This window comes from Tachypleus tridentatus, chromosome 9, assembly GCF_004210375.1.
Source record: "Tachypleus tridentatus isolate NWPU-2018 chromosome 9, ASM421037v1, whole genome shotgun sequence".
Classification (NCBI taxonomy): domain Eukaryota; kingdom Metazoa; phylum Arthropoda; class Merostomata; order Xiphosura; family Limulidae; genus Tachypleus; species Tachypleus tridentatus.
In genome coordinates, this window is record NC_134833.1 from 117,362,822 (window position 1) to 117,434,910 (window position 72,089).

Sequence of the window (72,089 nt, forward strand, 5' to 3'; positions counted from 1 at the left end):
ACTATTGATATGACAATATTTTGAATAAACAGAAAAAGTCTAATATATAAACTCCAGCTGCTAGAGAGAATTTGATACTCATGCATACACTAATTCCATGTTCATTCCTTTGAAATGATATACATAACGGTAATTTTTCTGACTACAACTGCCAAAAAGTAGGAAGACATAAAATAATATATCTACTATTTTAAATGTACATTAAAGAACGATTTTGATCGCTCTCTGACATAGTCTTGCTTGCTAGCAGCACAGAAGTCTTGGATCTGGAAACAAATGGCATTGCATATCAACAAGTAAAGAACCTAAATATCTATTAGGAAGAATATGAGTCTTGGAAATATGAAGTCAATGAAAAGTTTGTTGTATATACGAAGAAACTGTGATACTTATACTGTAAGGCAAACTTCGGCTTGTTGGCAACAAATCAAGAGGGTATTATAGTCAATAAATTTGTGGAAAAATTCTTTAATCGCATCAAATGTTAGAAATATTATACCCTTAATAAAACTGTTCCTGTGGCAATGATAATAAAATAATAACTTTAATAAATTACTGAAGCAAAATGCAAACGTGCAACTGTAGCTACAGTGATTTGCAGCAGAAATACGATGCCAAAGTATATTAACCCCCAATGTTATAGGAAGCAGCAAAAGATGGTGCTACATACACAGATATCATTGTGGTAGTTTGTGCTTACTTGTCCACGGAGTTCCAGTAAGATTAAATATTGGTAGTTTTCAGACTTTCTGAGGTAGCAATAGACTTTTTACTTTCCTATCATAAGGTGGACAAGAGCGATGGTTGATGTCAGAATCTGCTGGCATTTTACCAAATATCTTTGGTCAGATGGAGTTTTGTAGGTGTACTGGAGTTGGTTTCCTATCTTTCTACCAATTGGAATTTTACTTTTGAATGATCTAATCCAAAGCAATCATACGTTGGATGGCTTTGGACAGACAGTAATGCCATGAATTTATTATATTCCTCTGAAATGGCAGTTAGGGACTCTGTTGGAAGCTCTTCAGTCTATAACTGTATGATCACCAATACTTGAGACCACAGGTCATGGTAGTCTCTAGGTATTCGCTATGGTCATAGTATTAAAAGGTTACACCAGTTTGACTATCTTTCCTGAGAAAGACTTCTTGGGCAAATTATTCAATAGTTTTCAAGTCATCCTACTGCTTAACAACATAGAAATGTTTATTTGGCTTTCTCAGCCAATTGCCACATCGGAAGTGAGCCCTGACTTCACTACAGTAGCGTCTCTCTGCTCTGAGTATGCTTCTGATGGTCAAGTAACATACCTTAGATCTTTGTCTTTCGACAGATTTAACATAGGGCTTAGATTGTATTGGGCATTGCATTGTTGATGATTATGGTACACGTAAACCACTGAGCTCAAAGGTATTAGGCTTCTTCTATGGAACTTCAAGTGATTCGTGGAAGTCAAAAGTTGAGCTGTTACTTGTTTCTTTCACTTGGTCTTTATCCTTATTCTCCAAAAGTTGAGAGAACCCAGAAGATGGAATCATTATATAAACTTAAATGCTCTCACCTTCCAAACAGAAAGTCTACCTAAATTTCAATGCTGTCAACTCAGGCCACACTGTACAGTGAAATTGTACTCCTGGAATGTTATGATCCATTTTATTGTCGTATCTTCCGATTCCCTAAAGCTCATCAATCATTTCAGTGATGCATTATCTACTTAAGCACTTACTTATTGGACATACAGACAGTAACGAAAGTTCGTAATGAATTCTACAATTTCATGTAGTTTTATCTTCATTTTATATATATATAGTAATAACATTTAGAGTACATTAAGATACTCCTTACTTTTGCTGTTATACTGTCACTAGCATGCTGATCCAGGATGAGTGGAATGCCTCTTTTTGGATTAGTTTTAGCAAATGAGCATCGCTTAAGTCTCAGTTTAGTGAATGTAATTACTTTCCACAGCTTTCATTTCACATAAAATGGAATTTAACTTTAGTTATTACTATATGGTGTGCTGCTATTCTCGTAAAACTGGCCATAAACAATTAGTAATATGTTATCTCGAGTTATCTCGTCTACGGCTCTGAACAGGTTAAAGTTAGCTAGAAGTGTAATGCATATTTTATCACTACAATATTTTATCAATTTCGTTAAATTCTAACTTGGAACTTGCTAAGTTGAACTGAAGTTATGTGTCAGATGAAACTTAAGTGTTACACGCTGTAACATATCTTGTCAAGAAACTCATATAGTGTTTCGTGATACAGTTGCATTCCTTCTTAATATATCTTGTACAGCCTTATCATGTATTTTCATATTTTGACGCTCATTCTTTTAATTACTCCAAAAAAATTGTAAATTTAATTTGGATATGTTCACACAAACTTATTTTGACCACTGAGGAACGCAGGCTTGTATTCCTTCATAAGCATTGCTACTAATCACATGTGTTAATCCAAACCTGTCTATGTATTTATCAGCTTAAATTTGTTTTCTTTTTTCATTCAAATAGTATTCATTTGCTTATTTTTATTTCTATTATTTTATTCTCACATTCTACTGAATCATCAGTTTTTGTTCCTCTTCATAAAATGTTTATTTATTTCTTTAAACGTCTTCACCATGTCTTGTCTCTCATGATCCTCCTGTGACAAATCAATGAACTAATAATTCTATATAACAAATGTCCAAACCTCTTTTTTTTTATTAAGCTCAAGTAACTGTGAACAAATTCATGACTGAATTACTACAATAGCTATGAGATCGTCATAAGCCAGATATACAAATGTTATAAAATAAACTAATGCTTATGTTAACAAACGGTTACATACTGTGAAGACTATTAATGGAAGATCGCTTTGCATGAATTCTCGTATTGTTTTTTATACAAAATTACCTAACATTTTAATCACAAAAGGGAAAATTAAGACATTCTTTTTATTCTCTGTAAACTTCACCAGTATTTTCGTTAAGGTATTGGAACAAGAAGATTTTAATTCAAAATAAAACAAAATAAGGATTACTTAATTGTCCAAGAATTAATGAAATTAACTGTGGTAACATTAAAAGTGTAAAGGCTTCTAAAATAAATCTTCTGTTATGTTATGATTTTTTCCCAAATACAAAATACAGGGTGTTCGGAAAGTCACTGTGCAGTTTTGTCTGTTAATAAATATATAAGTGCACAGTGACTTTCCGAACACCCTGTATTTTACATTGTTATGAGAACAGTTTGGAAACGTTTGGGCTTAAAAGTTAGGTTTGTTTTTAAAGTAAAAATTTTTAACTTTGTTATCTAAACGAGTTTAATATATACATGTATGTGTTACACAAGCATAAAATTTCAGATGTTTTGTGAAATAAAACGTGATTTACATGTTTATGTAAGGGTAGAGCATGTAACATTGTATGACACTATTTAATCTTGGTTAAAAAGTATTCGTACAGAATTTTACATTACAGTATCCTTATTAAAGATTCTTTTATTATGTATTTTAAAATTTAGTTATGCCTCGTAGTTTGATCCTCATTTTAGTTTTTTATTTATTCCACGATCCATTTCCTAAAGTGAGACGACCCGACATGGCCAGGTGGGTGAAGGCGTTCGACTCGTAATCCGAGGGTCGCGGGTTTGAATCCCGGTCGCACCAAACATGCTCGCCCTTTCAGCCGTGGGGGCGTTATTATGTTACGGTCAATCCCACTATTCGTTGGTAAAAGAGTAGCCTAAAAGTTGGCGGTAGGTGTTGATGACTAGCTGCCTTCCCTCTAGTCTTACACTGCTAAATTAGAGACAGCTAGCGCAGATAGCCCTTGTATAGCTTTGCGCGAAATTCAAAATAGCAAATAACAAAGTGAGGCAACGTCTGTCATTTCTTAAAAGTATATGACCTATAAATAATGCCGTTTGTACAACGAATATTTTCTGTTTCTACTTTAAAATAGTATCTGGTCTTTTCTTTCAGTTCAATCACAAAAACTTCACTTTAATCCTACGTAATATTTTTGCTATTTTTTAAGTTATTAAGGCTACAACTACTTTTACCTGTAAAATTGTTGAAACATTTAAAATACCACACCTGGGCTTATTTTAAGCTTTTGTCGTAAGTACACGAATAGAGTTGTAGGAAATACAGGAAGTCCGTCATAAGACTAACCCAACTGTCCTCCCACCACTTCCACAGTCTTAAGTGATTATACATTTATTGGCATAATATTTTAGATACATAAATTTCCTATTCATGTACATTCATATTTTAAAATGTACACCTAATCCACACATCAGCAAAACTTAACCAAACCTACGGGTATCGTTAATACAGAAGTAAAGCATACAGTGGTATCGTATTCAAAATATTAATTGGGAAAATAAAGAAAGTAGGTAAAAGATCAACAGTTTGCCAACAGACGACGAATACAATGCAAAAACAAACAACAATAAACAACATATGAAGGTAATCAGTTTCATTTAACCTAGCCTTATTTAAGAAACGAAACGTAAGATTTACTTCCTTTCGCATTTTTAAAGAAAATTTAATTTCCGAATTTCAATACTAATGAAAAATATTGACATCCAAAATGGTCAAGCTTTTCCAATATTTTTTAACCTTCCCACTTTTATATTGCACCTTCTAAGATTTTCCCTTTTGTATAACTTGATGTTTTGTTTTTTTTATACTATATCTTTGAGTCATGGCAGTATTACTTCATCCTTATAGCTTGGTTGGAGTCACTACAATACTTTGTATTTGTATTTTTCTTTAAGTTCATTATGGACGATGAAATATGTCTACACTGTAATTGAAATACACAATAAAAACCATTAAAGATGAGAAAATTATATAAATATATATATATATATTAACAGATTATCAAAAAACATAATTTTGCAATCAAAGATGCAAACTGTTTATCTAGATACATCTAACTACACACTATCTTTATGTATTAAATATATACATGTTTGATATATAAACATATAATGAATGTTCTACCGCCTTAGTTATTTTGAATATATTTTCAAAATTTCTGCGTCTATAGAGTATATTTAGGCCCTGAAATATAAAGCCAGTTAACTAAGTTTTTCTCGCTCTAGTTACATTCGGAAAATGTTATTTAAATAATACCGTTCTCATTCGAACAAGAGAAGGTGGAGTCGCTTTCAGTGCACAAAATTTACTAAAACGTGCTGTTACGCCAACAGAAGCAGCAGCAGGTGTAAACTGGTGAAGTAGTGAACTGTGAAGCCGTTTTGATTTTCTGTGGCAATGGAAGCATGATGCCAAGCGAATTAGGTTCAAAGATTATTGACCCGGCATGGTTAATCTTACTATTTGTTTATAAAAGAGTAACCCAAGAGTTGGCGGTTGATGGTGATGACTAGCTGGTTTCCTTTTAGTCTTACACTGCCAAATTAGAAATGGCTAGCGCAGATAGCCCTAATGTAACTTTTCGCAAAAATTCAAAACAAACAGTCAAAGATTAGCTTTGAGTCACATTGAACCTCAAGTAAGTTATCATAGATAAATTACCATACTTCTATCCGGAAGCAAGGATTTATTATTTAACCCAATGTGTGGTTCCCTGCACAAGCACACACTGTGGAATCTCGTGGCCAGTTTCTCATATGTGCAAGGAAAACTAAGTTTCTATAGTGCCAGTCAGTACAGACAATAGAAAATTTGAATTTTCTCTAACCTACTCGTACCTGAAAAAGACAGCCTTGTTAAAACGTTGCATGTTGATAATAAATTTCCCTTCATTTCCCGGTCACGCCATCTCCAAATTTTTATCACATCCGAGAAGAGTGGGGCGGCACGAGTGTATATATGTAAGGAGATCATGTTTGATGGTTTGTTACAGATAAACAAGTACTGTCTTTTCACAAAAATGGGCCATTTACTAGAATACCACGCTAACTGTCTAGGAAGAACGATATCTTTAACTTCATAAGAGTTATATCAAAATGGACAGTGGTTTTCTTTTCAGCAGATTGGGTGATAATTGAGCATGCCATACCCTGACATTGAAACAAAAGTGTTTTTTTTTCAGTTACTTTGGTGAAGTACGTGCTGCGAGTAACCTGGCCTGTATATTGTATTCACCTGATAGCAGCTACTATCTATACGCAACGTCAATGACTTACCTCAATGAAAAGTCACTTACTGTCATAAAAACACATAAATAGCCATATTAGACCTTAATAACTATGTATATATATTCACATTACAAGATTTATGAGAATGGTATCAACTACATCCCTCAAAAAACACCTACAAACGTTCTCACAAAATAAGAAAAGTGTCCTCGTGAGATATCGTTTAGCAACCTTACAAAATATTTTCCTGTTTTTTCATCATATTGGTGACCGTACTTAAAAATTATTAATAGCTGTTTCCATAAGATGGCAATAACTAATCCCTCAAGGTATTGCTTGCTTCACAAAATGCCACCGTATTGTATTCACATGTTTTAATGTCTGCCTTCTGATAAAATATCGAGAAAAAGAACTCTCAGAATACCAAGTACTATTAATATCTGTCGTCTTACTTTCGGTGTTCCGATAGTACGGGAAAAAGTCCGCAGGCTTATAACGCTAACATTCTGGTTTCGATACTTGTAGTGGATAGGATAGAAATAGTAAATTGTAGTTTGAAACATTTGTCCCCCGCTGGTACAGTGGTAAGTCTACGGACTTACAAAACTAAAATCAGGGGTTAGATTACCCCCGGGGGACTCAACAGATAGCCCGATGGCCCAGATAGCTATATGAAAAGAACACAAACAAAAACATGTTTTGCTTTCCTCAAAATACGTTATTAATTAATCTCATAAATTATTATTTACTGCCTTCACAAAATATTTATAATTTCCTCTCCAATCCAGTATCTAAGGTCCTCTCAAGGCATTAGTTATTAGCTTGAAAAAGCATCTTTTACTGTCCACCTAAGAGACATTGATATGAAATTCTTCTCACAAAATACCAGTCTGTTTCTGTCATCAAAAACATCGATAACTGACCTCACAATACATTAGTAGTAATGTTTTGTACTGGAATTGCAAAATGTAAATATCGTTCATCAGAAGACATCGACAACTACCCCTCAGTATATCACTTACTCTCATTAAAAATATTATTCACCGTTCTTGAAAGGTATGAGTTATATTCGTTACAATATATCAATTACCTTGTTTGCTAACACGAAAAGTACCGAGTGTAACTCCACGTTTAGCGGATCGGACTATGGATCTGTGAATTCGTTTGATTAGCAATGAAAGGTGTTAACTGGCATTATCTTTCTTCTAAATTATCAACTCAAAAATATGGACCGTTGATGCAGATAGCTTATTTTTTGTTGTTGTTTTTTTAATTTTGCGCAAAGCTACACGAGAGCTATCTGCGCCCGCCGTTCCTAATATAGCAATGAAAGAGAATATGAAAAGCAGCTAGTTATCAACACCCACCGCCAACTCTTGGGCTACTCTTTTACCAATGTATAGTGTGATTGACCGTGACATTATAGCGCCCCCACGGCTGAAAGGGCGGGCATGTATGGTGCGACGGGGATTCAATCACGCAACCCTCAGATTTCAAGTCCAGCGCCCTAACCACCTGGTCATGCCCGGCCAGGTGCATATAGCACTGTAGTTTGTTTTTGAATTTCGGGCAAAGCTACTCGAGGGCTATCTGCGCTAGACGTCCCTAATTTAGAAGTGTAAGACTAAAGGGAAGGCAGCTGGTCATCACCACCCACCGCCAACTCTTGGGATATTCTTTTACCAACGAATAGTGGGACACACCGCCACATCATAACGCCCCCACGGCTGAAAGGACGAGCATGTCTGGTGTGACGAGGATGAGAACCCGCGACCCTCAGGTTATGAGTCGAACGCGTTAACCCACCTGGCCATGCCGGGCCAGCCCTTTAGTAAAATTACGCAAGTGTGCGGAAAACGAATAATTAGTCATTCCTCTAAAGAGGAAGGAAGAATGCCAACAGCATGTTTTTTGTAAAATAAAACATAGATAAATGTGAAATACGTTAAAATTAAATCCTCTAACATTAGTATTCTTCCACAAAAATAAATACACGCTGTTTCATTTTTTAAAAATGTATTAAAGAAATTAATGTTCACAAACGCTATAACAACTTCACACTTGCGCAGGAATATTGATTTTTCTCGCTTGTTATAAACCGTGACACGTTCCCAAAGAGTTCTGATAAATGACTCTCGAAAGAAGATTAGAGGAGTAATATGAGTCCTGTTGCCAGGGGATTCAATACGTCAAGGTCTATCAGTGGCAGGTCACTAGTCAACGGTGGTTTTCGAAAAGTCGATATAAATATAGAAAGATTTTATTTAACTTTTACATTTATGTATTGAAATACAGTTTGGTAAAAACTGTAAAATCTTTGAAAATAGACTCATGTATATTATAATTAATTTCTCTAGAATACATGTGAATCCTGACGCGTGTGTATTTTACAGTTAAGCGATATAAACAACCAACGGTAATACTACTACCATAACGGCATCGGTGACTGACGTAAACTTTACGTAAAATACGAAATTAAGAAAAAAGAAAAACATGTAAAAAAACACAAAAAACATTGCTTCTAAACATTTTTGTAATAAGTTTAGGCCTGTTGCTTTTCCAATATTTCGTCGGCTTTCGGAGTTTAAACAACAAATTTTATTGGATTACACTACACATATAATAACGTTTCATGGAATATTTGTTTTAAATCTACTCATCAATCACCCATAAGTAGTTTATTTTATGATCGAAGAGAGGACGTAATTTTCTGCTGGAATGATATGACAGTGAATAAAAAAGTACCTTATGTTTCTTATCGTCCAGCCCATCTGACGAGTTCTGGTATCGAATTAAAAGCGTATTGCGTAGTTACTTGTGGACGATAGATATAAACCTGGAATGTTGTTTTGATTTCAAGCCTCAATGAAAAAATTATGAAGAAAACCATGAGCAGTTATATTGTTTTTATAACAATTTGAGCCTACTGATTTTTCAATATTTATCAAGCTTTCGGGACTTAATCCATATATATAGCAACATTAAACTTTTTGGGTGCGTCGTTTGAATGATCAAAATGTGAATAATTTTGGATTTATCCTCTTTATGAGTAACCAAAGTGTTATTATTATATACTACTTTACGTGTGTAGATAGATAGATAAATAAGTACTGAGACTGGAACACTTCACTGGGAGGGACAAAAACGTCTTAAGTTGTGAGGCATACAGTCATTACTGATCACATGTGACTTCTGTCCTGGTTTTCAGTCCTTGCCTTTATTTATTTTTTTCTCTTCTGCTTGTTTCGTTGCCTATTTATAATAATAATATATTGTTACGTATTATAATTTCAAATAGCGTAAAACAGAGTTACACTGTAATTTAGATCTAGAAGTTAAATGAATATCGATATGTATACCATTTACAACACTTATCAACAAGGTTGGTACACACAATTTCTTTTTAATACAAATATACTTTAATGTACAAACAATTACATAATTCATAATAACGGTTATTACAAATAATTTATTTACAAGAGTTTTACAAACTTAAAAACCATAGAATCCTCTATCTGGTATAGAATTTCCTTGCTATTTCATCGAGGGTTCACGATGAGCAAATTAATTTTGAGTTGATGTAGTTGTAATTCACTTAACAGGGAGCTAGCTAGCTCTATATTCCTTGGTAATCACACGTAGAGTTTTTCACCGCTGAAGTTATATAATGTTTTTCTAAAATACTTATGTGCGATGTTAATCCGCTGAAATTAAATGGTTTGTAATGTTTGAAATTTATAAACGTTCCTGATAAAATGTATGAAGTTCCTGATTAATAAGCGTTAATCACAGTTATAGCTTCTGAAATTTATAGTACATCAACTGTAACAAACCAATAATATATACGGTCTTTTGGCGTGTCAGTTGATTGTATATATAGGCGTGTGGAGAATTTCTAGAAAGCTCAGTCTAAACAAACAATGTAGACGATACACTAGTTTTTTACATACACATATATATATACACTGATGTATCTCACACTCTAGAATCTTCTGCAACTTTAATGAAAAAAGCGGGAGTTTCTCAATACAGATTTAACAGTATAAGTTATGTATCTTTCTAAATACAAATTTAAACTTAACAAATGTCGATATTAAAACAGATATTTAATGGTAAATCCATGACAATATACATGTTTTTGAAGAAAAAACAACTAAATGTAACATTTTCTTCACTTTCATATTGGAAGATGGTGTTTCCACCACCTTTGGCGTCTTAATTAGTTTTATCAACAAAAATTACTAAAATAGCATCGTTTAAATCTAATTTTGTGTTCATAATATCTGCACTCGTGAAATTACCATATTAATAGTAACGGCTAAGCATTTAATGACTTAAAACTTTTAAACACTTGTTAGTAACTATGCACGTGAAACTAATACATTAAAAGAGAAGAGAGACGGATTTAGCGAATTTGAAAAAAAAATCAAATTTGACTGTTTATCATTTCGAAGTCACCACTAAATATGTACTACTATATATTTTTCAGGAAGAGACTGAATATTTAGTTCAGTGATTGCAAATTAAAATTTCAAAATAGGTATGTAGTGTTCTAATTGTTGTTAAGCGCAAAGCTGCACAACTGGTATCTATGTTTGACTCGACACAGATATCGAAACCTGAACCTTAGCATCGTAAGTATCACTGGGTCATAAGTATACTGACCAGAGGACTAATAATTATTATGGTCCATTGTTTTCTTAATCTCATTACCCGAAACAATTTCAAACAATTGAAATATAATTTATAGAATTAATAAGTTTTAGAATTTATTTTTCTAAATCCGAGAGTTCAGGATTTTAGTGACTCAAAATGTAAGCCATAGAAACGGCTGATTTGGGTTGAGAAAAACTTTTATGCAAATGAGCGAACAACGGGCCCGGCATGGCCAGGTGGGTTAAGGCGTGCGACTCGTAATCTAAGGGTCGCGGGTTCGCATCCCTGTCGCACCAAACGTGCTCGCCTTTTCAGCCGTGTGGGCGTTATAATGTGATGGTCAATCCCACTATTCGTTGGTAAAAGAGTAGTCTAAGAGTTGGCGGTGGGTGATGATGACTAGCTGCCTTCCCTCTAGTCTTACACTGCTAAATTAGGGACGGCTAGCGCAGAAAGCCCTCGAGTTGCTTTGCGCGAAATTAAAAAACAAACAAACAAGCGAACAACGTTTCGACCTTCTTCGGTCATCGTCTTGTTCACAAAGAAACTACAAGTGGGTTTTCTCGTCGTCACTGATTAGTGACTCAAAGTTCGCGAAATTCAAAAACAAACAAACGAATTTCGACTCTGTCTCACAACAAAATTTTACAACCTAGGAAATGATCTACATACTAAATTAAATTATTCGATTTTTAAAGCCAGAACTATATACTATCATTTAGTATGTCTGAAATTTCTTGCGATTTGGTTAAGAAATACCACTGCGAGAAGAAAACAAATAATGGAATGTCACTGACATCGTTTCAATTCAGTTCAAAAAGAATTAATACAAACCTACAAGTTCTGAGAGCTTCTGTTATAAATTTCAGGATTCAAGAATCTCCTTTAGCCATGGATTACCAGGAATGTAACCCTCTAAACACAAGCTTGTTGATGCCTTCTCAAAATATAACTGTTTTTCTAAATAATACTTCTTAACGTGGTGCTTACTAGTGGCTCGTCAGTAAATCTAACGACTTACCAGGTTTCGATACCCGCCGTAGACAGAGCATAGATATCCTGTTATGTGGCTGAATTAGTGAACTTGGATATCGATAGCTCCTGAAGTAGTTGTAATAGCGAAATACTGATCAAATAAAATTACATTTCGGAGATGTTGGTCGTGATATTACTTGCATTTTTATAAAAGTCTGATAATGAACTCCAGTTAAAATGGAGGTATCATTTGTTCTATTCTGATAGCTTTTGTAATAGCTGTGCTTGTCTCTTATTTATTTTCACTTGCTCCTTCCTGACATTGCTATAATAGCCTTTTACTCAGACCGTTACATCGAATATACTTCTTACACTATGTATCACAAATTTTGTTCCTGGATAGTATGTGTTATTTCTTAATTGCTTATGTTGTAAAAGTGCAGAAAATAGCCATTATTCCCTTTAAACTTCACTTTTGTGACCTGGATAACGATATTTAGAAATTAACCTATTTTCTATGTAACAACGGCCAAATTTGCACATTTTCATTTACTTAAGGTCTGAACAAAACCAGATGTGAATTACGATTTACATGTATTCATACTAAAGTTATACAAAATTGAACAAAAATGTTTAGAAGTGAGTAGTTTTTCGAGAGCTGCAACTGTAATGTAAATCACTTTCTCATATCAGCCCCTAAATATAGTCTCCCATCATGTTTTTGTTATACGCTTTTTGGTAACAGTGTTCAAAGTCCAGTATATCTTGGCGGAAGCTCTCGCCTTGTCCTCTGAGTATGTTCCCATGTTCTCCTTTAATTTATCAAGATGAATGTCAAGGATATGGCCTTCCAGGGACATCCTGTAGCCCATTTTGTCGTAATTCTTCACCAGAGCCTCAACCAGTTCCACATAATTTTTGGCCTTGTGATTGCCCAAGAAGCCCCGAATCACTGTGACAAAACTGTCCCAAACTTTCTTATCCTTCCAACTGAGCTTCTTGGGGAATTCTGTGCACTCCAGGATTTTCTTTATTTGTGGTCCAACGAATACATCAGCTTTGACCTTTGCCTCAGACAGCTTAGGGAAGAAGTCTCCAAGGTACTTGAAGGCTGTAAACTCTTATCAAGAGCTGTGATAAATTGTTTCACAATACCCAATTTTATGTGCAATGGTGGGAACAACACCTTCTGGAGGTCCACTAGTGGCCCACACTTAACATTGTGCCCCCCAACAGAGAACTCAGTCTGTTGTGGCCAGTGTTTCCTGTTGTAGTGCACTGCGGTGTCCCTGCTGTCTCAAAGGCAAAGATAACAGGAAAACTTGGTAAAGCCTCTTTGGATAGATCTATGTGTTCACTTAGGCAGCTAGAACTAAACTGAAATGGTGAGTGGTAAGCCCCTGTATATATATTACTATGGAAAATTCTACAACATTCTAAAAAGTTCGACAAAATTTTTATCAGCTACTCAGCTCTGAATCAACCTGGAATGTTTTGGAAAATGGGTATATTATGAAAATTTCAATACCCAGGTCACAAAAGCAAAGTTTTAACCGAAAAATAGGTGGCGTCCATTTACTTTAGGCATAAGCAATTGGGAAATAACTATTTCTGCCCAGAAATAAAAAAAAAGTAAAAGAAATTTTACATGATGTTATTTGTTGTATGTTTCTCTTCACAAACTATCTGTTTAGCATTTTCCATTTTCACACACAAATCTTTAACAATATACCAGTTCTTAGTTCTTAATTAACTTACATCTCCTAAGCTTCTTCTCAGACACATATGTTCAGTATTGTTGACGGTCACATGTTTAGTACTAGAAAGTTACTTAAGAGGATCTTGTAATACTTCGAGATTCGAACGTTTCCTAAACCTCAAAAATAAATTTCTAGTTACTTTCGCGAATAAAAAAATATTTTTGTTATAATTATATTGTAAGTTTCAAATATTTATGAAGTGTCTTTGCCTGTCTTTAAATGGAAACATCAGTTTGTGCTATTTCATTTAATAAATTACACGAATTTATCCTATGCGTAATGGTTCTAGGATGATCGAGTTAGTTTGTGAACTTACAACGCTCTAATTAAATTCTACATGCACGGTTGACACAGTAAATACCTTAATTAATGCAGCTTTATTCTAAAACAAGAACACAGTTATAAATAACGTGAGCTTGTCTTTTATGTACTCTAAGTTATGTTTCTTAACACACAAAGTAAGATATTTAGTATGTAAATTAAACAAGTATACAAAACACTCGCTATATAAAAAATCTATGTAGAAAAATCTAATAAACTTGAGAACTGGAACCTAACAAGACAGGAATGGAAGGGAACATATCATTTGACCAGCTAATAATCACTTACCAGACTAACTGTCTCAACTTTAGATGGAGAATAAAATCTCTATATTACGAATTTTACCACTTCTATCGCAACCTCGGTGTTTCAATAGAATCATTATACATTTTTTTTTCAGTTATCTTTAGAATACTTCTTTTATTAAAGTAAAGCTGTTCCAAACTGCAGTTTTAATCTTCCATATTATTTCACATTTTAATCTTGTGTATGTCTGTCTTTATTAAGATTCCATATATTCGTTAATTTATTTATAGAACTATTTACTAAAGCTGTAGCGTTTTAGCAATAAATAATAAATAAATAGATAAATATGTATGTGTGTTTATGCTAAATGATGATGTAACTGCTACTATCCGAACATTTCGTAACTATGTGGAATTTACTGGATTATGTGAAATCAATCTATCCCAACAAAGAAATGAGAAATATGCAGTCAGACATCAATAAATTCCTATAAAAACACACCAAAATTAATATACTTCATGAAAGGAATTTGTGGTTTAATAATAGGTTAAAAATCATTTAAATAAACACCTTGTAATCAGAGCCTTTTGGTAACATTTATTTACAGCAAATTCTTTTATATCTAATGTTATTGGTAATAAATACCGATATGAAGGTTAGTAAAACGAGTAGATGTATATGAAGCTTCCTTTAATATTATACAAAACTGTAATCACTAATTTCAATTTCCCGTAAACAGAAAAAGCGACAGATTCAGGCAGAGAAATATATGTTTAAAACTGGACTGCGTTGAAGAGTGTTTACAAACGAACTTTAAGTTTGTTTGTTTGTTTTGGAATTTCGCACAAAGCTACTCGAGGGCTATCTGTGCTAGCCGTCCCTAATTTAGCAGTGTAAGACTAGAGGGAAGGCAGCTAGTCATCACCACCCACCGCCAACTCTTGGGCTACTCTCTAACTAACGAATGGTGGGATTGACCGTTACATTATAACGCCCCCACAGCTGAAAGGGCGAGCATGTTTGGCGCCATGGGGATGCGAACCCGCGACCCTCAGATTACGACTCGCACGCCTTAACACGATTGGCCATGCCAGGCCCAAACGAACTTTAAGTAAGACGATTGATTTTGACACAAAACGACTTTCGCAAACTTCAAATTTATTTTATGTATCAATAACTCACTAGGCTATAATTTTAACCACATGAGATTATCTTGGACTAAACTTTTGTTCAACACAAAATGATATTATATAAGGTTATTGTTAAAAGCAGCGTCATACAGGAAAATATTACTCTGGAATGAAACACAAAAACCTATTTCTGTAACGTGTACAATATCAAAATTATGCAAGGTAAGTAAGTATATGTGATGAAAGAAGTATCGTCGTTTCTACTGCTTCTTCAGTCCGGCATGGTCAGGTGGTTAGGGTGCTCGATTCCCAATCTGAGAGCCGTAGCTTCGAATCCCTGTCACACCAAACATGCTCGCCCTATCAGCCGTGGGGGCGTTACTATGTTACGTTTAATCCCACTATTCATTAGTAAAAGACTAGCCCCTGAGTTGACGATGAGAAATAATAACTAGCTGCCCTCTTTCTAGTCTTACACTGCTAATTTAGGGAGGGCTAGCGCAGATATCCCTCGCGTAGCTTTGCGCGAAATTCAAAACAAACAAATAAGTCCATCGCCTTGCAAAAGAACTGTCAAGAAGCTAAAACTTGTGAACCTAAAACGACGTCTCTTCTCTACAAACTGTAATACAAATATCAGTAGTGTTCTCACCATTCTTGTACTCGAAAGCAAGTAGTTCGGTTACAGTTTCTTTGATTTATTGTTAAAACAAGATGTAGTATAATTTATTGTAATAATGGTTTGTACATATGCAAACTTAAAGTAATACACGTTTAAAATTAAATTGTTGAAATTCGTTTTTTAAAAAAACTGAAAGAAAACTAATTATGGTTAAATATATAAAACGTATAGATTAAAATTTCTCATAAAGTTATATTCAAGGCCAGTCTTAAAAATATACTACTTGTTGAAAGTAAACTTGTACAAACTTAATAAACTTCTAGAACTATTAATGCATTACAAGTTTTTACAATTATTTATTATCAAACTCAATTTCATACTTAATTATTAACGAGATTCCGTAAACCACTTGTAATTGATTTAATATTATTTTAATATCTATGTTTATTTCAGTTTCATATATATATTTAGAAATGTATGTAATTTATATTGTTAAATGTGTATTGCACAAGTCACGCATGTTCGATAAATTTGTAGATTCTCGAGTATAAAAAGCAGCAATATATGTTTTACGAAAGCACTAGCGCATAGTTGAATATTGTCGCTAAGTTAATTTTCGAGAATCTCGCCTAATGAGTATAAAAGGTACCAATGGCAAGATGCAGAGAGGCCATATAATATTATAGGTCAGCTACAGTCAATATACTATAAGCCTCAAAATCTATAATTGTGAATAACGCTTATTAAGCGACAAACTACAGCTGTGTGACCAGTAACGTTTATAGATTTCGACCATTAGAAGCTTCAATGAATTATATTCGGACATTAGTATTTCTATGAGGACATTAGATACTTTCATCGGGAAAATAACTCACGTGTAAAGAACAGAACTAGCTAACAATCCAGTCAAGTGAAAAGTTTCTGTGAATGAACATAAAAGTAATTTGTGCCACGTGAACCTTTGATAAAGTATTTAGTTCCAGACCAGGTAGAAGACTCACTGATGTTTGAAAGTTTGTAAAACTTTCGTATATAAATCATTATTTGTAATAACTATTTGTTTTAACCGTTATTATAAATTGTATTGTTCTTCGTATATTAAAATATAATTGTGTTAAGACAAGAAATTGTGAGTGTCAATCTTGTTGGCAAATATCATAAATTTGTAACATATCGACATTAAATTAATTCCTAAATCCAACTTCCAATTGTAATGTGAGTAACATAATAAATCAGAGACGCGTCCGAAATACATTATAATGTGTGACATACACTAATAAGTAAAGAAGTTTAGGGTACAGTTTGGAACAGCTTCACTGATTAACTATCTAAGAATGAAACTTTGCAGTTCGATGCGAGTACACAAAGTTCCCATCATACAGTACGAAGATAACCGTCACTGTAATTCATATTTTAAACACACACAGTTTTATCATACATGAAGACAGCAGCAACATTGTATTTCATTAACAAACAGGACTATTTTTTATGAATTTCACTAGTAATGTTTCTTATGTTCTCACTACATATTTAGTTGAAAAATAAAAATAATAGGAAGCAATTGTATGAATATGATAACTGTCATTAATATATATATTATCTGAAAATATAATTTATTATTTAATGTATGTATGTATTTACCTTCAGTCTTTTCTGCTGTATTTCAATAAGTTGAGAAACGAATTAAAATTTTAACTGAAAGTAACATTTTTTGGTTATTCTTAGAGTTAATGGTGCTAAAAGACCCATGCTTTAGATTTCGGGGACATTACTTCAATGTTCAGATTATTTCGTATCACTTGATATCATTACAATTCCTGTTATAACAAGTTTTTGCAAAAGATGAGAAAACCAATTTTCGACCTCTTTCCACAATCCCTCTAGTGTACGTAAACGTCGACATCCAATATCATCTTTAAGCAAACCAAAATCCCTGCATCAGGGTACTTAACAACGATGTGTTCGAATTACGTTGCTGTAATTTTAGTTTCTTCCGTCATCTTGATTACAAAAACGTGTTGTTGATTTCCAGTGTGGTTAGGCTGAGGCTGGTGAACCCTTTAAATATTCATATTAATGTTTATTATCTTACAAATTGTACCAGAGATATATACAACTTGGCCAAATACCCAATTTTATGTTTTGTTTTATCGGATAGCTAGTTTTTGTAACAATAGCTTTCAGTTTGTAGATTAGGCCTTAATTAACTTAGAGTGTGGCTTTGAAATCTTACGCTGCCATAAACGTTCTCATATCTTAGCTCTCTAGGTTCTATGGGGAAGATTTTAAAGCTTATTATAACCTCAAGTTGCGCTGTTGAATTATGTGGATTTTGCCGTAACCCAGATTTATAGATGCTAAATGTATCAGGAAGTGCCTTGGCTAGTGCCCGTGGCAACATCACTACATTAGCATTAAAAATTTTACATATCAAATGTCATTAATTCTTTGTGTATGTGGTTAAACTTTTGAAAACTTTACAAAGATAACATACATAACACGACCATTTAATGAATATTCATGCGTAATGTTAGTGCTACTGAAGATGGTTGATTATAAAATTTAACAGAATAAGCAGTGAAACATACAGCATTAAAAGTTATAAAATTAATAAAACTGCATACTAATCATATAGCGTTTCTGAATCAGATAGCTGATGACGAGTATTAATTCTGCTAAACTTATTTTATCGATAAAATTTATTGAATTTATATAGAATACTTTATAAACGTTATTTATCATTACTATCAATAACATCAAAATCCTGCTCTTTATTGCAAAAATAATTAGTTTGAAATAAATATTGGATGTAATTTCGTTTTGTACGAAACCGTGGCGTATAATATAAAGGCTAAACCAAGGAAAATGCATCGAGGAATATAAAGCAAAGTCATTAAAATATAGTTAAATTTACAGCGTTATTTAATATTACCTGAACACACGGTTATCACTTTTGAATGATGTTTTCCGTACGTTTATAAGAGAAATGTGTTTACTTGAGACATAAACAAAATTATCCTATATCATCTCATAAACATTTTTGTTAAATTCGTATAAGTATACATTCCTATGATTTTCCAGTTTTTAAATTCGCAAGTTCACTTCAAAAATCTAGGTTGGAAAAGTCATATTCTGTTAAGATTTTTTAATGATATATGGCTTCCATGTTTTCTCCAGTAGTGTATTGTTTCCAAGAAATCTTTTAAGTGAATAAATATTACAAAGGTAATTAAACAATTATTTCCAGCTAGTATCATCCTACATCAAGAGAGAATTTAGGCCAAAAGCTGTACCCAATGATCCTTAGGCATAGATGGCCGAAACCCAGATAATAGTAGTGATGGAGCTGGAAATTTCCATCATCTTATCGCGTGGAGAGAATCTGTAGCTATTATTAATGGGATGTTTCTGAATATCATTCGTCGCGACGTCAAACACCTGAATAGAATAAGCTCCTTTCTCTTTAGAAGCTTCTTTTGACCTCATTCCAGTAGCGGACAATTTAGAGAAAATGTTTCAATGTGCCACTTAAGACGAAGAGGCTGCAAACCATCAGTAAAACATCGATATATTTCTCACATCTGAGGTCAAAGACAAATCAAAACATTTGTTGAAAATGCTGCACATGTCTCACAGCTTTGAATAGATAAAGAGAAACAGAAAACATGAATTTCTATAATTTATTTTTAATTTATAACGCATAAGTTTGCAAATAATGGTAAATAAAAGTTGCAAATAGAAAAATAAGCTGAACCTTTGTGGAATAACAGGTGCAAAAAAGAAACAAAATGTTAGATACTCATTCCCATACCATCCCAGCAGCTAATGAAAGTTCAGTTGTGATATCATGAAACTCAAATGAATAATAAGATATATTTTTTGTTTTTACAAAAAAGGGTGATATTTCCTTATAAAAATATACAAACATGTAACAAAGCACCAAATTTTGTTCTAAACTATTCAAATAAGTGAAAGGGTCAACTATTAATTTTTCAAATACAGGCACATGATTTAAAAAAAAAAGAAACTGCAACTAAAAAACAAAAGGTCATCTTTTTTGGTATAAAATAAAAATGTTTAAAAATGCAGAACTTTGATAGTAAAAAGAAGTAAAATGCAACAAATACGAACTTTTAATGCCAAAAGATATATGAAGGTAACAAAAGTCAACATTTTTAATTGCCAAAACATTTAATACAGTCCGAATTTCGTCAATAAAGGATGCAACCATATACGAAAAACTCAACATTTGATGAAAGACACAATCATACTGTAACCTAAAAATGACTTTCATATATTTTCTAACTAAAATAGAAAAAAAAAATCATAAATATTTTATCAAAAGGCCAATAAAATAAAACTCAACAAAAAGTTCCGTAGAAACAATATTACCAGTTGGCAATTTCAGCCATTGGAATATCCTAAAGTTAATAAATGTATAATTCTACGTAAATAATGAGCGGTTGTGTGTGTTTTCTTATTGCAAAGTCACATCGGGCTATCTGCTATGCCCACCGAAAGGAATTGAACCCCTCATTTCGTTGTTATAAATCCGGAGACTTACCGCTGTCTCACCCGAAGACGAATGATAGGCCAAATAAAAATATTTGTATATTTACATACTGGTAGTATGTGGAATATGTAAGTATGCAGTTAAAATATTAGTAATTTTTTGATAGAAACAAAGTATTATTTGAAAAAAAAATTGTAAAAATTGGTCCAATGAATATTCAATGGCTGACCTGTTAATAGACAACATAGTGGACAAGTTGGCTGATAACACTGGCTAGAGCATTAACAGCAATTCACATGGTCGACAGCCAACTCGTACTTCATCTTACCATTCCCATTTTGATAATGTGGCAGCATAAGCAAAACAAACTATTAAGCAGATGATAGCAAATTATTTTAAACCTGAAAAAAATGAATAGAGTAAAATACTTTCTTCATTCATAACTACATATTGCAAAAAACAGCAACAGATTTTTAATGAATGTTCTTATTTTATTGGGAAGTGTAACTTCCCGTGGATTACTTTTATGTTACGCTACCAAAAAAAAAAAGAAGTCTCATGGTTATCATGGAGTTATCATGCATAAATGAGAGAATGCAGCTTAGTGATTTTCATGTGCTATTCCCTTTTTAAGAAAGATATTTTATGTATTTTACGCAAATTGTTGAGTTATTTTATGTTACATTTTTTGAAACTGTTATGAATATTGAAAGTTATGTACAGAACTGTATTTTATTACATGGAGTTCTTTAATTATTTTCATTAAAAGTCTTACGACCTTTTTGAGATGATCTTTTGAAAATGTTTCATGTTTAAAGCACTTAAATTAGTGCTACTAATTTGTATATACATATATATATATATATATACACTAGATTTAAGAAAAGGTATATTTCTTAACCATTTGGAGTTTCTAAGAGTTTTAATGTAAATTTTAATTTTTCTGTATCTCAAATGTACTCTTGTTCATATTTGAAGAGTCTGGGTTGAAAGCATGCCGTCTACGTAGAACTCCATATTTAAAGCCTGTTCATTTAGAAGCACGATTGAGATATGCAAGAAAGCATGTAGATAAGCCCTTTACCTATTAAAAGAGTATTCTTTGGTCAGACGAGACTAAAATAGAGCTTTTCGGCCACAATGATGTTCGCAATATTTTCCGTAAGAAGGGGGAACGAAATATTCCAAACAATACCGTCCCTACAGTTAAACACGGAGGTGGCTCGATCATGCTATGGGGTTCCTTCAGCTCTTCTAGTGTAGGCAGCCTTCACCGCATCAACGGAATCATGAAAAAAGAAGACTATGTTGATTTATTAGGCACTTATATCAAAAATGATCCTCGGAACTTGTGGCTTTGGCGTTGTTGGATCTTCCAGCACAACAATGACCCTAAGCACACATCGAAATATGTGGAATCCTGGTTGCAGAGGAACCATATAAGCGTTCTGGAGTGGCCATTGCAGTCACCCAATCTCAACCTAATTGAAAACGTTTGGCATGAGTTGAAGACCAGGATTCATCAGCGTCATCCGAAAAAACTTGCAAGAGTTAGAGGCCTTCTGTAAAGAAGAATGGAAGAAAATACAAGTCGAGTACTGTCAAACGATCATGGAGGGCTATGAGGAGAGATTGCGTCAAGTAATTCACCTGAAAGGCTACACAACTGACCATTAAAGTAGACACACGAACACTTTCTGCCCCTCCTGTGTTTGGTTATTTGTTTATAAACGGTTTATTTGTCGTTCATTTTACATAAAAATTTATGTAGATGTGTGTTAGTTTAATATTTATAATATACTACACTTTCATTATCCTAATCTTGATACCTTTTACGTTATAAGGAAAAAACTACTCACGACGCAGGGGTACGAACACTCTCTGTCGTAACTTACGTTTCCACATGGGATTATTATTTTATGTACTTCTTTAATGATACTTTAAAATTATAACGCATATTGAAAACGTAGATAACAGGTAGTTTAGAGCAATTTTTATCCCAACCATATCTCTTTCGTGTGAGACGATTTTTTCTTCAATACGTGTTAATTCTTTGGGTTCTTAGTTTTGGAAATAAAACGTTTTGGTTAACATTAATTATGCTGAATTTCTCAACCCCGATTTTTATTTTTAAAACGTATTTTAAAACATGGGTATTGACTGAAGTGGATAAGTGCAAATTGGTAACACTTTTCCTGCGAAACGTTTTTGTTGAGATTTATTTTATTGGCCTTTTGGCAAAATTTTCGTGATCGTGTTCTTTACTTTGGTTAACGTCATACGTGACAGTAAATTTTGGGTTACAGTATGTTTCTAAATCAAATGTTGATTTTTTTTTACATGTTTGCATAGATTATTGATCAAATTTGGGCTGTTTTATATTTTTTGCCAAATATAAAAGTTTGTCTTTTGGCACCTTTATATATCTTTCTACAATCAAAGTTCGGATATTATAACATTTTACTTCTTTTTTATCAAAATTCTGCGTTTGTTTACCTATTTGTGCAAAATTCAACACAAACTAATACTTAAAATACCACATTACTGGAAGGCAAAGTTTCACAAAAAAGTAAATTAACTACATATAATATTATTCGACTAGAAATATAAATTTTCTAGGTTCGCCTAATAACACAACAGAAAAAACATGTTTTCAAACAATTATGTATGTAAGAAAGTTCATTAAAGAATAGAAAATATTTCAAAACTATAGAAATTTCATTATTGCATGTCATGTAAAAAATGTAAAGAATTACTGGAATAATTTAAAAATATTTTTAAGTTGATAAATTTGGATATGAAAGTGTTAATAGAACCTAATACTACCTTGGAAGGTTTGTTTGTTTTTTAATTTGATGCATTGCTACATGAGGGCTATCCGCATTAACCGTTCCCAATTTAATAGTGTAAGATAAGAGGGAAGACATTTAGTTATCACCATTCACTGGCAACTTTTGGGTCATTCTTTTACCAACGAAATGTGTGATTGAGCGATACATTATAATTCCCGTACATAAATGCAAGTTTCAGTTTACCATAATTCAAAAGTTTAACCTAGATGTCTGCATTTAAGTAGCAAACGCCTTGTTTGTTTTTATAGAAATGAAATTACATGTCAGAAGCTGAAGTGTTCAGTTTAATTCAGAATAGGGTTCTATAAAAATTGATATAATTGCCATATATAATTATCGTAATACAAATATAAATAATTTTTATTTTGAAATTCGCGCAAAGATACACAAGGGCTATTTGCGCTAGCCGTCCCTAATTTAGCAGCAGTGTAAGACCCACCGCCAACTCTAGAGCTACTCTTATACCAACGAATAAGAGGATTGACCGTCACATTATAACGCCAACACGGCTGCCAGAACAAGCATGTCTGACATGACGGGAATTCGAAACCGTGACCCTCAGATTACGATCCAAGTTTCTTAATCACCTGGCAATTGCAGGAAATGAATCTTAACAGTGTATGTTTCAGGAATAAAACTGGTTGTTTTACAACATTTCTGGAAGGTTATAGATTTTCAAAAAGAGTAAATATTATATTATTCGATTAGAACTATGAATATTCTAGGTTTACCTGACATACCAACAGAAAAATATTTTTAAACAACTATGAATATAAATGGATTAACGAAAAGATACTTTTTCAAAACTGTAGATATTTTATTTTTGCATGTCATATAAGAAATGTAATAAAGTATTGTAATAATTTTAAAATATTTTTATTATATGTATATTTATACATTGAGATATGAAATTGTCAACATAAACTAATAATGCTTTGGAAGGTTTGTTTGTTTGTTTCCTGAATTTCGAGCAAAACTACACGATAGCTCTATACGATCGTCGTCCCTAATTTTTCAGTGTAAGACCAGCCTGAAGGCAGCTAATCATCACCACCAACCGCTAACTCTTCTTTTACTTTTTACTAACGAATAGTGTGATTAATCGTAACGTTATAAAGCTCTCACGGAAATGCAACGTTTAATTTATCCTAATTGAAAAGTTTATCCTTGATAGATACGATTATGGAGGCAAAGACTTTTTTCGAGTTTATAGATGGGCAGTTATTGGCCATTTTCTAATATATAATACTGAACCTGCGAGAAATGTTAAGCTTAATTGTAGCTAAACGTTCGGTAAAAATTACGTTATTGCAATACAAATGAAAATGCTTTTTTGGATAATTCACAATTATGGTTAAATTATTTAAGTAAAAATAAAAATAAGTAACTTATAGGCAACCTTAATACAAATGTTATCGATGACAATATGATGCTAAAATGTATTGTGATACAAATGTAAATGGTTATTTGGATAATTGGCAGTTATGTTTAAATTATTTAAATAAAAACAAAATAACTTAATTATATACGAATTTAATACAGATGCTATCGATAACAATAAATACGATGTTCAAAGGAAAAAACATTTGATCAACAAATGGTTTAGACCAACATATAATCGAATTATACAAGGGAAAACAATATCATTACAATTCTTTCAAATAAATTTGTTGTTTTAGTTGTTAGCGTAATTAAAATATCAGATCTTTACTTTATTATGACTTTAAGTGATACTGAAAAACTGTCATCAACAAATTTTTGGGATAAGATAAATTATAATACTGAATAAGTTAATACAGCATTTGCAAAGTTAAAAGAAATGACATAAAATAAGAATTTTTTAAAACTAAGTGGTATGAATTGAAAAGTAAGATTAGTAAAAATATGGTATACTGTTTACACTATTTTACGAAAGCTACGAGAAAGTTACAAATAAAAAAATGGACAAGAATGGATTACTGTTGAAATTAAAACGTGCATTAAAAGGTGTCATATGTGGTGGATAACTTAAAAACAAATCAATAAATGTATGTTATAGATAAAATTATGTAAAAATTATAAACAAATGAACAATTTAAAAAAAAGGATAACAGAAAGAAACAATAGCATCTCTCAAAGGTTCATAATAAAAACCTGAAAAAACGTGACTATTATTATAGTTATTAGAAAACTAGTAAAAACTTAAGTGACAAAGTTATCAATAGATTTCTTTGTTTGGAACTAAGTGAAAGCTCAACAATGTACTGCTTACTGTCCATCACGAGTATCAAAATTCAGCTTCTAGCGGCATGAGTCGCTAGAATAATTACAATAATTAAGTACAATAATACTTAAGAGTAGGGATAATCAAAGTTTCTATATAATTCACGTACCGAAAATTCAGTCTATTGAATTTATGACCATTTAAAGTATTTGTTAGGCTATATTATTCGCAAGTATTCCAGTAATATGGTCAAAACGTTTGTTTTAAAAATTATTAAAAAATTCAAAGATTACTAATACAGCAACTTTTTTTAGTCTACTACCAAACTATCTACCTACCTGATCACGTCATCAGGGCTAGATCCTACGCTGTTGTTTTTGGAATTTCGCACAAAGCTACTCGAGGGCTATCTGTGCTAGCCGTCCCTAATTTAGCAGTGTAAGACTAGAGGGAAGGCAGCTAGTCATCACCACCAACCCCCAACTCTTGGGCTACTCTTTTACCAACGAATAGTGGGATTGACTATCACATTATAACGCCCCCACGACTGGGAGGGCAAGCATGTTTGGCGCGACTAGGGCGCGAACCCGCGACCCTCAGATTACGAAGCGCACGCCTTAACGCGCTAGGCCATGCCGGGCCCAGATCCTACGCAGGTCAGTTTGTGGCTAAAGGATTTCTCCAGCTTACCTGACTGGTTTGTATTTATATCAGAATTTGTTATTCCTCTAAGTATATACAGATTTTTTTTATATTATTATGTTTTATAATGTCGTGATCGTGATTTTAGAACTTGTAAAAGTTATAGCTATCAAGGATGTGGCTATTCTGAAAGTTTGTAGATTTTATGTCTCTTCTATGAACAAAGAAAAACTGAACAAATCAATCAGAGTTGATTAATTGTTTTGAATTAAGCACAGAGCTACACAATGGCCTCTCTGTGCACTACCTACCACGGGTATCGAAACCCGGTTTCTAGGGGTATATCAGTAGGGAACAAAAATCAAAATTTTAACAGTAAATTGTTATTCGAAAAATGTTAGAAATGTATTAAAAATATATGTTACAATATGGAGTATAGAAACTATTTTCAAGCACTAGATTGCTTGGCATATTTTTCTGTTTCAATTAACTATGGGGATAATAACGTCAACTGAATGTAGGAATTCAACATTGTTCTAAAATCTATCCAACTAGTTTCAATTTACTTGTTTGTGTACTTTTTATTGCAGAACTTATTTTGTTTTGGATATTTTTACAGCAATTCTATGAATAGCGACAAATCTCTACTTTCCGAAATGTAATTCGCTGACTACGGACTCCTGTTTTCTTTATGGTCTGAAGTGCACTCACATTACAGAGCAGCATTATTCTGGTCTTCCTTAAGGTGATATTTGGGTGATAATGCGTCTTATTGATAGGCACTAATAAGCCTTCAACTGACTCGTTGTTCACAATGCACTACCAGTAAGAGAGCGTTTCTACCCATTTAACATCGGTGCAAACAAATCATGTCTATTCTGTGATACTCGAGTGAAGTCTTTTCTTCATCTGTTGGTTCTGTATCCGATATCGAGTAGGATATGGAAATTTGCGGCTCTCTTTTCCATATTCCTTTGATTTCAACTAGGATCATACCGTAGCATGTAACCGTTCCAGTTCCCAGTCACCTAGCCTTTACTTTTTATTGTACTATAACATTGTTTAAATACGTTATTTCGATCACAAGGAACCAATATGTATATGAACAGGTTCGTGTGACATACGAGTATTATAAAATGCTGTCTGAGGTTAGGTTCAAGTCGGACCGTCAGCTACTGCGACCTCTGGATTTTTATCACCGTTGGCGTCTGGACGTTTCACCGATACGTACAATTAGTAACGAGAGGGTTGTATTAACAATCCGACAAGTGTTTTTTTCACTTTTATTTTCACTGTAATATTTCTGTGTATATCATATTAAATCTTTTTTATTTAATATTTTAAAATTTTCTGAACATTTTTGTTTCGTTAAGTTTATGTTTTTCTGGCATATTAAAATGTGCAGAAACCGTTATGTTCATTGTTTGTATGTATTGTTTAAAACCTTTTTTTGGATTTGTACTGTAAAAGAGTTTGGTTTAATAAATTTAAAAAGAATTATGATTTATTTACTTTTAATATAACAAAAATAATGGAGCGTAACATTTTAACTGGAATATTTTTTTTTATCTTTTAATTTCACATTTATGAATTTTCCTCCAATAATCTAAAATTAATTTAGGTTATTCGTTAGGTTATTCGATGTTGGATGACACTGAATGAAACAAAATTATCAGGAAAGAACTATCTATTACATCTCTACCATCAATAGTATATTTAATGGCGAAAAATTAATTAAATTGTTGGAGGAAGGAGGTTGAAGAAGGTGCTAAAAGTTGTATAACGTCGGCGACAGGAGGTTGACAAAGTTTGTACTCCATTATCTTTATGAAGAGTTGTTTTCCATAAACTATGATTATTTACCGAAATCAAAATTTGTGATGTCTTTTTCGTAATTATAAAGTTTCGTATAAGCAAATAAAATTCGAACTTTATAAATAATTATTTTCTAATTTAAGTATATTTTATATAAATTGTTGTATTCCACCACCTCGGAAATACAAAAACAATAATATTATAATTGTAATTTCAATCTTGGACATTTAGTTAGTAAAACTCTTTCAATGTGTAGTTTTAATTTTCTTCGTCACTTCACATTTTAATCTCGTATGTGTCTATTTTTAAGATTCCATATTTGTTCTGTTATTTATGAAACTATTTACTAAAGTTCTATCGTTTCAACAATAAATGAAAAGGTGATCGAAACTACTTGATTCATTCCTTCATTGTAACGAGGTAAACCCTAATATTTGAAGTATAGTGTGGAAAGGAATACATTATTTTTCTTTTAGGAAACACAAATTAGCTACGAAGTCGATTTGAAATATTTTTGTGAAACTTCTACATGCGTTTGAACATGTTTATATTAAACATTATTATACAAACTTTTAAAGATGTAGTTTTAACAGCTGCTACCCAAGCATTTCGTAGCTACGTGAAACTCATTGTATTATGTGAAAACAAGGTATACCAGTACAGAAGTAACACATTCACTGTCGGTAAATCTCTTTGCAATCTAATCAAAATTAATATTCTACATGAAAGAAATTTGTGGTTTATTCATGGGACCATTAGCAAAGTCAATTAAGTTAAAAACTTATATACCAAAAGAGCATTAGAGCAATTTGTTTTATACCGCATTGGGTGGTGACTAAAGTTTATATGCCAATATTGCTGTTAACCTATATCCGTATGAAAGATTGTAAAACGTAGTTCGTAATTACCAATTTCAATTATCGGAAAACTATTGAATCAATATATTCAGACAGAGAAATATAAATATAAAGCTAGACTGCATTGAAGAGTATTTACAAACCAACTAATGTTAAAATGCATCAAGTGAGATGTTAGTTTTTGACCCAAAACAACTCTCGAAGATGTATTTTGTGTAATAATAATTTACTAGACTACAACTTTAACTTTATGAGATTTTTTTCGCCTAAACTTTCACTCAATACAAAATGTTTTTAGAAACTTATTGTTAAAAGCAACATTATACAGGAAAATATTACTTTGGAATAAAAATCAAAAATTCTAACGGGTGAACTTAAAGTTCAATATCAACATAATACAAGATAAGTACATAAAATAAAAGAAGTATTGCAAAAGATGAAACTTCCGAACTGAAAGAAATGTTCCTTGTCTTCAAACTATAATACAAATATTAGTAGCGTTCCCATTATACTAATAATCAAAAGTAGTTTTGCTTACAGTTTCGTTTATTTATTGTTAAAACAAGTTTGAGTATAATTTATTATAAAAACAGTGTGCACAACCGCAAACTTAAAGTAATATACTTTTGAAATCGAATTGTTGAAAATCGTCTTTTGAAAACTGAAAGACAATTAATTGTAGTTCGGTATATAAAATGTGTAGATTATAAAGTACTCATATAGTTATATTCAAAGACTCATTGAAAAATATGCTACTTAGGTAAAAGTAAACTTAAGCAAACTTCTACATCTATTAATTCATTAGGATAGTTTACAATTATTCATTATCAAATTCAATCATATATTTAATTATTAACAAAATTCTATAAACTACCTGTAAATGATTTAATATTATTTTAATATATATGTTTGTTTCAGTTTAATATACATCTATTTAAAAATGTATATAACTTATGTTATTAAATGTGTACTGCACAAGTCCCGTCTGTTCTGTAAATCTGAAGATTCTCCAATATAAGAATCAACAATATCTGTTTTACGAAAGCATTAACGCATCGTAAAATATTGTTGCCAACTGAATTTTCGAGAATATTGGCTAATGATTACAAAAGGAAGCTATCACTAGATGCGGGAAGACAATATAATATTGTAAGTCAGCTACAGTGAACATAAAATAAGCTTCGAAAGCTGGAATTGTGATTAACGCTTGTTAATTAGAAAACAAGATATATTTGACCAGTAACGTTTATAAAAACTTTACAAAGTTCAGTAAATTAACTTCGGACGTTAGAATTTATATGAGGACATTGGATATTTTTGTCAGGAAAAAAACTCATGAGTGAAGAACAGAATAAATCTAGCACTCCAATTAAGTGACGGGAATCTGTGTGTCAACATAAAAGTAATTTGTGCCTCGTGAATTAGGCACAAATACTTTATCATTATTACTTGATGATACATACAGTGCATGCCTGGGTAATTTACCATAATGGTAAACCTCTTGATCTTGATAAAGTATTTAGTTCCAGGCCAGATAGAGGACTCCCTGATGTTTGTAAGTTTGTAAAACTTTCGTATATAAATCATTATTTGTAATAACTATTTGTTTTAACCGTTATTATAAATTGTATTGTTCTTTGTATATTAAATATTATTGTGTTAAGACAGGAAATTGTGTCTATCAATCTTGTTGGCAAATATCATAAATATGTAACATATCGACATTAAATTAATTCCTAAGTCCAACTTCCAATTGTAATGTGAGTAACATTACAATGATGATACATACAGTGCATGCCTGGGTAATTTACCATAATGGTAAACCTCTTGATCTTGATAAAGTTTGGAACCGCTATTTTCATGTTAATACAGATCCTACGATTCCCGTTGCACACACCGGGCCTCGTCTAGTAACACTCATATTCGATTTTTATTGCGTTAACATACCTTTGGAGTTCCGAAGCTATAACGTTGAGTGGAAGCTCAAACGGCGCTGAACGGAAAACGGAACGTTAACAGCTTGATGTTCTGCCTGGCCGGTTCAACTCTGACAGAATCACTACAGAAGGTGAAATTACCGTTACTCAACAGTTTTTGTACGATGGGCGATAATGACAACGTCGTCACATAACGTCTGTTACCAAAGTGTTGCAGACATTCCACAACATTTCCCTCTAATAATTAACATACAGAGTCAATAACCACCGATGACAGAGAGTCCAACAATACAACAAAGCGGAGAGAACTGGCTGCGTCGTGTTGGGGCGGAGGCTATACCGACCACCCCTAAATCCATCGGGTTCGAACTACTGAAGTAAACTGTACTATAAAACAAATGATACAGTTAATAGAAAATGGAACAACTTACTAATCGCCGTGCACTCGGATAAAAAGAAGTCTTGTAGCAACCTTCTAGCAGCAACATTTCGCAACTCAGAGCAACCTCCTGGCAGCAACACTTCGCAGCTCAGATATTGTGATACTTTCTTTTCCAGTCTTAACTAAGACGAAACTGTCAATAAATTAAAAGTACTCTTTTCCCGACTTTCGCTTCAATCAAAGGCCCGACATGGCCAGGTGGTTAAAGCACTCCACTCGTAATCTGAGGGTCGCGGGTCCGAATTCCTGTCACACCAAACATGTTCGCCCTTTCAGCCGTGTGGGTGTTAAAATGTTACGGTCAATCCCACTATTTGTTGGTTCGAGTAGCCCAAGAGTTGGCGGTGGGTGGTGATGACTAGCTGCTTTCCCTTTAGTCTTACACTGCTAAATTAGGGACGGTTAGTTCTGATAGCCCTAGTGTAGCTTTGCGCGAACTTCAAAAAACAAAAATACTTAAATTTGTATGTTAATATTTTAAAAATAACTTACAGTACATAAAAGTTTGCGGGATTTAGAGCTCTGTTTTGGAAGAAAGACGCTTTAATTTAAGAAAAGTTTTAGAGAAATCATGAGTTACTGATAGTATTTTATAATCGTTAATTTTGTTTCTTTAGAATTAAGTACAAAAATACACAATGATCTATCAGTGCTCTGCCCACCCTGGGTTTCGCAACCTGGCTTTCAACAGTGTGAGATCGCAGTCAAACCGCTGTTATCACTGGGGGACATAATCATTAGGAGTAATAAATTTAACATTAACTTTATTACTTGCTCTTAAAATGTAAGTGTTAGATATTAAAAATTCTATGATATTTGTTTTTAAACAGTATCATGTGTATAACGTCGAAAATTTCGAAAAAGTTAATCACATGCTATTGTACAAGTACAGCTGTTACAAAAGCTATTAGAAAAGATGAAAATGATATCTTCATTTTAACGGTAGTTCATTATGAGAAATTTACAAAAATATAAATAATATTCCGACCTACATCTCCGAAGTATAATTTTATTAGATCAATATTTCGCCATTACAGCTTCATCAGTAGCTGTTAATATCCAGCTAAATCTGATTTGGAACAGTGTCATTCATAATTCGAACATTGGTACACGTGTTTAGAAAGCTAATATTATATTAAAATGGTATGAACTATTCCTGAATTTATATTGTTAAGACAAATTCAAACCAATAATGGTGAATAAATAACATGTGCAAACAAATAATTACATTATTAGCATCATTGGTTTCAGAATATAAGTTACGAATCAAAACATATCTTCGTATCGCGTTAGTATGTATTTTTCCATCTTATTATGTAAGTACATACTTAAAAGAATGTCTGAACATATATTTCATTCTTTATAAGTATGTACTGAGACTTGGTTAAAGTTCAACACGTTAAAATCTTTAAAATTGTCATTAGCGTCTCCCTACTAATGGGTAAAATTGTATTTGTTTCTTGTATGTTTCTTTTTATTCATTAAATGTCGTTTTAGATCCAAACAGACATCTTAGTTAAATATACACCTATTGGTTTGTAAATACTCTCCAACAAACACTATAGCTTAAGTTGGTTCCTGTTACTGTAGTGTTACTGAACCGCAGAGTTAAATATTGGAACATTATCGTATTTTCAGTGGATAACTATAATAATAAATCTTGTGAACGTTGTCAGGATACGCAGTCTAGCTTTATACAAACTTTCTTAGTTAATGGATTTGCCGATGTATTTGTTTTTATAGGGTTAAAATTAATCATTACTTTTATCTACAATTACAAATGAAGTTTAATACATATATCCAAGTTTTACTCCCTTTTATATCAGATCATGACTGCTTATTTAGAAGATTTTTGTTATTATATTCCATTGGTTAAACGAAGCGATTTGGTAGAATATAAAGATTCAGTAACATTTAGAACAAAAAATCGCATTGATAAGAAAAACACTTTAATCGTGAGATAAATCGAAAACTGTGAAGAGTGAAATATACTTTGATTATACATCGATCCAAACACACAATTAGAAACGCACATTGTTAAAATAACTGCAGTATAAATAATTTATTCCAAAAGAAAAACCATAAAATATTACTGATTTCACTGATCTTACGCCACTTTCTTCGTGAGTACATTTTCTACTTTGATAAAGAATATACCATAATATGCACATATTTTGCGCCATCTACACGTAAGTAACCTAAGCTTGCAAGCTGAACCAACATCTTTGTTCAGTATAATGTCTTTTTAAGCTTTCTGCTGTTTCTTTGATATTTAAACTTAAATTGTGAATATTTAATTCTAAGTTGGCCAAAGATATGTAAAATATTGTGTAGTTATACAAGTCTTGATCAAACTTTAACTTTTATTTTTGAAGATGCTAATCAAATTAGCAGAAAATAAAATAATCACGAACACATTTTATCTATTTAGTTTGTTTTATTAATTTGTACGTTCACTTCCTAAATAGACAGTGTAACTTCGTGTTCTTATTTTTCTTTTCTTTTCTTAGAAGTATTACTTTATGTTCAAATACATTTTTTGAAACTGTCATGAATATTAGGAGTTATATACATAATGTTATTTTATGGCATGGAGTTCTTTAATTATTTTCATTAAAAAGCCTTACTTACTTTTGATAAGGTGTTTTAAAATAATGTTTCATGTTAAATACAGGTAGAGTAGGATTATTAATTATACTTATTAATTATTAATTATAATTAATGTATACTAGATACAAAAAGGGTATATGTTTCAGCCAGTTGAGTTTTCTTAGCTGCTTGTTCTGTTAAAAATAGATAACTACTCCAAAAGAAAGTTATTTGTGAGAGGAAACAGAGAGAAGAAATTCCGTTAGGTGACAGAAGACCTTCAGTGGTACATTAAAAACGTCACTTTAATAAAAACTCGTCCAAGCCATTTGAAAATTCGTTTCTTTCTCTACAGATGGCACCCCTTTTGCTCAAAATAATTTTTTGAAATCCGTCTCTCGTATTTATCAAACAAATATTTTCCTTGAAACCACAACTAACTGTATGAAAATCCATAGCATTATTTTCTACAATATTAACATCCAACATATGTAAAATTATATCTATTATGTTTTAAGTTTGTTTCTAAAACAAAATATACATTTTCTTCAATCCATATTTACCTTCGTGTTTTTAAAACTATTTGCTTGTCCAGAAATAAATGTCGGAATTCTCACGATGACAATTAGAAGCTGAATATTGAGTAACTTATTGTTGGTTGGTTGGTTTAATCCAACGTTTGCGCTTGCAAGGTCTCTTAATTACCTGCTGTTTCAAGTCTAATCAAAGTAAATTTCGCAACCCTGAAGGCAGCATGGACAAGAAAGAATTGTGTCAGATGTTTCTCTGTGACTTCAAACTTGGAGGAAAAACTACCGAAACTACATGGAAAATCATCCAGACATTCGGCCATGGATCTATTACTCAACGTATGGGTTCAACATGGAGATGAAAGTCTTAAAGACCACGAAAGTTATGGAAGGAAGCCATCCTTAGATGAAAACATATTAAGGGAAGTAGTTGAGACAAACCCTCGCGCAACAGAACGTGAGCTTGCGAAAAGTTAGGCACAAGCAAATAAAGCATTACCAACTACCTGAGTGCGATTGGAAAGACGAAAAACTTGAATAAGTGGGTTCTGCATGAGCTGACTGAAGATCAACAAAATCTGCGTTATGAGACCTGTCAAGGATGACGCTTCAAAAACTGAACGAATTGGGAATCGAGGTTCTGTTTCATTCACCTTATTCTCCAGACTCCTTATTCTCCAGGTTTTCAATTTTTCAAGCACTCTGACAACTTTTTGAACAATAAACGCCCTCAAAAGCAGGCAGATGCAGAAAAAGTTTTCAGGGAGTTCATTGACCATAGAAACTCTGATTTCTACAGCAAGGGCATAAACAGCATCGTTACACGTTGGCAACAGTGTTTTGAAGCAAATGGTGCTAACTTTGATTAAAGCATCTTTTCCAACACTCATTTATACTTTTCGAAACTTTGCAGTTCAAAAACGACATTTATTTTTGGACAATCTAATATTTTTCTGATTTCCACAATTTTTTCGAATACATTATTTACAACAAATATACACTAATATTTCAACCGCGTATGTACGTATTCCACATATTACTGGTATGTAAATAGAATTACACATACTTTTATATGGCCTAACATTTGTGTAAAATTGTACATATATCAACTTTAAAATATTTCACTTTTGTATACATTAATTTCAATACATAAGCTGAATTGTATAATAATTTGTAATATTCATTTTAAGTTCCAAGTCATAATTTGTTTTCAGTTATTCTCATAGCTCGAATTCTAATAAATATCGTGGTCTCACTATACTTAATAATGACTCGTTTTCAATTACTTTTTCTACTACAAGTATGAAACTATCTTCTACAGGACACATTTCTTCACTTCTGGTATTACAGCAATTGTTATGTATAGAATGCTGCATAACAATGAATTTGTGGTACAATTTCTGAATTCTAAGCAGCGAATTTTTCAGCATATTCATATCTTTTTACAGTGTTGTAACATGGGGAAACATGATTTAATTAACGTTATGATAAGGGATGAATATGTTATGGACTTCTTCAATGACAATTTGAAATTATAATCTACATTGGTAATGTAGATATCGGGAAATTTAGAGCAATATTTGTCTTCACCATATCACTTTCATATGAGATGGGTTTTTTTTTTTCTTAATCAAAACATATAAGTTCTTTTGGTCCTGTATTTTGGAAAGTGCAACTCGTTGATATTAATTATGTCGAATTTCTCAACCTTGACTTTTGTTTTTTAATCCTATTTTAAAAGATGCATAGTGACTGAAGTTTATAAGTGCAAATTGGTAACATTGGTGCCGCAAAACATTTTGTTAAGTTTTATTTTATTTGGCGAAATTATTTATTTACATCTTTTTAAATCATCAAATGTTGACTTTTGTTACATGTTTGCACATTTTATTGATCAAATTTGGAACATATTAAATATTTAGCGATTAAAAGTTTTCTTTTGTTACCTTTACATATCGTTTTACAACCAAAATTAGTGTTTTGTCACATTTTACTATCAATATGACACATCTTGTTACTTATTTGTATTTTATACCAAAACGATTGACCTTTTTCTTCCTAAATTGCAGGGTGTTTTACAACGAAACCAAATTTTTTTACCTTGTATCTATCTTTTCAGAATCAACAGTTGAGAGTTTCACTTATTTTAATAGTTTGGAATAAAAGTTGGTCTTTTGTTGTTCGTTTCTATATTTTTATATGGAAAAGTCACACTTTTTGTTAAAAACACTTTTATTATTCATTTGAGCTTTATGCTATCACAGTTAAACTTCTTTGAGCTACTGGCCCCCCGCTAATACAGCGGTATGTCTACGGATTTACAACGCTAAAATCAGGAGTTCACTTCCCCTCGATAGGCTCAGCAGATAGGCCAATGTGGCTTTGCTATGAGAAAACACAAACACACTTTGAGCTACCGCGATTGACCGTCACATTATAACGCCCCTACGGCTGAAAGGGCGAGCATGTTTGGTGTGACGGGAATTCGAACCCTCGAATTACGAGTCGAGTGTCTTAACCACCTGGCCATGACTTACTAAATGTTAATGTTGTGTGTGGCATATGTGAATGTTCAATTAGTGTTTTACATTTTATATTTGATGACTAATTATCATTATCTATTTATTTTTAAGATAGTGGAATCTCTACATAAATGACGTATTCTAAAGTTAAATGAATGAATTATTTACAATCGAGTAACACTTTACGACTGGAAATTTTGGTTCTATTTCTTTTTCCAATGAGGAAGCCAATAACGTAGAGATTTTATTCTACCTGTTAAGTGGATACAATTATAGTGTTGGTTCCTGTTTTGTTTTAAGTTGAGTGGCCAGCTCTACATAGCGTTTTAGGATGGAAGTGGAAATATTACTTGATTGGCTAATGTTCACAGAGCAGACTAAATACTTTATTCTCCATATAAAGTCGAGACGTAGAGTTTGCTAAGTGTTCATTATCTGGTCTGTTCACTTTTATCTTTGTCTAGTTTGGTTCCATTCTTCAGGTTTATTAGCTAGTTCTACCTACCTTTTTAGTTTAGTGATTTTTCATACGTCTAAATTGCATACTAAATGCATTATTTTATGTGTTAAGTATTTTAAACATAATTTACGGTACAAAAAACGTAAATTCACATTATTTAGAACTGCGAGTTTGTCTTGCAGAATAATCCAATCTCGGACTTAAGCGTTGGAAGCAACAAATTTACTTATTCATTACGCATGGGATAAATTCGTGTGTAAAATGAGATTAAATGGCATAAACTGTATTATTCGAATTTAGAACAAGCATAACACACTACCTAAGTATTTGAAACTTTTAATATAGTCATAATAAGAATATATTTAATTCACTAAAGTTACTAGAAATTTATTTTTGAGGTTAAGGAAACGTTCGGATATCGAAGTATTACAAGCTCTTCCGTAACTTCCTAGTACTTAACGTGTGACCGTCAACAATACTGAACATGTGTCTGAGAAGAAGCTTAGGAGATGCAAGTTAATTACGAACTAAGAACTGGTATATGGTTAAAAATTTGTGTGTGGATGTGGAAAATGCTAAATACATAGTTTGTGAAGAAAAACATAACAAATAATGAGTATGTTCCATGTAAGGATTTGTGTAAAGGCTGCTATAGCAATGTCATCTTAAAACATCTGCAGGCAGAAACGAAACAGTTTCGAATATACTTTCATTTATTGCTAAAACCAAAAGAAACAGAACTAATAAATAGTTCCATAAACAACGGAATCTTAAGAGATAAACACACAAGAGATTAAAACGTACAGTAATGAAAATATAAATCTGCAGCTTGGAAGAGCTTTACAATAATATTAAAGGTTGGAAATACTGTCAGTGCACTTAAGTGTTACGACACCGTTTCTGTACTTCTGCAGTAATGGGTCAAACATATCCTATACAGTTGATTTAAATACGAAAATAACAATTAAAAGTTAAAACTTCATTCAAATTTTAAAAGTTTCCTAAAGACAACATTTGATTTCACTGATAAATTCAGACTTCCAGGAAAAGATATCCTCAAAGAAATAGTACTATCTCAGAAAGGCCGTGGTGGCGCCGTCGCAAACATCCCGAGGCCGACGCTCCAAACCTGTCTTTGAAGAGGCCGTGGGAGCGCCGTTGCTAACCTCCCGAGGTAGAGCCTCTAAACCTCCCGTTGAAGAGGCCGTGGGAGCGCCGTCGCCAGCCTCCCGAGGTCGACGCTCTAAACCTGTCGTTGAAGGGGCCGTGGGAGCGCCGTCGCCCGCCTCCCGAGGTCGACGCTCTAAACCTGTCGTTGAAGGGGCCGTGGGGCGCTGTCGCCCGCCTCCCGAGGTCGACGCTCTAAACCTGTCGTTGAAGGGGCCGTGGGAGCGCCGTCGCCCGCCTCCCGAGGTCGACGCTCTAAACCTGTCGTTGAAGGGGCCGTGGGAGCACCGTCGCCCGCCTCCCGAGGTCGACGCTCTAAACCTGTCGTTGAAGGGGCCGTGGGAGCACCGTCGCCCGCCTCCCGAGGTCGACGCTCTAAACCTGTCGTTGAAGAGGCCGTGGGAGCACCGTCGCCCGCCTCCCGCCGCAGACGCTCTAAACCTGTCGTTGAAGAGGCTGTGGGAGCGCCGTCGCCCGCCTCCCGAGGTCGACGCTCTAAACCTGTCGTTGAAGAGGCCGTGGGAGCGCCATCGCCAGCCTCCCGCCGCAAACGCTCTAAACCTGTCGTTGAAGAGGCCGTGGTATCGCCGTCGCAAACCTGCCACTACAGACGCTCTAAACTTGTCGCTGAAGCTGTTACCAACCTCTCGCCGTAAACGTTCAACACCTCCCGTTGGAAAGGCCGCGGTAGCGTCGTCACCGCTTTCTCACTGTCGACACTTTACACTTCCCTTTGCACAGCCCGTGGTAGCCCCGTTACTAAATATCTACAGTTTCGTTATTAAATTTAGTATTGATGGTATCGATGCAATTTATAACTCTTTCTCGATCGTTTTGTTAGATACAGTTTCACCCATAATAATACTAAGATGATTATCCGTCACGCAACCTCATCCGAGTTGGATCTATTAGAGAGAAGCAAACAGTTGTGAGATTACGTATAAAACACAAAAACGAACCATATACCAACTACATTCTTACTCTATTACTATTACCTTTGTGGTGTGTATAACACTCCTCACCCGCACAACCTACATTAACAAAACAAAGAAAATACCTCATTTTGCTCATCTGATATTAATACAACAAGTATGTGATGAATCCTGGGAGCTTTGGAATTGCGCATGCTTGTAAATATGCATTTCTATGTGGTGACGAGAGTATTCCGCAAATGAAATTATGCATTGTTTGATAGAGGGATGGAAACTTGAGTGTTGATCTTCCTCACCGTACGTAGGATCTAAACTTCAGACGTTGAAAGTGAAGTTTGATCAAGACTTTTATAACTACAAAATAGAATGTATATATTTGGGAAGTTTAGAATTAAACATCGACAACTTAAATTTAAATATCAAAGAATTATTAAAAAAGTTTGTTTTAAATATTACATTGAACAAATATGTTGATCGAGCTTTCAAGCTTTCAGTACATACGTGTAGATGGTGAGAAGGAAATACATTTTATGATGTATTTTTGACCAAACTAGGAAATGTACTCACAGAGAAAGTGGCATAAAGTCAATGATTCAATGTAGTCTTTCTATGTATATGCAAAAACGGCTCGTTTGGGTTGAGAAAATATTTTACGTAGAAGAGTGAACAACGTTTCGACGATGACCGAAGAAGGTCGAAACGTTGTTCGCTCTTCTACGTAAAATATTTTCTCAACCCAAACGAGCCGTTTTTGCATATATATTTCTCTACAAGTGGGTTTTCTCGACATCACTGATTAGTCTTTCTATGGTTTCTCACTTTTTTTCAATAAAGTATTTACAGTGCAATTATTTTAATAAATGTGTTTTTCTAATTCTAGACCAGCAAAGTTTTTCTGATGTTGGACTGTATGACCAGGTGGTTAGGGCGCTCTAAACATAATGTGAGGGTCACGGGTTCAAATCTCCTTCACACCAAACATTCTCTCCCTTTCAGCCGTAGAGACATTATAATGTTAGTAAAAGAGTAACCTAAGATTTGGCGGTGGATGATGATGTCTAACTCTCTTCCTTCTCGTGTTATACTGCTAACTTAGGGATGGCTAGAGCAAATAGACTTCTTGCGGCCAAGCGTGAAATTAAAATATATATATATATATACTGTCAATATTTATCTATAGCAAGTGTGAAACTGTTCTGTTTTATGACTTTACATTTCAGTAATACTAAAGTATGTGTTTTTCGTATAGCACAGCCACGTCGTGCTATCTCCTGAGTCCACCGAGGGGAATCGATCCTCTGACTTTAGTCAGTAATACTAAAGTAACAGGATTTCTTTGTGTGTTTGTTTTTGAATTTCGTGCAAAGCTACACGGAAGCTATCTGCGCTAACCATCCCTAATTTAGCAATGCAAGACTAGAGGGAAGGCAGCTAGTCATCACCACCCAACGCCAACACTTGAACTACTCGTTTACCAAAGAATAATGGGATTGACCTTCACTTTATGACGCACCCACAGCTGAAAGATTGAGCATGTTTGATGTGACAGGGATACGAACCCGCAATCCTGAGCTTACGAGTCGAGCGCCTTAACACGCTTGGCCATGCCGGGCCGAGTTGATTTGTAAACACTCTTGAACACTCCCCACAACTGAAACTGTTTTCTGTTACTTAGGGCCTGACATGGCCAGGTGGTTAAGGCGCTCGACTCCTAATATAAGGGTCACGGGTTCTAATCACCGTCGCACTAAATGTACTCGACCTCTCAGCCGTAAGGGCGTTATAATGTGACGGTCAATCCATACTATTCGTTGGTAAAAGAGTAGCCCAAAAGTTGGCGGTGGGTGGTGATGACTAGCTGCCTTTTCTCTAGTCTTACACTGCTAAATTTAGGACGGCTAGCAGAGATAGCCTTCGAGTAGCTTTGTGCGAAATTAAAAAAAACAACAACAAAAAAACAAATACAAATTAACTCATGTTTAAAAGTGTATATTTAGGTTAGATGTTAGTTTTGGATCTAAAAAAAATAATCAATAAAAATGAATAGATATAAAGTTTACCCTTGAAACGATTTTAACATGTTGAACTTTGGCAAAGTCTCTGTTCATACTTATGAAGGCTAATATATATTCAGAAATTGGTTTAGATATGCAGTTATATCAAGTCATCCCATAAGTAATGTCCGAAAATTTAATACAGAAAGTGCATCATCATGTTTGTATTTGTAGAGGGCTTTAATAACTAAAATATGTAGTAGGACGTGTATAAAAATGTTCAGAGAAATAAAAGAAACTAACCCAGCTCCATGAAGACGAGAAAAACCCACTTGTAGAGAAAAATATATATGTAAAAACGGCTGGTATGGGTGGAGAATCACGGCAATTGTACGAGAAGTGCAAGTCTTTGTGTTTTCTTTATGTATCTGTACTTATCTATGTAACCATTATGGCTGAACTAACATACATTACCCCACTATTAACACTACACGCTCATACGATCGTAAAGAAACTAAGAAACTTATTCTTACACTCAATTACACAACCGCCTTCAAACATGTGGTCAGCTATCGGTCAGTTACCTCTTTCTTTCTTTGCGAACCTGACAATGACCGAAGAAGGTCGAACGTTGCTCGCTCTTTTACATAGTGCTTTCTCTACCCATACCAGCCGTTTATACATATATATTTAACCCAACTCCACTTTTTCAGACCATTAATCAGATAACCTCTCATGAAGATGGATGTGTCTGAAGAGCGCAGTAGGCATATAATGCTTCACGAGTTTAAAAAAGGAAACAGAGCAGAAAAAACTACACAAAACATTCAAGGTTTTTATGGTGTGGAGTTTTTCAATGAAAAAAAATCTCAAAGGTGGTTTCAGAAGTCCGGACCAGATGACTACAGCTTAAGTGATCCATCATGATCAGGTCGTCCTGTTGAGTTTAATGATGACCTGCTACTGGCTGCACTTGATGAAGATTGTGCTGTAACAGTTGAAGAACTAGCACAGAAGCTTAATTCAACCCATTCAACTGTTTATCATCAGGTGCAACAGCTTGGAAAAGTGTCAACACTTGGAAAATGGGTCCTCCATGAATTTACAGAAGCCAACCTTAGAGCAAGAGTAGACATTTGCACTTCTCTGCACTCTCGTGAACGTCACTCACTTTTTTTGGACAGTTTAGTAACTGGAGATACAAATGGGTATTTTATAAAAATGTTAAGTGCCGCAGACAATGTAAACTGGCTAAAGCACAGCCCAAAATGGACCTCCACCCTAGGAAAGTCTTGTTAATTGTTTGATGGAATATTGTTGGTGTGATCCACTTTGAGTTGCTATCACTCAATGTTAATGATTACATCAAACTTCTATTGTCAACAGTTAGAACATTTGAATGTTGCACTGAAAGAAAAGAAGCCTGTTTTGATCAGTAATAAATGTGTTGTGTTATGCCAGGGTAACGTGAGGCCCCATACGACAAGGATCACATCTGTAAAGATTGAAGGGCTAGACTGAGAAAAAATTCCACATCCTCTTTATTCTCCAGACCTTGCCCCATCTGATTATCATCTATTCCGAATTTTGAGAAAATATTTTACGTAGAGGAGCGAACAAATAATATAAAATTATATATTCAAACATCTAACACCGCCCTCTACATTCCGACACTCAGTTACACAACCCCTTCCAAACAATGGGTCAGCTTCCGGTCAGTTACCTATTCCGAAGTTTGCAGAACTATCTTGAATGAAAAGAGCTTGGAACACATGAAGATGTCAAAACTACTCTCTCTACATTTTTTCCTCCAAGCATTAATAATTTTATAGAAGTGGCTTTCAGAAGCTCGTGAATCGTTGGCAGGAAGTAATTAATAATAATGGAACATACATAATAATAAAAGTGCTTGAAATTCTTTCTCTTTTTCTGAACCTAAAATCGAACATTACTAAAGGGATGACCTCTTATAATAAAATGGACAAATACGTACCAGTACAAACATGAAGAAATGTTTTTGATTCATCACTTATTCTATTCTACTCGTAAATCCAATGATGTTAATAAGTTACTTATTTGTTTACACATGTTATTTATTCAACATTGTTGGTTTGATTTGTCTTCACAACATAAGTTCATAAAGAACTGATATTATTTTGATGTAATATGACCTTTCAAAACACGTGTATCAATGTTCGATTTAGGAATGATAGTATTCCTATTTATATTTAAATAGATTAGTGAACTTGGATATCGATAGCTCATGACGATGCTGTAATAGCGAAATATTGATCTGATAAAAATTACATTTCGGAGATGTAGGTCGTGATATTATTTACATATTTATAAATTTCTCATAATTAATTCCAATTAGAATAAGGATAGCAATTTGTCCTTTTATAATATCTTTTTGTAACAGCTGTACTTGTCTACTAGCTTGTGGCTGATCTGTTTTCAAAATTTGTATATTAAACTTATGATACTGTTCAGACAAAAATTTTACAGATTTGTTACTGACTGGCATTTACATTTTAAGAGCAAATAATAAACTTTATGTCAGATTTATTACTCTTAATGATTTTTAAATACTGTCAGTATCAACACTCTCATGATTTCGTCCAAATAATGTTTCTAGTTGGTTTCTAGTTATCTTAACTTGTTTCTTTCTGTACATGTTTTATGATAACATCGCTATAATAACCGTTACTCATTATTTGCTATAAGCTTTTTTTTACAAACTATGCATTTAACATTTTCCACGTTCACACACAGAACTTTAAAAATATACCAGTTCTTAATTAAATTATATCTCCTAAGCTACTTCTCAGTCAGGTAAATTCACTATTGTTGACGCTTACTAATCCCCAAATATAAATTTCTAGTTACTTCAGTGAATTAAAGATCGTTTTATTATAATGACATGGTAAGTTTCAAATATTTAGATAGTGTATTACGCTTGTTCTAAAGTGGAACTATGCAGTTTGCACAATTTAATTTCATAAGTCATAAAAATTTGTGCAATATGTAATTGCCCTCACGTGGGCGAGTAAGTTCGTGGGCTGACAACATTTAAATCTTTGAGTAGATTCTACACGTACGCTGGACCTTGAAGATAGCATAAATTAATGTGGCTTTACTCTATAAATAAACAACAACAATAACTGCAAAAAAGAACAGTTATGAATAACACTGGGAAACACTCATTTTGTTGCATTTAAAAAAAGACCTTTCTATAGTCTAGTTGGTGAAACCTTTCTGTTGTTCAAGAAGAAAGTTGACCATCTTTAAGTCTACACAAATGATCCAATTGTGCTCATGATATTTTAATAAGTCCATGACCATTCTCATATCATCATAGTCTTCCCGCAAATGCACTGAGTGACCGACAGGTACTGCTCCATAAACATTCCCATTATGTAAAAGAACACACTTTAGACTGCGTTTTGAACTGTCTAAAAAGAGTCTCCATTCAGCAGGACTATAGTAAGGTACACCCAGTTCTTTGAGAAGCCCTTGGATGTCATGGCAGTAAACAAACTGTCTGTCTTCTGAAAAGAAGGTCACAAAAAGCTGGTCACGCTTTCTGAAATATGATACTTTAACAGAGTGATCAACAAGATTTCTGCCTTGTAATCTTGATGCCAAAAGCTCTGCTGCTTTCTTTAAAAGACCTAAATCCCGCACTAAATCATTCAGTTCAGCCTGGGGAAGAGGCTTGGGGACGGGGAAAGGTTCAGTGTCTGAAGAACAGTTCTCCGATTGTGTACACTTTTCTGACAATTCACTGTCACAACTGTCTTGTTCGCTTGTATCATGTCCAATGTCTTTATCGTCCAATGAAGGCAAGCCTTTGAAAACTGAAACAGGAACTTCTTCAGAGTGCGGAGCAGGCCGAATAGCTGAGGGAATGTTCGGATACGTAATCTTATGTCGGTTTTTCTTCCCAACACCCGTTGTGTTTACCATCCAGAAATAACAGTCAGTTACATGGTTGGTGGGTTCGCGCCAAATCATTGGAACACCAAAAGGCAGACCATTGCGTTTTCCTTAGGTCCAGTCTCGAAGCATTTCCTCACAATTGTGGCACACAACATGAGGAGCCCATTGCTTGTCTTGATCACCAAGATGAACTTCAAAATATGCCTTGTAGGCACGCTTGACGAACGAGGATTTGTTACGTCTCTGACGATTGAGTGTGTAGCATCCACATATGTAGCAGAAGGCATCAGGCTTGTTTCTGCAATGATATCTATTTTTGGAAGCCATGTTTGATCTGAAACAAAAGAAGAATGATCAAAATATTAGAAGCTATCTATATATATGGACGTGAAAATGCTTATACATGGTTTACGCAAGTTCACATTTGTACAATTTCATTAACCTCAAATTGCATACAAACTAGAGCTTGTAGAGAAAAACTAATTTCAGATTTGAAATCAGCGCCTAAAACTCCTTCAGAATCAGTTAAAATATCCAAGGCAACTCAAAGTTACTGAAAAAGTGTTCCCCAGTGTAATACGAGCTTGCCTTTTATGTATTGTAGGTTAAGGTTAAAATGCTTAGCACGCGAAGTGGGAAAATTTATTATGTAAATTAAACAATTATAGAAACTCACTAAATGTAAAACTATATAGCATTAGTTAATAATCATGCAAACGGAATAAAACAAGACAGAGATGAAAGGGGACAAACCACTTGTTCAGCCAGTGATATCTTAGCACACGAACGAATTTCCCTACTTCGTCTATCGCAACTTTTGTGTTTCCAAGGGATCATTATACCTTTCCTTCAATTAACTTTAGAATATTTCTTTTATAAATAGTTTACAACAGAGTAATATTTTACGATTGGAAATTCTGGTTCTATTTGTTTTACCAGTGAAAAGCCAGTAATGTAGAGATATTATTCTCGATTTTAAGTTCATACAGTTTATTCTGCTGTGTGATCGATCATTAACCTATCACGTGATATTTCCATTTCCATTATTAATTTGTTTGGTTCCTTTTATTAAGGTCACTAGGCAGTTCTACGCGACGATTTAGCGATGATTTTGTTTTTTCTCATATTAATTTCTTTATTATTTTTATAAGATAATACACATTGTTTATAAAGTTATGGAATGTGTTTTAAAGATTTATAAATTTGAATAGTACTATAATAAAATATGAAGTAAAAGATCGTGAAACTTGTTTTGCTTTATATATTGACGGCAGAGTTACAGTTATTATAATAGAGTGATTGTGTCAGGTAGGACTTCATATCTGCCTTTTGCTGTAGAGAACAAAATCCAGGTAAGTTGTGTATTGCTTTGAAACTGGTAGTTATGTCATCCGTACATAACACACCCATCGATAATTCAAATGTGGTTTAGAAAAATTTTCCGATATTCATATAGTTAAGGATGTCTACATATAATTAAAGATCAACAATCAACTTTCCCTCCCTGTATTAAACAATGCACACATTCATATACGAAATGTTCTTATCAGCATATAGAAATGCATATTTATGAGCATGCGCAAGTCTAGGGCTCCCAGAAGTCATGAAAGACTTGGTGTATAAATACCAGATAACCAGAATATTGTGGTAATTCTAGTTTATGAATGGAGGTCGAGGGTATGATTTTATTCATCTATGTGAATATTCTAGGATGTTTACAGTAATACAACGGAGGATAGGGTAGTTGCCCAGACGTTAAATAGGGGTGAGTTGGCCTTCCCCCCCGACAAAAGAATACAGTGGAGCTAGTTAGGCAAAACGTTAAATGGATTGTAAGGAAGTAGGCTTATAATGAATTACCACCTAACTTGATAGTATTCGAACTCTAGATATAGGGAAGCGTTATAAAAACATCGAACATAGATCATATTAAGCACGCCAGGATGTATGAATCGCGACTTGAAGGGTATGTATAAACATACTTCACCAGCTAGTGAAATTTCGACAAACCAACGTCTTCACTACCATGATCTATCCATGCATGAGCTGACTATGCTGTCGTTGTGCGTTAAACTATCTGGTAAATGGATGTGTAACTCGGCAGTACCAAAGGTGTTTAGTTTTTGGCCACGAGGACGAAAAGTGAAGTTAAATGCTCAGATTCTAGTTGCGAGCACCCCTCTTCATTTGCCCGAATGGGAAGATGTTCAATCCTCCACAGTGCGATCCTCAGTGCTGGCAGGGGAGGGGAATCAGGCTCCTTTGCCAATCCCAGAGGGAAATGGGGCCTCTGGGGAGGCTTAAGGTTTCATCAGGCTGTGAGAGAACTCGAGTCTATGTGAACTCTAGTCAACTTGTTAAGTTTGTGGGAGGTCACGATCACTGAGGCTCAGACTTCTTTATTAAAGGGGAGAGGGGTAGGGGCCTATAAGAGGGGTTCAGACCTCCTGATAGATTCAAGAAGAGGCCTGGGCCCCTCTTTGATCGGGGAGGAGGAGAGTTCTATGCCGCTAAGGGATGAGGTGACTTTTCACTGTTTCATTGAGAAGGGGGGTTTTCTTAACAACAGTACCTGGAGTTCTTCTCCAGTCTCCTGAGTTTGCTGGGTTCACTGCAGGAAGGCAATGAGCCTGAATAAAGGCACCCTTTACTCTCTTGGACTTAAGTCTGGAAGATGGTAAAGTTCTGGGATAGTTATCCCAACTGGATCACAAAGAGGATTTAATGAATGCGTTGAGAAGTCTAAAGAGGGTGCAGCGCCTTTTGCTGCTAGGCGTGAAAGCAAAACAACAATGAAAGTAAATTATATCTCCTTAAAGGTTGATTGGATTTCCTCCCTCCCAATTAAATCCAGGGGAAGTGTAGCTGTACTAAATAGTTCTACACGTCTTCCCTCTTCAACTGTTTTCAGATTGATGCTATTTTCTTTCAGGAAACTCCTTTTTACCTCAAAAAGAATTTTTCTTATTAATCATTTTCCTCTTCAAGCCTTTTGATCTTTAACTCCTCACATGCGTGAGGTGTGAAAGTTCTCTTCAACCTCAAGTATCCTCGCCTCGCATAGTGATGTTGAAGGAAGAGTTGCACAAGTTGAAGGCGTCACTCAGGGTCGTAAGATTCGGCTTGTTAATGTAATACTAGTGAAAGAATATTTATACCTGTTTAATATGGGTGCAGCTGAGTCTTGTCCAGTGTGTAGAGCTCAGGTCGAGTTTGTACTCAATCTGTTAGTTCTACATTGGATAGGATATGGAAATTTGTGACTTCTCTTTTCCGAGTCCCTTTTGATTATGGCTAAAACCATACTGTATCACGTGCCCTTCCCAATTGCTTGGCCTTTACGTTCCATTATTTCATAAAGGTATTCAAGTGCATCATTTGTCTTTCTTGGAATCAATGTGTTTGAACGAGTATGAGCGATATGCTATAAAATACTATCTAAAAGGGTTTATAGTTGCTACTTGATCTTGAGGCAGCTCACCAGCTAATGGGGCCTAAACTTTTATCATTGGCGTCCCGATATACACAATTGTTATTGAGTTTTTTTATATTTCAACAACTAATGTTTATGTACAAAACGAAGTTTAATTTGTATTTTCTTTTACATTTGTGTAGCACATTTAATTTATCTTTTAATTCTTAAGTTGTAATGTAATTCTTTTTTATTTTGTCAAGCACAATATAATTCCCTTCTGTTTCGTATGTGTTTTTATTGGTTTGTTGTTTTTATTTAATGAATTCAAAATAATCTTCTATAACTCTCATGATAGTGTTAAGTAAGCAATCCCTGTGTTCCAGGTGGTTAAGGTACTCGATTCGTAATTCGAGGGTTGCGGGTTCGAATCCCTGTCACACTGAACATGCTCGCCCTTTCAGCCATGTAGGTGCTATAATGTGACGGTCAATCCCACTATTCGTTGGTGGATGGTGATAACTAGCTGCCTTTCCTCTAGCCTTGCACTGCTAAATTATGGACGGCTAGCGCAGATAGCCCTGTGTAGCTTTGCTCGAAAATCAAACAAACAAACAAGCATGCCCTGTAGCCAATTATCACGCTTCTTACTTGGTACAAGGCTCAATTTGGTATATCGCCAAACCTTAGGAAACTGATATGTTTTGATCCTTCTGATTTGTATGCTGACACTGTTGTGGCACTTAGATGTTGGACCACATCGCATGATATCTCAACAATCAGACTCCCGTTTTTTCTATGATCTACTGGCACTAGAGTGCACTCGCAAAATTAAGCAACACCATTCCTGTCCTCCGTGGGGTGTTAGTGCACATTCCTGTCCTCCGTGGGGTGTTAGTGCACATTCCTGTCCTCCGTGGGGTGTTAGTGCAATTTGTAGTACCGTCAGACTTTATCATTGGTTATAGCATACGTCTGTTAAGTATTAAGAGGAAATGTTGTAGAGTGCTTCCAACATTTCTGTAATGGACGCTATTTAGCGACATTATCATCGTAAACTTTCGCTAAAAAATTGTTTATCAACGTCAGTTTTACCTTTCATAATGTTTCTTTACTTTGGGTAAATGTTAAACAGCTATCTGGTCCATCTCACCTGTTAAGTGTGGCATATCATTAGACTTTTGTTAGAATATTTAATGAATGTCTGACACAAAGGTCCATGTTTCCAGACATGCTGGATGGATTTCTTACATAACTTGTAAGAATTATATCCAATCAGAAGATATTTCCTCGTGACGCCCATGCATCTTCTAAATGGAAATGCAATCCTTGTCAAATTCTATATGCATTTGATGCTGTTATGCTTTTACATGTTTTTGGCACTCAAACATATGGGGTAAACGCATCAACAAATTATGGTGCTTCTACATGATCTTTTATAACGTCAGATAAAAACATCCCGGCAATTTTTATTTTGTTCGATCGGAGTAAGACTTTAGCAGTTTTACCCAAAATTCTTCTATATTTTGGATAGGTATGATATTCCTCTAGTTTCTTGTACTCTTTCACATAAATCGGTGTTCATAAAAGATGTCCACTATTGCAGTCTTTGTACACGCTAGTAGTAGTACCTGATCTTCAACCTGCTTTTGACATTGCTTTGTGTGGTATTTCATTGCCTAGTGGGGTGTCCATACAATGTCAGTCACGCAGATGATGTGATCCTTTATGCATCAGATTAAGTAACTTTAGGTATAAAAGTGGATATTTCTACTGAATAAATACTCGCAAGCCAGTGCAGCCCAGCTAAACTATGCCAAGACTATAGCTCAGTGATTGGATAAGTAAATTTTATCTATATATAACAAAAAACGTTTAGCATGGACCTCCTTTACAGGCGAGTGCTTTAGGATTTGCATCTTTGTAGATCCTGATGCAGCCTGTGATAATGTTGTGCCAACATATCAGTTCAACACTTTAAGAGTATTGTTATAACCTGCCTTGTTTAGCGGGACTGAAGTGATTAGCAGGAAGATACTCTGTGGTATCTTGGTGGCAATCCTTCCTTTGCACAAATTCCGTGCACATGCTGTTGAGTATCAAGTCTTTACCTTCCTGTGGAGTGGCAAGACTGAGGCAGTATCTGTATTGTCTTTAATAAAGCCACCACACAAGGGAGGGCTGGGCATACCATATATTCAAGCCAAGTGTCTTTCTCTTCTATCTACCTTTTTATCTGTTGTCTGTCCTGGAAGAATCATCCCTATCGTTAGCTTGGATACTTCTTATTTGGCACAGGGTTCGGCAGCTTGCTATATCACCATACGTGAGTAAACCAATGTGTTTGCATCCTCCTGTCTAGTATGCAGATATTGATGTAGGATTAGATGCTGCTCGGCTGTATCACGTGACTTAACTATGAACTCTCGTTCTCTTTAGGGTCCACTGGTCCTGGAGTGCACTCGCAGGATAAAGCAACATTACCATGTTTTTCCGTGGGGTGTTACTTTGGGTCTGATGCACTATACTTGTAGTTGGTTATTTACAGGCTTTCAACTGGCACGTCGTTCAATATACTGCTGGTGAGAGAACTTTTGTACCTGATTAATTTCGATGCAAATGAATTTTGTACATTATTTCAAGCTTAGGTGAAGTCTGTCCTCCATCTATTGGTTCTGTCTGATATCGCATAGGTTATAGAAATTGATGGCTCTTTTTTCGTGTCTCTCAACCTCTGCTAGAACCACACTGTACCTTCCGAGTCACCTCGCCTTTAAATTTATTTATACAATGACTGTGTTTAAGTAAGCCATTTGGCTCATGCAGAATCAATGTATTTGAACGGGTTTCTCTGACATACTATGAAATACAGTCTACAGCTAGGTATAAGCTGCTACTCTGCTTTGAGGCAAACCACCATCTACTGGGGCCAGGAGACTTGTCTTGACGATTCGCCAATATGAACCATCAGTAACGAGAAGGCTGTAGTAACTTAAGAACTACTATGTGCACTTACTGATGTATTGTAGGTATCAAAATTTTAACTTGTATTTTTCTTTATTTTGCTACTTTATATTTTACACCTCCTTTATTCCCAATTTGTATTCTAATTTTCCTTATTTCTTTTTGCTGTTTTTGTCAAGCACAATGCAAGTTCACATTGTTTACTGTCTTGTATATTTTTGACTTAATAAATTTTTTACGATAGTGTAAAGTGTTGCTACAACGTTGTTACGAAGAAAACTCCTTGGTGTGTGTAGTCTAAGTTCTTTTTTGTTACCAGTACAGTTTACTTCAACAGTATGAACTCAGTAGCCTTGGGGTGGTTGGCATGGTATCTACCACCCTCTTTTCCATCACCCTGCTATATTTGTCGTGCAACTGGGCTCTCTACAATTGGCAATTTGTGACTGAGTTATTGTGGGGGGGGAACGTTGTATCATTACAACACTTTCATAACGGACATGTGTAGCAACGTTTTCATTGGCCCTTGTGCTAAAACTAAGTAATAGCAACTTTGATAGTATTTTTCTCTTGATAGAACCAGCTGGGAAAGCCATCAAATGGATGGCTCTCAGTTCTGCACCTTTCGAGTTCTCTTACAATATAATGGCAATGGAATTTCAAAATATTTCGATAACCAAAAAAGAACATTCATGTTCGCAAATTATTCCCAGTGTTTGCACCGGTAATCGTTGTGCTTGTATCAATACGAAAACACTGCTAATGTACATTTAAAAATCAAAGGATTTACAATTATGGTAAACTATGCAGACATCTGCCATTGTGACCTTAAATGCAACACTGTATAAGAAATGCTTGGCCTTTGGCCATAATTATGACATGTACTCGAGTGATGTGTGAAATTTGTAATGGTGATCATACATCTTCTCTTTATTCCCACTGTGTAAGGTTGCAGTGGCGAATATGATAGAACCCACTATGACACTGTTCTGATGTGAGTACAGTTCTCACCCCAGGTCGTAATGGAGTTAACTTCAAGCGGTATCAAAGCCACAAGTAAAGACATAGGTCCAACCTAAGCTACAAGTAAAGCTAGAGATAGAGCCTATGCTGGAAGTACTAACTATACCACAAGTGGTGATGGAAAAGGAGCCCAAGATAGTTGCCTTCTCCATATTTTTCGCTCCAGATGTCTCTCAACAGTATGAAGACTGTCTTCAGAATCCGTACCCATAGCACAAACAAATGTCATGAAGGATAATGAAATCCAAGGTGAAGTCATCGACTTCCGTACTTCCCTTGTCCCTTTGATATATTCTTCCCACTTGTCAGTTAATTTACCAGTTTATGTATCATGTCCTGAAACGAGTAAGGTGATACAGTGGTTTTCAGTCAGATGGCCACTCGCCTTCAATTCCCAAGGTGGATGATCTTTCTATACTTATAGAACAAAGTAGTTCGAAATGTGCTCACAATCTTTTTATTACTTAATGGAACAGTAAAACACCAGTGTACTTAACTTTCCTCCATTATGGAGGCATTTATAGGTTTATCATGTCTAATATTAAACATCCAGGTAATTGTGATTTTTATACAGGAGACCAGTTTTGCCTCCAGGAGGGACCACTTTTCCTTTTACTCTCCCATTAAAGCCTTTTGGTTCTACTAATGCGCGTGAGATAGGGGTTGAAGGGAATCCCTATCAACTTTCCAGGAAGTAATATTCCCTCACACAGGGGTTCAGAGGGGAGGGTTATTTATGTTGATATCCTTAATCAATGGTATAAAATTTAACTTGGTCATTGGAAGGAAATTTGTATGTTCTTTTCTCTTTGGACAGGTTCTTGATCACCCAAGGTAATATTCCCTTGGGGGATTTTCAACTGTATGCTGATTCTTCACTTTGATAAAATATTTTCTTGTGAGCAAGGTATACAAACCCTTAACTCTGTTGTCAGACCATACTTCTCTTGATGTGTGGCGATCTTTATAAAGCATTGATTTTGTTGCCACTCGGATAGTTCATGGTGTATTATGTTGTCTTGACTTTCTGTTACACCTGATCTGGAGCAGTGTTTGGCCAGGGGTGCTGTCTAGCAGGGTAGTAACACCCTCATTTATGTCTCTAACCATCGGGCCTCTCTGACCACGTTCTAGTACTTTATTAATTATATTACTATGGGTCCTGTGGTGTGAAAACTGTTTCCCTTCGTGCGGGTAGGTGAGATGGGAACAATTGATTTACGCTTCAACAAAATGTCTTCTGTTGACTCCACAAAGTATTTGGTGGGTAGGTCTTAAAGCTTTAACCACCTTGCAGACAAGCAGGTATTCAACATTCTTGAACCTGCCGTCTTGCTATAGAATCCAAGAAAGAGACCTTGGCAGTTTGTCTTTGCGGTAAGATGTAAACATGGAATATACTATACTGTTCTGAACAGCCAGTGTTTCCAATTTGATGGAGTTGGTGGATCTCAGATGTCAGTTTTCATTGTGCAAAGCATGAAAGATATTAAATAAACAAGCACATCTTTGACTTTTTGAGGATAGTGTCAGTTGACCACTGACATTGCTAACATTCTCAACACGTGTTTTGCCTAGTATAGCCAACACTATTGAGCTCTGCCAGTGGATAAGAGAGGTTTGGCAGGATTTTAGTCTTTGCCAGTCCTTGATTTTTTTTTTTTTTTGAGGATCTGGTAAAAAAAAAACAAACTATCTTGGATAAATGTGAGATATCTGGTCCATATCACTTGGTAAGTGTCGAGGTAAGATAATTTACTAGTGAAATTCTATTGCCACGTGTAAAATATTTGTACCTTTTTGTTATTCTTCAATGACTGTATAACACGAGGGTCCGTGCCTCTAAGTACACTGGATGAATTAATTCCATTAATTTGTAAGGATCCCACCCAAGCATCATACTTCCTTGTAGTGTCCAATATCTCCTTAATGTATATGTAACAAAATGTTTAAGGTTATGTTTAAATGCTGTTATGCCTAACCTTGTTCTTAGCACTAAAATGTGTGGAACGTGGGATAGACGTATCCACCAAAATGATTCCTCTATGGAACCTGTTTCATTACATCACATGTATAGAAAGATTCTGGTAATTTTTGTGTTACTTGATCAAAGTAAGGCGTTTTGATAGTCCACAGTAATTGCTTGTATGTTTTTGGAGCGATATTTACCTTAGGTTTTCGTGCATTACTTAAACTTCAACATTTCTTCTAGCAAACGTCCAGTAAACAGCTACTTGACAGCTCCCTTTGCATAACTTAGTGTTCTTCAAGGATGTTTACTATCGCTTACTTTGTATACGCTGATAATAGTGCCTGCTTTCTAATGTTTCATACTGTTTCGATGCATAGTATTTCATTACCAGGTGGAATGTTCATTAAATACATCAAGCATGCAGATGATGTAAACTTTTTTCTATTAAATGAAACAATTAAGTTTAACACTTGATATTCTTACTAAGTGCTAAGTAAACCAGTTCGCACCAACTAAACTTCCCTAAGACTAAGACTCGGAGGATTTCATTTTCAGAACACTCCTAAGTGTTCTGGGATTCACTTCCTCATGGATCCTGAGTCTGGCTGGAAGGAGGTTATGCAACTTACTAGTTCCACAGTACGAAACTATTGCTATAGCTCTAACTTGTTTAGCTGGACTGAAGTGATTAGTAGCAGAATGTTCCATTGATATAGTACGTTTGGCCAATATTTCTTTTGCTGCATGAATTTTGTACAGGTGCTGTCACACAATAAGTCGCCACCTTCTTGTGGAGTAGTAATAACACTCCATTGAAGACCAGGATGATGCTACTCTATTCTGCAAGGGCAATTTAGAGCCAGGTGACGATGCACCATAGATATTTACAAACCTTCAACTGGCACTTTGTTTACAATATCTCGCAAGTTAGAGAATTTGTACATTTTTTTTTTAACATAAACACAACGAAATCGTGTCCCTTGTGTCATGCTCCATTTGTTGGTACTGTTTCCAATATCTGGTAGGATATCCAAGTTTGGAAGGAGGATGGAAATGTTGTGTAATGTCTGCAACAGTTTGGTGACGAATGTTATGTAGTGATGTTATCATCATCGGCCATTGTGCAAAACCTTCTGAGAAGTGGTAACATAATCTTAAATAGTGTTTCTGTCCTGGTAGAACCGGCCAGGCAGAATATAATATGGATGACACTCCGTCCCGCTCCTTAAGAATTCCCTCATGATGTAATACGGACAGATCTCCAAAAATATGTTCGTGTAATCATAATAGAACATTGATGTTACCAAATCCTGTGTTTGTCTCGGGAATCGTCTCGCTTCTATCAATATGAAAACATCAGTCCCGAATAGTGACGGCGCCAAGGGGGGGCTTCGGGGGTTTGAGTCACCCCCCCCCCAAATTGTTACTTGCATATATCCATAAATATGGAAAACACAATTGTCGTTGTTGCTTATCAATTAACATCAAAGGGACAGATCCGTACGTAGAACTCAACGCCTTCATTAAAACGGAAGTATTGTCATGTGTCCCATAGCAACGTACTGAATACACTGACACTCGAGTGCATCGGGGATTTTACTTGATAAACCAAAGGTTTCACAGGTATTTACCCATTAATTTAATTTTACTTTTATTGAAAAGTAAAACGTAGCATGCATGTATAAATGTATTGTGTATAGGTCAAAACTATGAAGCATTTAGCCGGTATTGTGTCCTCTGAGATCATTTTGCATTGTGTATCAGCCATCCAAAATTGTACTGATGATTGTGGCATACACTTAAAATTGTGACTGTAATACAATCCAATTAATGTTATACTTATGATTAGATAATAACCTTGCATGTTTACTGACCAAATAATATTTCTAAATAATTCTAGAATGAACTTTGAAGTTGTCATTTGGCTACTTAAGTACCTAATTTAATGTAATGTGGTAGTTACATTATTGTAACAGGTGCTTGTTACACTTATGATAATAACAATATCACAACCAGTTTAGCCTGTATGAATAATGTGAACTTATGAAGAAACCTTATAAGATAAAGCTCCAGTGTCTTAGCAAAATTAAAAGGTAAGGTAACCTGTTTACTTCCTTAAATCTAGTCACGTAAACCACTCTTATCTGACTATAGTAAAGAAAGGAAGATATTTTTGTTATAAGAAACTACAATTTTGCTTAGAATTCTGATTCGAACATTTGTGTGTAACTTCTATATACGTTTAAACACATTCATGCTAAACACTATAGTACAGCCTTTTATAAATAACAATGTAACTACTACCCGAATACTTCGTAGTTACGTGAAATAAATTCGATTATGTAAAATCGAAATATACCAATAAAAGGAGAAAAAGGCAGCCAAACTACAGTTAAAACAATCAAAATTAATAATCTTTTATGAGAGGAACTTGTGGTTTATTCGCAGGATAATTGGTTAAAGGCCAGTTAAATTAAAAACTTCTAATGAGGTTTCTCGATATCGATATGAAAAACTGAAAATGTTTAGATATTCATGATATTTCCGTGTGGTAGAACGTATGTACCTATTTAAGTTCTCTGAAACCTGAACCCAGAGGCAGACCACTGTGTATGCGGAATCAAAGTAGTAGAAACCAGATGAGCGTAGCACAGATAACCTATTATGGGCATTTGTGCTTAATTCCAAATAATAATTAGTTCTGACAGCTAATAAATCGACGGATACAGAAAGAGAAATATTAAGCTGGTTTATGTTGAGGTTTATAAACCAACTAAGTTTTTAAACTGTATCTTGGAGTGAGATGTTCGTTTACAACTTAAAACGACTGTCACAAATTTCATGTTTGTTTTATATAGCAATAACATACTAGTCTATAACTTTAACCACGTTTCAATTGAACGTTTGAGGAAGTACTGGCACATTTTTGGTTTGATTTGTTTTAAATTTTTCTCAAAGCTACACGACGGCTACGCACGCTAGCCGTCCATAATTTAGCATCTTAAAACTAGAGGGAAGGCAGCTAGTCATCACCGCCACTTCGTGGACTTCTCTTTTACCAACAAATAGTGGGATTTACCGTAACATTATAGCGTCCCCACGGACGAAAGGGCGAGCATGTTTGGTGTGACAGGGATTCGAACCCGTGACCCTCGGATTACAAGTCGAGCGCCTTAACCAACTGACCACACAGCTTTTAATAAACACGGAAAAATGAAAACGTGAATTTATATAATTCCTTTTTCATATCATAACTCTCGAGTTTGTTGATAATGGGAAATTTAGCTGTTCTTTCATTGAACAACATGTGAAAACAGATAACAAAAAGTTATGTATTGGGGTTCAAAAATTCCCACCACCGAACTAAATTTCAACTGTGGGTTTCAAAAATCTCCAGAAAAAAAAAAGTGTGACGACTTTTCATTCTAAAAGTATACACACAATTAGGAAAAAATAAAATTTCGTTCCAAACTATTCCAATAATTGAAATAGCCAACTACTGATTCTCAAAAATACAAGACAGTTTAAAAAAAAAAAAGCTTTTCCATTGGAAAAGCTACAAATTACGAAACAAAAGGTTACCATTTTAGCTATAGAATAAAAGTGGGTAACGAAATGTATAATTTTGACAGTAAAAAAGTAAAATATTACAAAATACTAACTTTGATCGAAAAAAGATATATAAAGGTAATAAAAGACAAACATTGAAAGGCTAAAATATTTAGTACAGTCCGAATGTTGTGATCAATAAAGGATGGAAACATGTAACAAAAATTAACATTTGATTTGAAAAGATGCAATTATGTTATAACCAAGCAGTTACTTTCACACATGCACTCTCCCCCAACTTCCCCAATTGAAAAGACGATAATCGCAATTTGACCAAATGACCAATAAAATAAAACTCCAGAAAAAAAGTTCTGCGATATCAACTTTACCAATTCGAACTTATAAAGTTCAGTCATTACCCATGTTCTAAATACAATTTAAAAGCAAAAATCAGAGTTGAAAAATTGAACATAACTAATATCAATCAGCGAGTTTCGCTCCCCCCAAAACTCGGGATCTAAAGAATTTATGTTTTGATTAAGAAAAGTTTGAAAAACATCATCTCGCACTAAAGTGATATGATCAAGACAAATATTGTTCTAAACTCCTTGATAATTTCAAACTATCGTTAAAATAAAATTAAAAAATATTTATCCCATATGCAAATGTACGTTGTATCATGTCTGCCAAAGCTCCGACACTTTAAAAAATATAATATTTTTTGCTGCAAATTTGTTGCCATCTAGCATTCTACACATAACACTTGTTGTAATACCATAAGTGAAGAAATGTGTCATTTAGAAGATCTCTTATTACTTGAAATAGAAAAGTTACTGAAAGTGAATCATCGCAAATATAGTTAATCTCAATATTTATAAGAATTCGAGCTCTTAGAACAACTTAAAAACAAATTGTGATTTAAAACTTTAAGTGAGTGTTATAAAGTATTATATGATTCATCTCATTTACTGAAATGTACAGAAGCTCATACACTTATATTTCTACGAAAATAATAGGCCAAATAAAAGTATTTGTAGTTTTATTTACAAACTAGTAACATATGGAGTACGTAGGTATGCAATTGAAATATTAGTACATTTTTATTAGAAAGAATGTATTCGAAATATTTGCGGAAATTAGAAAATTAGTTGGGTTGTGGAAAATGTGTGTTTGGTAATTGAAACAAATCTAGAAATTTCATAAATGAAGGAGGAAAATATTGTAGAAAGTAACGCCATTAAATTTTATACAAATAGTCGTGATTTCAATTTTTTTTAAAGTTAGACAAAACATGTTTCATAAAATTACAAATATCTTGTGCAAACACTTATTATAAAATAACTTTGTCGAATCTTTATTAAAGTTACGTTTTTAATAAACCACTGGAGATTGATTTGAAATCTGCGGGAATTTTTTTTGTCTCCACTCACAAAAATTATCAAATTGTCATAAATGCTGGTTGGTATCGAGCCTGCCAACACACTATTAATCAATGGAAATGCAGTTTAGTGTCTCCATACACCATCATGTACATTTGTCACTATTACACTTTATTAAAAAGATGGATAATCACCACTGAAATTGTCACTTCAGGAACTACAAAGCTGCACTCATGGGTTTGATACCCCTCAGTAGACACACGAAAAAGCCTAGTATGGCTTTCTATGCAACAACAACAACAACACACACACACACACACACACACACACATTGAAAATATACTTCGTGTCTCTGGTGATACCACCAAACTCAAATTGTGTTTTGTTAAACTTTCACCAAGTAAATGATCTCTAATAAAAATTAAGTAAGTCTAATAATTTTGAGTTAAGACTCAATTTGCCAACACAAGAATGCTATATTCCATTCTCAACACTTCGTTTGGCATCTCTCCCGTGAAGTTCAGTGTATAATATAATAAATTTCCTCAGCGTTATTACTACTCTATATCTCTTTTTTTTCTCAGTTTACTTACAAAGTGATTTTCTCAATGCATTTAATCACATTTCACGTAACAAAAACGCATTCACTTTACAACGAACAACCCAGATCATATCGATTAGGAAACTGATGTCTTTGTCTGACTAATTATGTATAGATAGTTAAATGACGTCCATTTATTCTCTCTCATTAGGTAGTTTGTCTAAGTTCCTACAACTCATTAGTTTCTTTCTCAAATTTCTTGTCAATCCACTTTAGCAGTTCACATATCTCATATATTGTAGGATCAACTCGTCGGATCCGTGCTTCTATGCTCCTGGCAAATACCACAACCACACTCACTCACCATGTTGGAACATTCACTGTTTTACCATCTTGTCATTCCACCTCTCTATGTTATCCTGTTTACAATAAATACTAATGATAAAACTCATGTGCATATCTCTGATATATTACATAGTTTTGAGGGCAACTTCTCCTTTTTTGGTAGCGTACAATGAATGATGCACATGGGAAGTAATATTTCCCATTAATATAAGAGGTATCTGCAAACAGTCTATATTTTTGTTCTATATGTTATTATTGATTACAATAAGGGTTTTATTTCATTAAATCCCTTCAGGTTTAAAATAATTTGCTAGCATCTACTTGATAGTTTGTTCAAAATGGATGATAAGATGATGTACGAATTCGCTGTCGACCATGAGGATTTCTCTTTTACCATTTAAGTAATAACAAAATGCTTCATAAATACTACCACAATAAAGAGTTTTTATTTCGTGCAGTAACTGCTCTCAAGAGTTGCTATGCATTTCATTCAAACTTGTCACTGTGATAATAAAACTCGATTTATAGTATCACTGGCATCAACGGCTACGAAAAACCCACAATCCTGGAAAACGTAACCGAACATTATAGCTTCTTCCAAGGCTAATTTTCGAGACTGGGAAGTTTGGTCACACTCTTTATTGGTACTGAAGGGCTCTTCCTATTTTGTGAGCGTAGACATAGGTGCTGCTATCACTGCGAATTTCTCCATACGTTGTCGATATTTAAATAAAATCCCAAGAAAATGGCTTAATAAAAAAAGGTGTATCCTAATATTATTGCTAGTCTATCTACTGAAACAATGAAATGTATACACAAAAATCTGGAAAATCATTTATTAATTTAGAGCTTCAGTTACTTAAAGAGGTTTATTTTGTATGTGATATAACAGGAAATTGCTTAACTGAGAAAATATTTAATGTTATAATTTAATTGATACTTTTATGATAAACTTCATGCTCTCGACTCTCGAGAACATGATTCCACACTATGTCTTTACTCTAAGTTTATTATACCAACACTCACAAAACTTACAAGTTTCATGGCACCTTTTCCTCAAGACCACCTTGCACCCTTGTTATTAAAATCATAATAGGCAGACAGTAATAGATTTGTTCTATCTGGACAAATATAACTAGATTTCTCTTACTTTTCTTATTTAGAGAAATCAAGCGTGATGAGACATCAGACATCGGATTTTATATAGATAGCTCTTGTTAACTAGAATTCGTATACTTTTGCTTAATTTTTTGTGTTTTTTTTTGTATATATGCCTCTGCTTTTGTATCTATTTCATTCTCTTTGCTTTATATGTATTGCTTATTTTTGTCTGTTTACCGCGTTTTCACTTATGTATAAGTGTCGTTTTTATCATTTTTATCACGTTCTGTTCTTGTCGCGATCTTATATACTGTTCATTTTGTTGTAAATAAATTCAAATTTTCATTATTAATTTATTTATTACATGATATAATGATAATTAAGTCGAAGATTTCAATTAGTATTATAGTTTTTCTTTAAACTTTATGTCTATGAATATTTATCTGTTGAACCAGAATCAATTACAGGATGTTGTTACCGGCTCTCCTTATACGACAAATATTGAGAAAATACAATATGAAATAGATAGAAATCTGTCACCAGGTACGAAAATTTCCGTTTTTCGAAGCCGCCAAGATGATATAACCAAATTCTTTGCACAAGTTGAGTCTCTATCGAAGAATTGTTTTCTGCTTTGGGTTGTGACCATGACTCGCAAGAGTGTCGTCTCTTTATTGATTCATCAATGTTAAGCCTCAAAGCTGTTCTGTTACACAATGACAACGATCATCCTTCAATACCTGTTGGCTATGCACCACACATGAACGAAACCTACGAGAACATGGAAATGTTGCCGAAGCACATCCAGTACAGCAAGTACAACTGGAATATCTGTGGAGATCTGAAAGTCGTTGCTCTGTTACTGGGACTTAAGCTCGGCTGTACAAAGTGTTGTTGTTTCGTCTGTAAATAAAACAGTCGTGCCAAAGAGTCAAATTATTCAAGACAGAACTGGCCACTTCGTAAAATGTTAGTTCCATGATATAAAAATTTGGCGCATGAACCACTTATCGACTCGGCAAAGATGTTTTTGCCTCCTCTTCACATAAAATTGGGACTTATGAAGAATTTTGTGAAAGCAAAGAAGGCGAAGGTTTTCGTTATTTAAGACAGATGAGGCCAAGATCAAAGAGGGCATTTTTGTTGGCCCTCTTATCAGACATGTTATGAGTGACAAGCGGTTCGAAGATCTGTTAGTTGGACCGGAAAAGATAGAAAGTCTTCAAAGACGTTAACAATTTTCTTGGCAATTACAGAGCCCCACATTACATTCAGCTGGTAGACAAACTTCTCAAAGCATACAAAACAATGAAGTGCAACATATCACTCAAGATTTATTTCCTCCACTCACACTTGGACTTCTTCCCCACAAATCTCGGTGCTGTCAGTGACGGACACGGTGAAAGGTTTCACTAGGACATTGCTACAATGAAAAAATGATATCAGGGCAACTGGAATCCGTCAATGCTTGCTGACTACTGTTGGACGATGCAACGTGATGCACCGGACATTGAATACAAACGAAAATCAAGAGCAAAACACTTTTAATTATGTTGAACTTAATAGTGTATTAGAAACATAAACGCAATTAAATACGTTATTGCTAGTAAACAGTTAACTGTCTATTTCTTAAGTTCCTAAGTGATGAAGCAGAATCAAAACTATATTTGTGCATACCCACCAGGTACCTGTCACAATCAGCAAAAACTTTTCAGGAAGCAAAACTTTAAAAAAAAAAAAATTGTTGTGCAGTGAAATGGATGTTAATTATGTCACCACCATACATATTTGTTTTACGACGACAAATTAAATCGTCAGCGACGGGACATTGACGCAATGGCAACCACGGTCTCTCCACCGGAAGGTGTAAAGTGGCAGGACGTTGACGCAAATAGTACTACAGTTTCTCTATGAGTAGACGTATGTTTGTCCCGCAACTATAAATTTTGTAGTAGAGTGAAATTTGTGTTGTCTTTACGTAATTTTAAATATTTGTAATGTATGCAAATAAAATTATTTTATTTATTTCTTTTTAAACTTGTACCCCAAATATATACGAATATTCCAACTCTTCTAACTTTGGAAGTACAAATACAGTAACAGTACTCTTAAACATATTTTCAACATTGAGTATTTAATCAGAAAAGCTTTGCGATGCAATGTTTTAAATGTTGTGCATTTTAATGTATCTCAAACGAATATCGCTCCTAATACGTACTATACCTATTAGAATTACGGAAATAAAAACTAAGTTAATCGTGTTTATATATCAAGCTTACGATAGATGTTAATTACAACTATACATTCATAGAATCTTAGTATGCTTAACTAAGAAGCAATATAACATTCTCTTGTATTCCCTTTAGGCCGTATTTTCGGAACTTTAAAGAACAAGCGGAATTTGCTCAATACCCAGCCAACAATATAAATCGCATACAAACTAAAAGTATTAAATGTACAAGAGTAAATCTATATATTCACGTTTAAATTATACAACTTGTACGTCACCGCAACTCTTAAATATTTTAATTCAAATATAAGTTTGTTTTTTATATTAACATCTAATTCTTAAAATACAATATAAATGACTGTCTCCAACAAACTGGATTAATCTAGGATAGTTAAATAATCGGTTTCGATCTTCGTAGTATAACTATTTCTTCAAGGTATGTAATATCATTTTGGTGGCAACCGGTTATAATCTAGTAACACTGTTCTTGTAACAATAACCACTACTCTCTGCCCCCACGGCTGAAAGAGCGATCATGTTTGGTACGACCGGGATACGAACCCGCGACTTTTGGATTACGAGTAAAACGCCTTAACACGTTTGGCAATGCCGGGTCCCAAATGCTTTCAAACAATCTCATAATAAATATTTTTGCCATGGCGCAAAAGTATCTTTTTTTTTTTTTTTTTTACACTTCAATCGAGATGGATTATACAAGTGGTGAGTGGACCTCACAGAGAAGGTTCTATAATTTTAATTTACCTCCTCTAAGATCTAAACATCTACACACGTTTTACGTGTGCATGGCAACCCGAGAAAGAAGAGGAGAAAATCCTGGTGGTTGAGGCGCCTAACCCTAACACACAATTTCAGCCTTGAATTATTGAAGACGAGTGGCCTTGGGGTGACCCCCAGAGTCCATGAGCTGCGCAACTTGAGCGAAAGTAAGCCGAATACCAGTGTTCGACATTCTCAACAGCTTTTGTGGAAATTTTGTCTGATGCTGGTATTCGGGTATAGTGCTCACAAAACCCTGGCATTGCTACAGTTTCCTTGTTTGACATTGTAATGCGTCCTCTCATAAAGCTTTATGGTGAGTGGAACAATGTATTCCCTTTTTATGGATACCATCATTCATGAAAAATAAATAAAAATGAGAAAATTAAAACAATAGCTTATTGAAAAACGACCATGCATGGATATCTCTGTTGTACATTCACCATCAGTTAGATTCTGAGCCTCGATTTCTAATTATGCATTTCTTATCCGAGAAATCCTTAGGGCAAATATCTCCCTTTATAATTCAAAAGGGATTAGCTGGGTTTGCCGCCTTCTCCAAGTCAGTAAAGAAGTTACGCCCTGGAGACATTTTGGTGAAAATATCTTCACCATAACATTCCAAACTCTTTTTGAGATTGAAGGCCGTTGGGAGTATATTCATCGAGGTTAGTTATAATTGAAAGGGATTTAAAGAACATTTCCAAGTTGGAGAAACAAGCCAAGATGTTTCTTCAGTGTACTGAGTCTCGACTCGCTAAGACAGAATTGTAATGCCTACTAATGTTCTGATATTAACGTTTCCATAACCACATCCTCCTGCTACAGCCAACTCAGGTTATCTGAACTGTAAGGAAAGGTCATACAATTCCACTCTCACACGAAGCTTGTGGGTGCATACTGAAACTACACTCTGTCAAGTGTAGTGGTTCACACCCCTATAATTCTATTTTAGTCCTACACGGATGGAGGAAAAAGAGGTGCAATGCTTGAAGACTATAAGCAGTATCTCCTACCCAGAGGCTCAGAAGTTATTTATTCTACTCCATATCGCCCATATGCTGATGCACTCCTTTACACTGCCACAGTGAGAGTGCAGACAGATCTCTCTGTGCCTCCAGCAGAGTCATTTGTATAAAATCTGAAGAGTCTTTTGCCCTCCACGGTTAAAAGAGTTAACGAATATATGTCTACTTCCATCTCTGTCCCAACCATTCCTTCCAGTAGCTGCCTGAGTCCACATTTTTTTAGCTTATTTTTACCCGTATCTGGGAAGGAAATGTTTTTCTGGTGCTTGGCGATATGCTACTGTTCTCCTTTATTCTTAGCCTAGGAAGGATCCTAAGATTCCTTGAAACTACCATCCAATTGCTTTGACAAACTGTCTTTTTAAGATCTTAGAGAAAATGATTAATGCCCTTCTTGTGTGGTTCCTCGAAACAAACACCTTCCTCTCGCCCACCCACTGTGGGATCACATAACGGCGCTCCACCATTGACTACCTGATTCGACTTGAAACATCAATCAAGGAAGCCTTTCTGAAGTAACAACATCTTGCGTCTGTACTTTTGACCTTCAGAAAACTTATGATACTATGCAATACACCAACTTAAACGGATTGTATGGCCATTTGCTTACCTTTATTAAACACTTTTAATAGATTGGCGATTCCAAATCCTTCTTGGTTTAACACCTTTCAGTTCTTTTTCAGAGGAACTTGGAGTCCCTCACGACTGCGTCTTCAGTGTCGCTTTTCATTGTAAAGATTAATACCATCAGTGGACAACTCCCATCTACAGTTGCAAATAAACTCAACATTGACTACTTCCATATCTAATGTCAGTCGCCAAAACATGAGATTTATTGAATGACAGCTACAGATTGCCCTCAATCATGTAATAAAGTGGACCACAGCAAACGGTTTTACCTTTTGTCGTTCTACAACCATTTCCATGCACTTCTGCCACCAAAAGATATTCTCCCTGATCCAGAGCTCCGTCTCGATGAAGTTGTGCTTTCTGTGGTCCCTGAGACAAAGTTATTGGGTCTTATCCTCTCACTGTAAGCTAATCTGTATTCCAAAAATCAAGCAAATACATGTCAAGTGTATAACTGGACTGAACATCCTCATGTCATCTCTTTCACGTGATGCTCTATGCTAAAAATTTATCGTACCCTCATTCGATCAAAACTGGACTATGGGTATCTGGTCTGTGACTCTACCAGGACCTCAGCCTTGAAGATGTTGGACTCTGTTTACTATCAGGGGCTTCGGCTCTACACAAGGTCCTCCCACACTAATCCAGTCCAGAATTTATACACTGAGTCTCATGAACCTCCTCTACACCGCCACCATTTGCAACTGTCTTTTCTGTATACTTAAAAACTTCATTCCTTACCACAACATAACATCGGGGTTGTGCTTCTCTTCCTCAGTGGACCATGCTTTTTCAGAATAGATGGTCTGTCGATGTTCATTTTGGCCTTTCTATCCAGGCGCAGTTGGATGAATTGGGTATGTCCTAGGATAGCATGGCATTGCTGTATCCCCTTGTCAGTCCGTCTCACCATGCATAAATACCTTCTCTAAACTGACCTTTGTTTGAGTGATCTGAAGAAGGTGGATACTCCCGATTGCAAGAACCGTTTTCTATTTCCCGAACATTTTTCAAACCATCCTTCCATTCACATTTAAACGGATGGTTTGAAATCAGGTAACTCTGTGGGCTGTTCCATGGTTTGTTGTTGTTCAGTGGTTGCACCCAAAATCCGCTCTACTGTTTCTGTTCCGTTTACTGCCGAATTTTATGGTCCATTAATGATCACTTAGCAGATTAAGATGTATCAACTTAACATGGAGGATAAAATACCCACATTATTGGCTTCTTTACTGGTGAAACAATTAGAACTATATTATCCAGTCGTAAAATGTTACTCTATTGTAAATTCTTCATAAAAGGTATTCTAAGTATAACTGAAAGAAAATTATAATGATTCTATTGAAACACCGAGGTTGCGATAGAAGAAGTGGTAAAATTCGTAACATAGAGATTTTATTCTCCATCTAAAGTTGAGACAGTTAGTCTGGTAAGTGATCATTAGCTGGTCAAATGATATGTTCCCTTCCATCCCTGTCTTGTTAGGTTCCAGTTGTCAAGTTTATTAGATTTTCTACATAGATTTTTATGTAGCGAGTTTTTTATACTTGTTTAATTTACATACGAAATATATTTTACTTTATTTGTTAAATATTTTAAGCATAACGTACAGTTCATAAAAGACAAGTTCACGTTATTTAGTAGAACGATGCTGCACTAAGCTATCTATTGTTTCCAGAGTATGTGTAAAATCTAACCCTGACTTGTACTACTTAAGAAAACTTCTTAGTTTCTAAAACACACTTCAATCTAATACCTATCATATAATATACTTATTCAAGTAGATTACAATAAATGAAACATATGGACAGATAATCAAAGTTTATTTGTTTTAGAAACTACACAAAACTAATCTACCCTGTTCCCTGTCGTGCTCACCTTGATATACCATATCCGTGCAACATAAAATACATGCAAGTAAAGTATCATAAACACATAGGTTTACTGTCTATTAAAGCCCAGCATTGCCAGGTGGTTAAGGCGCTCGACTCGCAATCTGAAGGTCGCGAGTTAGAATCCCCGTCGCACCAAACATACACGCCATTTCAGCCGTGGGGTCATTGTAACGTGATGATCAATCCCACTATTTGTTAGTAAAAGAGTAGCCCAAGAGTTGGCGATGAGTGGTGATGACTACCTGCCTTCTCTCTAGTCTTACACTGCTAAATTATAGACGGCTAGCGCAGAGAGCCCTCGTGTATCTTTGTGTGAAATCCAAAAAAAAACAATTAAAAACAAAACATTACTGTCCATTATTATACAATAAATGTCACAACTAAAACAAATTATGTGTCCACTATACATTGATATCCACAATGGTTTCGGTTCAAAATAAATTTATATATATATTTTTACACTTTATTTAGCATTACAGAAAGCTAAATATATATTCACAATACTTCATAGTTCAATGAAAAATTAGTTTCTACTTCTACGTAACTATTTTCTGTTTTTGATCTAGAACACATATTTTTCGTTTAACAGAGTAAGTTATATAGATAATATAACATTTTGGAGGTGTAATTATTTCGATAGGTATACAAATATCAGTATCATTCATCTCACAATTTAGACACTTTTGTCTGAGGGTGTGTTTGTGTGCATGTTTTCTTATACTAAAACGACATCTGCTGTGTCCATCGAAGGGGAATCGAACCCTTGATTTTAGCAGGAGACTACCTGAGAATCAAAGTTCTCTGAAAGTATAATAATTTTTGATATTTTCAAATAATAAAAAGTAAATACGTTTTTATATTAAATATTAAAAGACGCCTGGTAGCAAGAGAAGCAGTTTTGTATTAGTTTTGTGATCATTGATATCTGTTTTGTGAACTGATGTTCGTATTGTCGCTACAGCGTTGTTTCTAGCAATAAAAAGAAATCGTTAGGTCTTAGGCCAAGTACAAGTAACAGAAAAATATCGAAATAATCGAATTTTGCTTTTGTATAGACCAACAACAAACCCTATATTCCATCCAAATATACGACTACTTTCTGGAATCTAACGTTAAAAGTTTATCACCTATAGAGAACTTAATGACAGTACTCTAGTTCGTAGTGTTGGCAAGAATTTTATACAGTATCTGTTAAAACACTATGCCAGTAATTAATGTTACATCCTTTAGTTATATATTTAGCTTTAGATGAGACATTTACATCCGATTGGAAATGTATCAAAGTATCGATTAAAATAGTATAACAGTTACTAATTGTAATAAGATGTTACACACGACTTTCTAGCCCACCCAGTTTTCTTAAATGGTATTTTAATGTATCTTGAAGTTGAAGCTTTCTTTACAAATGTTTCAAAGAGCTTGTTAAATATGTGATTTTTCATTCATATAATAGTGATTTTACATCGAGTTATGATAAAACATGACTTTTCTATGTCAAGTCGAGGCTTGTTAAAAACTAACATTCATGGTGTGTAATTTAACCATGAAACGCTAAGCTTGACTTCTATTTAGAAACTAAAAAATTGTAGTAAATAGTATCGTAAAGCATTTTAACGTTTTGTTAACAAATGTTTATCCAAAATTTCACTTATAACATATACTATGATGAGAAGTTAGTTTCATATAAAAAAATCACAGACCTCTGGCGATTTCTATACATTTGATAAAATGTGAATAAAAGACAATTCATGTAAATATGGTCGAGCTATTGGTTCAGCTGAATATTGCGAAATAGACTGATCAACCTACAAGTGACATTTGTAACACCTAATATGTATAGGTACAAAAATTGTGTTTAACATATATGTGTGTGTCACTGCATACGTACATTGAAACATAAATTATAAATATATTGTAAATACATGGATACGGACAGTGCATTATAATTAACTTTTATTTTAATATATTACTCATTATAGATAATTACTAAAACAATCAGTGTTTCAGTCCGCTTAGAATAAGCATTCTATTTCAATGTGAGACATTTACTGGAAACGTTTATCAAAACAAAAGTTAGTCACATGCTGTAACTACCTACGTCTTTTTACATTTTATTTAATATTAATGGCAAAAGCTTTTAAGTCTCGTAAAGCTATATATTTACAAATCTATTTATTATTTTTTATTATATTGACCTTTCATTCATGTCTAGCTGACATTACATAACTTGCATTGACGCATTGCACGTGCACCCACGTTGTATCCAATAACCTAAAACTGACCTTTAGTTTTCTCTGTCTTGACTGTGTTTTAGTGACCATTATTTTGTGATATACAGTCACATTTCAATTATTATATATGTTCATAAATTATTACCATTTCGAAATAAATTAATAAACTTATTTTTTTTAAATATAGAATAATAAATCAAAAAGTAAAGGAAACAATTATCTCTTCTCATTGCGATCTTTGAACTCGATTGCTAAGTTTTAAAAATTTTGCAACTGAAGAATATCAAATAAAATAAATTATGTTTTATATTTACATTTTAATAACCCAAAAAATCGTAACTAACTATACTAATACTATAGAATTCCATTGTAACTTATGAAGCTTAATAATTAAAACATATTTAAATTTTAAAAGATATGAAACTTCAAGCATAATAAAGATACAACCTGCCATCTTGAAATCTTGGTTCGAACTAAAGTAGTAGTCTTTTCACAAATTAAAATGGCTGAGTAAACTAATAGGGGTTATTCTAACCTGTCGATTGGTTATTCATATGTTCTGTATTAAGGTAAGTGTATGTGCGGAACCGTTTCCAAAAATTTGAAAAGGTGAACCAGACCACTTTGTTTCACTGAGAGCATAAACCGTATCTCAGCAAAATAAAAATATATGAGGTTCTTATTTCATAATGCAGCTTGTTAATAGTAGTAATTTGAGCTCCTAGTTTGAACGGAACTATAGACTTAGTATTTTGGCATCACACACATCTAATTTTGAGCGATGCTGCATTCGACATACCACGTCAGTCACTAAAATCTATATTTAGATGTGCTCTTTTAATATTTATTTTTAAATTAAGAAATTAACTCATACATAATATCAAAATTTAATTATAATCTACAATTTCATTTCAAACCTATCGACATATATTTATAAAATGGTAGTTCAATAAAATGGCCTTTGGCATGTAACCAGTCGCAAAAAGTTTAATAATGTAAACATTATGTAAAAAAATGTCACGAATTAAAATATAATATACATGTATAGAATAAATTATTAAATATACCATGTATTATAATTCACACTAACTGATTATTATTAAGCTATTTCTAAAGTGAATATTAATATTATAAAAGTATTACAGTAACTGATTTTAAGTATGTTTATGATAAACAATGAATTATATAATTCATTTTCCCAAAAATTTAATCATGTATCCTTGCAATAGCTACCCAATGACTGTGAAATAGATTTGGTAATTCTAACTCTGTGTATTTTCTCAACCAAGATGGTTTGTGTCGCCCGGCATGGACAGGTGGGTTTAGGGGTTCGACTCGTAACCTGAGGGTCGCAGGTTTGAATCCCGGTCGCACCAAACATGCTCGCCCTTTCAGCCGTGGGGGCGTTATAATTTGACGGTCAATCACACTATTCGTTGGTAAAAGAGAAGCCCAAGAGTTGGCGGTGGGTGGTGATGACTAGCTGCCTTCTATCTAGTCTCACACTGCTAAATTAGGGACGGCTAGCGCAGATAGCTCTCGTGTAGCATTGCGCGAAATTCAAAAATAAACAAATGGTTTGTGTTACTTCGCAGTGTCAGACTTTATTCTACTTTTGCATTACAACACAGTCCTAGTCTAGGTAAGTTTTAATATACCTAAAGTTTTGTTAGATGCAGAATATAACACCTAACATTCTTTTCAGTATGTTTAACGAGCAAAGGCCATCGTCTGAAATATCTTTCAGTCCCACACTTTGTGTGTAACCATCCTCAAAAAGAAGCTTGCCTTGATGTCAGTGTTTG